At 44.3% G+C, this 60948-nt stretch overlaps 1 protein-coding gene across 1 annotated transcript; it reads right to left on the reverse strand.

Annotated features, from left to right (window-relative positions):
* Positions 1-16907: 16907 nt before the first annotated feature.
* Positions 16908-60716, reverse strand: LOC146189741 (gamma-aminobutyric acid receptor subunit beta-like). Its single transcript, XM_084603319.1, has 10 exons — positions 60543-60716; positions 44203-44600; positions 42600-42676; positions 41626-41693; positions 37551-37831; positions 34600-34682; positions 25743-25904; positions 24699-25024; positions 23919-24226; positions 16908-17221 (listed from the first exon to the last, which is right to left on the reverse strand). Exons 4-10 carry the CDS (start codon positions 41656-41658, stop codon positions 17065-17067), a joined length of 1350 nt encoding a protein of 449 aa, XP_084459445.1. The 5' UTR covers positions 41659-41693; positions 42600-42676; positions 44203-44600; positions 60543-60716; the 3' UTR covers positions 16908-17064.
* Between the last annotated feature and the right edge of the window lie 232 nt (positions 60717-60948).

Raw genomic sequence — 60948 nt, forward strand, 5'->3', positions numbered from 1 at the left:
GACCCCTGCGAACTTAACCTCATCCCCCCACCTAACTTTCTGCCGCCCCCTGCTACGCTTTTCTTCCCTTGAAATCCAATTTACTACCATAAGCGACCATTGGTTGTCCTCTCTTCACACTACATGCCCTGCCCAAGCCCATTTCTCCTTCTTGATGTCCAACAGATTGTCATTAACTCGAGTCATTTCTCTAACCTACTGTACACGCTTCCCATCCCTTAACGTTACACCTACCATTTTTCATTCTATATAGTCCTTTGCGTTGTCCTCAACTTAAGAGAACCCTTTTCGTTAACCTTCATGTTTCAGCCCAATAGGTAAGCGAAGGTAAAACGCAACTGTTGTATACTTTCTGAAATATCGTAGCGTACGACAGCCGATCGGCTGCAGTAAATAAACAGCGAAAGCCGGTGCAGGATAAGGAGTGCGAGTTTATTCGTCTGACGCTTCTTTTATAAGCTGCGGTTGTTTATCCACTGCCTATATCCGTGCGCGTGATTGCCAAGTGGCGCGTCATTCACTTGACGCAATCACACTTTCCTCTTCATCGATACCGGTAAGCTGCTAGTCATATTCTGCGGGTACTTAACAAATATGCTCCAACCTAACCTTATTCTCCTAGTTGTTTCCCTTTCATGGTCCGGATATGGGCTTACTATCTGTCAAAGGTAGACACATTCCTCTACCAGTTCCAGTGCTTCGCTACCTATTGAAAACTGCTGTTCTTTACCGAGGCTTTCCAACATTACTTTAGTCTTCTTCTGCGTATTAATTTTCAAGCCTATGTTTCTGCTTTTCCGGTCCAGATCATTAATCTCTCTTTGCAGTTCTTCAGTCGAGTTACTTACTAAGGCAACGTCATCTGCGAATCGCAGATTACTGAGGTATTCACCATCTACCCTTATCCCCAACTGCTCCCATTCCAAGTCTCTAAAATGCTGCCTTTAAGCAAGCTGTGAATAGTACTAGGGAGATCGTGTCTCCTTGCCGAACACCTTTCTTTATAGGAATTTTGTTGCTTTATTTATGTAGTACTATGACTGCTGTGCAGCCACTGTAGATATATTCCAGTACTTCTGCACACGGCTCATCTACACTCTGATCTCGCAATGCATGCCTGACTGCCGAGATTTCTAGCGAGTCGAATTCTTTTTTCGTAATCAATGAATCCTATGTATAAAGGGTGGTTATATTCCGAGCATTTTTCTACCGCCTAGTTGATGGTATGGATATGATCGATAGTGCAGTACCCTTATTGAAAACCAGCTTGACCTTTTATTTGTTTGAATTCTAAGGTTACCCTGCCTCTGTTAGCTATTACCTTAGTAAGCACCTTATACGTAACAGATAGTAAGCTGATTAGTCCTTAATGTTTTCTAAGACGTTTAAAATACGTGACGTGTACAATACACTGCAAAGTGCATGTTTCTGATGCCACTATTTTTGCCGTCTGCGCCCTCTAAGCATTCAGTCGCTGCGGTTACTGCCTTGCCCCCGTGATTCCACTCCATGTATAGCACACTTACCACTACTTAAGCGGACGGCTCAGCAGAGGTTTTCATTACCTGAGACTATCATATGCACTGAATTTAACAGCTTAGAACCTTCAGGCTTAACGGTTAGGACAACGTTGCCTGCCTCTTCGGCGACGGCATAGGCGCAAAACAAGGAGTTCTAGAAACCAATGAGAGCTGGCGTGATGGCGAACCTAAGGAAACGCGCCACGTTGATTGGGCAGCATACAGTGACGCTATGCATAACGTACCGCCAATCAGCTCACCATGACAAACATTACTCTAAATGGGACAAACCCTGTGACATCACGATCAGCAGCGTAAAGTCACCTTTTCAGCTCACCATGACAAACATTACTCTGAGTGGGCCTAACCCAGTGACATCACGATCAGCAGTGTAAAGTCAAAGGTCACAGTATACCAGAGAAAAAAAAATATTGATAAACAAGCCTTATTTTCACTGCTGTAACCTGCGGCCGCTGAATCTGGCCTTACAAAACGGCAATAGTCCAATCAGCTTTCTTTTAAATTTGGATTCATTAAAACACGGGTGCTAGGGCAGAGATTAATCTCATGGTTCCCGGTTCAACAGCATAATACGAAGCACCCAAGTTACTAAAAAGGGCAAAGCGAATACTATTAGAGCCAGCAATAGTGGCGCCACGTGACTTGTGCTCTTCATGACATTTTATTGAGCACGTTACCGTGAGTTGAGCCGATCTCACATCTGTTTAGGTAAGATTAAGTATCAGCGCAGTTAAAATAGGTCATGCCCGTTATATGCCTGTAATATCCTATTCCGATCAAATGACATAAAATTAAAACGAAGAAGCGAAAAGTCACAGGAAACGCACCATTGAGAGATTGCCCATGAAGATGGCACTTCAGATACTTTCAGCTAGCAACAGTGCTATTTTCATAGTGCACACGCACACTCAAAGCCGGTCATGTTTTCTCTTTTTTCCCTTCTTCTCTCCTGGAATTTAGAGGGGCAAGCAGAAAGATCATATCTTCAGCTGACTTCCGTCAGCCTTGTCTTACCTAACAAACCTCTCTGTTATTTGTACTAAACCACTGGCCCTTATATGTTGACTCTCTATCTGGAACAGAGAAATGGTAGCACACTTCGCTGCATACACAAATGATGTCGCCTATGTGTCGGCCACTTCCACGTTAATGGCCAATACATATGGACGGGAGGTTTGATGCACTCGGTTCTCTGGTAACGGCAGTCCTGCATAGCGTATACGCATATCTTATTCGCATCAGAGCGCATACTGTAGAAGCAGCAACAACCTGAAGCAACCAACAACTACCACTTACTCAAAATACCTGTTGCCCCGCTCCGTCCATTATTGCTCGATGTCGGTCTGGCAGGCTCATTAAAGCAGTAGTGGCCCAGCTAGGCCCCACTGAAGCTTTGGTTTATTCAGTCTCGCAGCCGATAGCACCGGCTCCGGAGTACAGGACCCAATTTCCTGGAACTTACCATTGCTGTAATACCGCTGCTATGTTGAGCATTGTGAAAGAAAGAAGGGAGAAAAGAGAGAGCGAGGGAGATAAATGGTTGCGTGGTTCGCCACTGTAACGCTGCCCGGACACGAGTCTCCGTGTAGGTCCATTAGCGAAAAGATGTCAACGCGGCGTGTCAAATATTGACTGTTTCGCAGCCAGTCATTTTCTGAAGGGATGTGTTCACTTACGCCACCCTCTGTGGACGCCATTCTGTGTTGGGAGACCTTGATGTACAATAGGAAAAGAAAATGCAAACTTTACGCGAGAAACGGTTTCGCTTGTAGCCTGAAATTCGAAGGCCCTACGATCTTGCATCTACCATGCAGTCTTTCATTTGCACACTGCGAAGTGAAAATTGATGTATCACTACAGCCTTACACTAGAGAATTTCAGAAGAGCCTATTCCACTCTCAGAGGTTGGGACTTCGCGTAAGCGAACCATGGCAGCGAACGCGGATCGCGCAATGTCTTCAACACAGGTAACGGAAGCCGACGGTACTGACGGATACTCAGTCAGCTACCATCTTTCCGCCAGAGATATCGGATAATAAAAACATCCTCCAAGCTTTCTCTCAACTCATACATCAATCCGAGGCAAAAAGAACAAAGTAACCGGTACGAGACTCCGCCTATATGAATGCATCACCAAACAAATCTACATTTTTTTCCGCTTGCTCCTGACCCTCGTTTGGCATTAGAGAAATAGGGAAACCTGGAATTGAACGTGCCGTGGTCAGCCTGCAAACCACCTTCTTCGCGGCGGTTTTTGGCCGGCTAATGAAAGCCCTTTCCCACTGACGTTAACAGGCGCCTTATGAAACAGAATTATGCAGCATTCTACCGAAATCACAGGCGCCACTGGTTAGCGTCAAACGCGAGAATGAGAAATAAAAAAGACAAAACATTTGCAAATTATCGGCTCACTTTTAAGAACTTGTGCGCGGCATTGACCCTCAGTGGCATTTGCTCTACGCAATCCAAGCAAAGGGTACGCACATTTTGAGCCCCTTTTTATAAATTATTCAGCCCCCTAATGGGTGGAAGAGGCGGTCGGTTTCCTTGCACTTACAAGCTTTCACCTGATAGCAACATGTTGACTCGAGGAAACAGCAGCCTAATTAGAAGATTAGTTTACAACATTTGGTTGTCATTCACTGGCGGCACCCTGCGATAAACAAGAGAAGAGCGCATCATATGGACCGGCCATATTGAAGTCCGCCGTGGAAATGATTTCCAAGAGATGTCTGTGTCTTTATAATGCTAGAATAGAAAAACCAAACCCCGACGGCTCTAAAGCGCCGGTAAGTCTATAGGCAGCAGGTGTTATACGCTAGCGGACAGTGCTTAGACAACTGTTGAAGCCCACAACAGGGTGGCGAAATTCGAGATCACTGCCCCAAATTTCACATCCCCGCTAGACAATATCAAAGGTATCACGCTATCATTTTTCGCCGCGTACATCGCTCAAGAATTTTCAGCTTTCTTTTCTGCGACCTACTGGCATAAAATAGCTAGGTCATCTAACATAAATCCTAGAAATGCGGTAATTTTTGGGTCAGAAATGGATTTCTGAACACAAAGGCGACATCCTTTAATCGGTTTGTCATTGTGTTTATACCCAAAAGCCCAAAGCATACTTAAAATACCCTAGCGTTGCTAACTCCCCAAATCACTAGTGTAGCGATGAAAATTCAGTGACACTAATAACCGCAACACCTTTATACTGTTTTCGGTAGAGTCTGCTTCGTCTTCTAGCCGCAAACATTCAGTATAGTATTCAGTATTATATAATATATAAAGTTCGCAAACATAGCAGAAAATGGAATTCTTGTTGACGCGTACGTCTGCCCTGTGTTATAGATGTATAATATTATCAAAGCCCAGCAAAAGTTTGCGATATTTTCCGGTTGCGATAAATAGTGGTCGTTAGAGACACTTGCGCAGTATGTTGTATACCAAGTTCTCGTTAAACTGATGGGTAAATATAATAGGGGAAGTGAGGGGCCAATGTAGTAAATATACCAAAACCAATAAATCTTCCAGTCAAGCGCACAGCACTCGAGTGCTCTTGATCATTTAGCCTCGCCACAATACCAATGCGTGTACTCGGGCCATTTACTAATCCTAACTTAGATCGCGCAAAATGAGGCGCCTGTTGTTTCCAGGAAGAGTACCAGGTCGGCATATAGCGTGCAGCGGAAACTGAGGAGGAACTAAGGATTCCCTTGCAAGTTGGTTGTCCCTTTGCATAAGTAAAGAGTCTTGCTCCGTTTTCAAAAGGATCATTATCAGTTAAAAATTACCGCGTAGAATAGGATGCATATACACGAGATATCATTTTTGCATTTTTAGTTGTCATGGCGTCAAGGGCGCTTTTTGTTTGTGGACCTATTAAAGTATAAACTGCTTTGTCGTTTATTGTATATCGCTATAACTTCGTCCATCGCGCTGTTTATTTATGTTGCAGTTAGTTTAACCGGAGCCTCTAATGCACTCCACGTTATCATAGAAATCGCGTTTGAATAAAGTTCCGGACAAGGTTATATTCATTTCTACCTTCACATTTCATAGAAATAAGTTATTATTATTATTATTATTATTATTATTATTATTATTATTATTATTATTATTATTATTATTATTATTATTATTATTATTATTATTATTATTATTATTATTATTATTATTATTATTATTAAATGCGCCTTTTTTTGTTCAGACGAACTCCTGTAGAGTTACATGAAGCACAACCGGGAAGTTTTATCTAAAAAAAAAAAACAATTTGATGACAGCTGCCACAAGCGTCCCTTTCTTGACGAGGATTGAATAACATTATCTGTGTTGGGTTATACGGTTTTGAGAAACGTCTTGATCAGCCGCTGCACCAGCTTAGTGGTGTAAGGATCTCATGTGATGTGAAAAAGGCATAAGTGATCAAACTATGCAATGATTCAACAAATCGGCGCTAAAAGAATTGTTTTATATTGCATATTTTACTTTTACACTGATTTCCTCCCCCTTGCGTCATCGTATCTCTGAATTTGATTTCCCCATTGATTTTACAGCCAGCAGCTGTTTAAGAGAGGCTCTGTCGGATCAACCACAGTAGCTAATTGCTTCTAGCAGTTATCTAAGCAGGTAGATTTATCGTCTACGTGTATTTCCCAGTTGCCTATGGCCAAACAAAGTGGCGTGTTTACCCAATGCTTTAGGACCAATTCTACTTTTTTTTCTTTATTACGTCCAAGAACAGTTACTGAAAAATAATGCACTGAACAAAGAAACTGCACAAAGTTACACCTGTACGTCCCAGATGTGAAACTTAAATCTCTGAGATCCGTGAAGGGTTGCACAGTATAGACCATCGCCTTAGCACGCCTAATTCCTCTTGTTTTTGTGAATAATATAGGATTTATTCCATGCCGGCCTTGCTAATAACAAAGCTAGCGGAATTGATACAATTCCAGCTGAGTTGCTTCAAAACCTCAACCATGACGCTGTTAACATTCTGCATACATTATGTCAGAAGATTTGGACAACCCTGCAGTGGCCACAGGATTGGAGGAGGTCAGTTTACATCCCCATTCCAAAGAAAGGCAGTGCCAAAGATTGTTCCAACTACCGCACGATCGCGCTTATTTCGCATGCTAGCAAGGTGATGTTGAAAATCCTCCAAGGTAGGCTGCAGCAGTATGTGGATCGGGAGCTTCCGGACGTGCAAGCTGGGTTTCGCAAGGGCAGAGGAACTAGAACCAAGTTGCCAACCTTCGCTGGATCATGGAAAAAGCAAGAGAGTTCCAGAAACCCATCTACTTCTGCTTTATTGATTATGCGAAAGCGTTTGACTGCGTAGATCACAGCAGAGTGTGGCAAGTTCTCCAAGAGATGGGCGTTCCAATTCACCTCATCTGTCTCCTCAGGAACCTGTATGAAGGGCAAGAGGCCAAAGTCAGAACTGGGCATGGTCTTACTGATTGGTTTCCGATTGAGAAAGGAGTGAGGCAAGGCTGCATACTGTCGCCCAGCCTATTTAACCTATATGCAGAGTGCATCATGAGGAAGGCCGGTCTGAACGAGTCTTCAGCTGGAGTGAAGATTGCTGGAAAACGTATCAACAACCTTAGATATGCGGATGTTACCACTTTAATGGCAGAAAGTGAAGTGGAACTCAAGAGACTTCTGATGCGTGTACAAGAAGAGAGTGAGAAGTTTGGGCTTAAACTGAACATTAAAAAGACGAAGATCATGGCGTCTTGCCCTATCAAGTCCTGGAGCATCAAGGGACAAGAAGTGGAAGCTGTGACAGATTTTCTCTTCTTGGGCTCGAAGATTACTTCGGAAGGAGACTGCAGCCATGAAATTAGGAGACACCTGCTTCTGGGAAAGAGAGCAATGGTTAGCCTTGACCGCCTAGTAGAGAGCAGAGACATTAATCTGACAACCAAGATCCGTATAACTCGTGCTATGGTCTTTCCAGTTGTGATGTATGGATGCGAGAGTTGGACTGTGAAAAAGGCTGACCGCCGAAGAATTGACGCGTTTGAATTGTGGTGCTGGCGAAGACTCTTGAGAGTTCCTTGGACAGCCAGAAGATCAAATCAGTCGATATTGTCGACCATAAACCCGGACTGCTCATTGGAGGGTCAAATTCTAAAGTTAAAGCTCAGCTACTTTGGTCATCTGATGAGAAGAGAGGAGTCGCTGGAGAAAGATTTGATGTTGGGAAAGGTTGAGGGTCGCCGGAGAAGGGGTAGGCAGCGAACGCCATGGTTAGATGGCATCCTCGAGGCACTGCAGATGAAGTTATGTGATGTTAGGAAGATAGTGAGAGACCGGAAAGCGTGTCGTGACATGGTCCATAGGGTCACGAAGAGTCGGACACGACTGAACGCCTGAACTGAACTGATATTACATATAATTTGTTATAAAGAAAGGCCTATACACTGAAGAGCAATTTATCTCATTGCTTTCTGAATGTTGTGCAGCACTCTTCGCGAAGTCATGTATATTATTTATAGTGTGCCAACCTGCTGTTATGACGTGAAATCCAGAGGTGATATTTAGAGACATCGTCGTCTCCTTTTTCAACGTATCGTGGGCATACTGCCATATGTACGCACCCGTAAAGGATAAAATACAATTAAATGAAAATTTGCTCTGTGCCGCACCCTCACACCTAGTACATGTACAGATGCTCTGAATGCACAATCTACAAGAAAACAGCGCCTCGATGGGAAGGAAGAATGAAGGAAAAATGTTAAACAATATTAAATTGAGACTGGCTCATTATGAGTAATTTTCGAGTGAACGTTAAAATTACACGCGAATGCTGCATGTGCACAAATCATTCTTTTCTCAAAAATAATTTCTCCAGTTACGAGGTGATATGAGATAGCCGAAACCGAAAATAACCGAAGTTGTGTTTGTTCCTCAATATGATAAAGTCCACATGATAGACTCAAAATGATAATACATGATAGACTTCGCTGAGAACTACGGCACTGGCGCCAGCCTTTCGCTGTGTTTTTGCCAAGCCATAGGCTTAACCACTCAATTTGTTCGTTCTGCTTCAGCCTGCGTCTTTGGCCTGTGGACATGGTGGGAGTAAGAGCCTCTACCACATGTGGGAGGCGGCAAAGAGGGCGTGCGAGGATGTAGGATGGCGCGCTGGAAGTCGACTCTCAAAAATGCGCAGCTTGGAGGTACATCCACTGTATGGCGCCATAGAAAGGCGCAGAACGATGAATGCGACAATTTTTCTCCGGAAGGTGACTGCACCGCTTATTTTACGGTTCTTTTCCTGTAAAGGTAACGCTGTAACGGGCTTCGCAGGGTTGGGGTACATAATTAGGACCTTAGATGGCGTTTCAGGATTGGTCAATGCTATATCGGAGACTATGTCGCACCCTTTCTTGATATCTTCCTCCCCCCCCCCCCCCCCCCTCCTCCATAAAAGATGATTACGGCGCTACTGAACGATTATCAGCGTCGTGGTGCCTGAGCAGCCAGGAACAGCGGCTCTCTCGGAGGTAATAATAAAGGCGTACGCCAACGGCAAAATCGAACAGGGCCAGGGAGAAGCCCGCAAGAAAAACTAAAGGAGAACAGTTTGGCAACGCAGCTCCAGCTAGAAGCGACTACGGCCAGTCTACTTCGTGTGGCTCATCAATTGGCAATCGATGCCTCTATGGGCCGCATTCAGACACACGCAAAGACACGCACCTTGAATCGTTTCCCGTCTGAGTCGATGCGGTCGATGCATTCATGGTCAGTCTCGAAATGTCGCCATCAGCAGCGACGACGATGCAGCCAGTTTAGGCCGATCGTTCCCGATCGCCTATAGTCGTCGCCTCTAGACCATTATTGGACGATCCCTAGGAGGTCGTAAAGGAACTGTCCCTTCGGCTCAGTGGCGTGCAGAAAAAGGAACACTATATAGGGGTAGTTCCGAGTATTGATTTTTTTCTTAACTCTTACCAGTGGTCCGCTCATGCCGAGGTTTTTTTTTTGTGTTTGTTTGTTTGTTTCTCTGCGTTGTCACGGCCTGTACACAATAAGCTGTTTGGACCTATAGCGATTTTGTGGGTTTGAACTTCAATTGTCAATTGGATTGTTGTGTTATTGCGACGCAACAGGAGAAACGCTATCAACAATAACGCGGCGCATTTCGATACACGCGAACTGCAAAGGCGTTTGCAGATTTGCATTCCGTTAAAGGACGTTGAATAGGTTACCTATAGTGGAACGTAATAACTCATTCCAAGCATATCCTAAGCGTTGCATTTATTATGAAAGACACCCCAAATATCTTGACACAGTCGATTATTCCGTGCTGTGCAACCTGCGACTGGAGGCTCATCCGAATGGTTCTGCAAAGATTATCACGCACTCTTATTCACACAACGCCGCTCAGGAAAGACGCTACGTCATCTTCGATATCAGGGATTAATTAACATATTATTTTATCTAGATCATACCAGAAGGCAAAATGCGAGAAAAAAGGCATACAGTTTTGCTGAGTGAAACGAAAGCCACCAAAGGAGTTCGAGTTAGTCGCAGTGAGTGAGTGAGTGAGTGAGTGAGTGAGTGAGTGAGTGAGTGAGTGAGTGAGTGAGTGAGTGAGTGAGTGAGTGAGTGAGTGAGTGAGTGAGTGAGTGAGTGAGTGAGTGAGTGAGTGAGTGAGTGAGTGAGTGAGTGAGTGAGTGAGTGAGTGAGTGAGTGAGTGAGTGAGTGAGTGAGTGAGTGAGTGAGTGAGTGAGTGAGTGAGTGAGTGAGTGAGTGAGTGAGGGAGCGAGCGAGCGAGCGAGCGAGTAAGTGATTGAGGTTTGTTCTTAGGCTAGACATTAAATGACCGGTTAGGAAGTGAACACTTCCTTCTTCTCTACGCCCGACTACTCCACATCAGTACCTACCCATTTTTTATCTCGTGTGGCCAGATGCCGTCATCTTGCCCGCCTCAACACAGCAGCGTGCCAGGAAGACCGCTAGACTCGCTATGATTCTACACATCGCGTGGTCTCTTTTCGTCCTGGTGACGAAGTACTGCTTTATACACCCTTGCGCGCCCCTGGCCTTAGTGACAAATTCCAGCACCGCTACGTAGGTCCCTATGAAGTCATCAGCCAAACTTCCCCAGTGAACTACAAAGTGACGGCTGTTGATCCCCAAGCCGATCGACGCCACCGTGGAACTGAAGCCGCGATGCATCGGTTAGTTAGGAGCGGCCAGGCTGGCCGCTTCCGACCCCCCGGGCAGATTGTGTGAGCCTTCCGTGGATGTTCTTTAATTTGTACATGCCATGATCTTCCTCTTTCATTTGTACATACCATCATCATCGTCCCGCGGCGCCGGCTCCGGCACGCGCCTGGGTTTTGTCATCGGATTAAAACGCTAGACAAGGCATCGCTGGCCTTGCCGTCACGACCTTGCTGTCTCAACCAGCCTTCTTTCACTGCGTATATAATAAAAGACAAAACAATGAGCTGCTGATTCAATGGGTGTCAGTAGGAATAAGCAAATCAGCAAAACATTACGCAAAAGGTAGGCTGTCGAAAACAAATTGTTTTATTTTTCTAGAGTGATATTTAAATTATATTATTTGAGCCCCAACGACCTCACCTGTGCTAAATGGCCATCAAAACTTAATATCCGGATATTCAAAACGTCTATATGAGTAGATTGTACAATGCTTTTGAATGGTAAAAAATAGGCACACTAAAAAACACCCACGGAATAAGTAAATCGACAGGACAGACGCTAATACACAGGATTAGCGCTTGTCCTGTCGCCTCCGTGTGTGTTTTCCGTAAGTGTTTCTCAGTGGGCTTGTTTTTGCCCCTTCCAGATCTGGATATTAATTTCAATGAAAATGCATTCGTATTTGCGCTCCTCAAAATATCAATGCTCGCGAGCTGCTGCATTTCGCAAAATCCAAATGTGACTGCCATGACCAGGATTCGAATTCACGCCCTCATTCTAAGCAGCAAAGTTCTGTATCCGCCAAGCTGTCGAGGTTCTTGGCCCCTGTTTTCGAGTCCACAAGGTACCGCAGAGATACGAAGATGGTACAGAAAAAGCCAGAACATGTGTTAGCATCCCAGTTCTTACATTCCCCACCTTTCCGCCTTCAAGACCTTTGTTTTGTTATTGGTGTTCCGCTATCAAGGCTTCATGTCTCCAGCTATCTTCACCTGAGTGAGATTGCAGGTTAGTCGTTCGTATTCAAGAGCGACCTAACCTGTTACAGTTGCTTTCATATAGATATATCAACGCAGGCTGCTTTTCTCGTGTTATACAACGAGGGTCTGTGCCGCCTCCCCATTTCATTTCTTATTGAATTATGTGACCTCTGGACTAGATCAAATTTCATTCTTTTAATGGTCCTGATGCTCGCTTTGTTTAACACGCTCGAGATACAACGTCACTCTGATGACGTCATGAACATTAACAACGACCATTAACTTCTGCGTTTGTGACCTATTTTATGCCACATTTCCTATTTTTTGCTTCGATTCCGGTAACAATAGCTGAAGTATGTCCTCGATTTCATGCCCTTCGTTCTCCTTTTCCGTTCCTTTCTATTTATTCGTTTATCGCATTATTGCGACAATCAACTTTCTTTTGCAAGCTGGCCTCATTTGCTTGTTTCGAAATGCACCTTTCTCAGAATCCGATCCATGCAGTGCAACAATGGGGCTTTCGTGATAACACCTGACGATTCCCGGAGTGACAAGGTACAGTTAGGAACAAGAGGGGCCACAAGCAGTGCACTTTCGAGCATGCGAACAGAAAAAATAGCCAGAAAAAAAAAAAAAAAACTAAACACCGAGCGGACTTATGGCCACTTTCCCTGCATAACTCGGTGACGTAAGAGGACGAATAGGTGTGTTTCCACGCAACCACGGCAAGTGTCATTTAAACACGTTACGAAAACAACGGCCCTCCGGTGTGGCAACCATGTCAGGTAGTTTTTCTTTATACACCGTAAACGTGTGGGCGTTTGTGCGTGCGTGTGTTAGGGGGGGGAGGGGGGGGGGGGAAGCTCGTGCGTGTGTGTGTGAATGTGTGCGTGCGTGCGCGTGTTACGTAAAGCTGCTCTGGTAAGCTGCTCTGGTACGCACCATCGACCAAGAGTCTTGTCCGGCAGTTCTTGTGTGTTCGTTTGTAGCCTCGCTATGATTGGATGAACTTTTTTTCGTGAGGCCACAATCCCGTCGCCACAAGCGGGAAATTCAAACTAAGTTCGGTATAGCGGCTCCTACGTGCGAATCCCCGCGATGAGCCCTCCAAGTTCGCCATCAACATAGAGAATAATTAATCATATTAAACTGATCGATGACTGACCATAGCCTGTCAGTTGTAGTGCCTTTACGTTTAGAAAAAGACCATAGGAGTAGATTCCAATCGGTCACTTTCGACCCCAGGTACTCGGGCTCGGTAGCCGAGCGTCTTAACTACTGAACCACTGTGACGAGTGCTTTCCTACGTTATAACCGGGTTTAAGTAGGGTTAAACATACGCCATTCAATGGGGTGGCACCCAGATCGGACCACAAACCCGTGGCCTCCGCGATCAAGCGCGCCGTTCTATTGGGGCTGATTGCGGAATCCACGGTTAAACATCGCAATTTGAAGTCGCTCCTAGATGTCAGCACATGTACAGCTGAAACTTAGCCCTCCCTGATTTTGCACTATAACCGTTCTTTTTTTTTTTTAATGTTTGCAAACTCTTGTTGTAACAACTACGAATAGTATGTCCATGCGGTTTGTGCAGGTAAGTTTCACACCAAGGCGGACATCATGTACGTGATAATGCTTAGATATTTAATATTTAAAATAGTAATCCTTTTTGTTTCCTATTTTTCCATCCCATGGACAAAATTGTATTCCGTAGCGGAATGAATGTGAGCCCCATTTTTAAATTTTGATAGCCAGCAGCGTGGCTTTAAATATCGATTGTTCAAAATTAGCATTTTTGAGCTCCTGCAGCTTGTTTTTCTGCAGTGCATAAATATATAGAGTGACGTCGTTACGCGTTCTAGTGTCACCAATACAATGCTAACTTCTTCAAAATATTTAAACACGCAGACAACGTCTGTATTTGTTGCGATAAATACAATTTTAGCAATACCGGAAAGCGAACTTAACAAGCTTTCAACGGCGCATTTTTACGTCCGATAATTGAGACCGTACTGTCTATTGAAAATTTAATAACGAAGCTTACCTTTCATCTTGACGGCTTTTAATTTTGTATTTTATGTTTCCCCTTAAAACTGAAAATAAAAAATCGATTAAAATTTTCTTAATCGCCTGACCGTAGGGCTGCGTCACATGCGTGACCAAATCCTTATTGTGTAACAGTATACTTAAACCCGGTTATAACGAGCGAAACACCCCTCGCGGTGGCTTAGTGGTTAGGACACTCGGTTGCTGGACCCCAGTATTCGGGTAGAACACGACCAGTTAAAATCCCAGGCTCTGAGCTTCCGGATTACCGCTTGCGCACTCAAAAATTCCCTTGTTTAAGGCGGTTCTTAGAATATACGTCGGACGGCCTTTGAATAACCTCGTCACTTACAGTACATGTTAACGAGTATATGTAGGATAATTAAAGCACATATAAAAACGTCTTGATTAAGTGACTAACAAAGGATCCGCATGGTTTCGGTAAACGGTAGTCGTTAACATTCTCGAGCTATACCCTGAAATATGATAATTAGGCGCGACCCATAATTTTGTCGAGCTTCTACGTGTCATTCCGTTCCTTGCCTTGGTGAACATTTTAATGAGAATATATAGTCACTTCATTTTCATTACGTTTTGCCATATTGCGTGCATACGATCGTTGGCCGTTAATTTACTGCCTTAGTTTTTAGTTTGCTGTTTCATTTATATATTTGTGCTCTTAATAATTTTTATGTTATATATGTATATGTTCATCTTGATCGCACAGGTCTTGTTGCACTGCCTGTACTGGATCTCGGGCATCTCTCACGCTATCCTTAAAGCTTTTCGTCCGAAGCTCATTTCCTGTATATTATTGGAAATAAATTTTAAGTTCAATTCATTTAATTCGATTAGAGTACAGTACCAATGCACAGCTATCACTTGTCCCAACATGGACGTGTTTTAGTGGCAACTGGTCGAAGACGGAGCTACTTGGCTCTCTTCGAGCGGAGCTCGCGTGTCTCCCAACGTTGAAATTTTGTCTTCAAGATGAAAGCGGTAATACAGAAGTTGTGGTTGGTTTTGACAAAATAGCTGACTGAACAATAAGCCTGCTGCCGTTCAAAGAAATTAATTTTTGCCAGTCTTAAAGAAAGTAATTTTTACCAGTCTTAAAGGATATTTTACACAACAGCCCAGATTCCAGCTTGAGGGGGTCTCAGAGAACCACATTCACTCTTCCCTCGAACGCTCTCCTGGGTGTGGTTTCCTATATACACTGGTCGAGACAGATGCGCGAGCAGATGGTAGTGTGGTGGTGAGATGGTTGTCTGATGGTCGTGTGGTGGTACGTAATCGAGATTCAAGCGATAACGTACTGGGCTCGTTCCGCCGCAAAGCTGTCACTGTTCCCTAGATTACAAGAGAGGTTATGAATCAAAAATGTGCCAAAAAATAATGTGGCGCCGCCATGCGGCTGCCACCGGAACTACATCAGAACCTAATACGTCGTTGCCAAGACAGATGGCACCTCTGCTTTGTAGTGCAAACTGCGTGTATACACCGTTTTCTCAATACGGAAGCACCCCAGAGGGTCATTGGCCTTATTGCATTACACTTTTAATATGGAGCCTAAATTCCGTCGTAATAAATCAAGCTGAGTAAATGGTGCATTACTTCGAACATTGATCGACAGTTTTTGTAGAGGGCCTGGATTCCTAAATTTAGGACCTTGATATGGAACCAATAATTACATTGAATTAGCTGACCTATCTACACTCAGTAAATAACTGAGAACAAAATGCCAAAACCGATCTGGCCATCTTACTCTCGGTAGCCCTCTGATAGTGTCAACGCGGTAGGACGTTTCTTTTAGAAGAAAGCTTGTTTATGTTACCTGAGACACCTGGTGTACACATATATGCTGTGAAATGGTGAGTTCAAGGTCATTACCCCTGTTTCACAATAACAGCTTTCAAGATGCAAGGCATCGTAAGCTCCGCTCACATTACAACACTGCAGCAAAAGGTTGGTCAAAGCATCGTGTTGCACAATTTAGGTGTCCTTTTTCCATACGGAGGATACATTCCAGAATTAATGTCATGCCATGATGGCATTGATACAAAAACAAATATACTGTTGGCATCAATATTTGGTAATTTCATATTCTTAAAATTAAAACATTAGCGTCTTGCTCTCAAGATCGGCTGCCAACGGCAACGTTCGATCTAAGCTCTCTCACGGACTTTCTTTTGTAGAAGCAGCTAAAAAAAAAGCTCAGCCCCAACTAGTACTTGATACAATATGTCTTATGTACACTACCAGTACTCGAATAGAACTGGTGATGAAATATAAGAACCACTGTTTATTTTGAGGTCTCACTTAGTCCCTCCCGTCCTCCGTGGTCTAAATTACATTTAAAAAGTATTAAAAATTATTCATAAAGAATTAAGCGAAGTTTTCTAACTTTGAGAGCACATGCCGAAAGGATTACTATTCGTCTTGTGGAAATGTTGGCTAATGGACTGTGATTCAGCTGCCACTTCTACTCCGGCATGTTCAGTACTTTCTTTTTTCAGCCATGTCACGTACGTCGGTTAGATTTTAGGCGGAACAGATACTAAGAGCTCGCTTTCATATCCAAAAGTTTGGTTGGGATTTTCTATTTGACTGAAATTTTATTAATATTTTGGCTGATATAACACACCATCAGCAAATATTGGTCACCGTCTGCTTAGCAAGACTATCAAACCCGAAATAGCAGGCTGTATGAGGGTGGTGCACATCCTTAGTCACAAGTCTTAAAGCACAGGGTTTACTTTTTAGTCGCACATTGACGCACTCGAGGTTGCCGTCAAGCTGTTCTATAAAATGAGAACCCCCACGTGGCTCAAAAGCAGACCCTGTCGCCCGGAGCCACCTAACCATACCACTAGTTAGCACCACGTCACCTAAGCAATACCACTGTAAAATACTGCTCAGAACAGCAAGAAAAAATCTGGCCGTGGAGTTCTTGAACAAGTGAAATAAATATTGTATGAAATTTCCAGTAAGAGACGAGAATAACCAAAAAATAAACAGGTAAAGTGCCGCAGTGGTAATGTTATTTGAGCAGAGAGAATAAAGCAAGAAAGCTCTGTACTCCACATGGGAGCTGATAACAAAAGTATTCGCTTCAAAGCAGAACGTAGGAACAACAAACAGCAAAGTTTATTCGTACCAAGGCTTATTCCTTCTCCACACGTTTCGGTGACGACTATTGGAGGCATCACCCTCCAAACGTTGGGCGTAGAAGGCACCACCACAAGGTTCACCGAAGAAACAACACACTCACGCACACACGTGACATACACAAGCTACTGCAGCTGGATTCACCAGAGGTAGTAGGACCAGTACACCAGCATGAAGAAGAAGAATACGGCTGGGAAGGCGATGCGGGAAACCTTGTCCAGGAGGTTTGTCTTCTGCCACAGCTGGCTCAGCGTGAAACTGCGCTGGAATATGCGACGACGACCCGTCTTGAGCGCCCTGCATCAATTCACAAGCAGAAAGGAAGGAAAGGGAAATTGCACATGCATAGATTGACCAGGCTAAAAGGGACAGCTACAGCAGATAAGTTAATCAGAGATATGTTTCTCCGATGCATAGAATGGAAAAAGGTTATGATACACAGTGAGGTGCTGGAGAAGCAAAAGTATACATCTGTTTAGGACACGGAATGAGAGAAGAGCTACATCGCTGGGGATACAGTGTCTTTTAACAGCACAACAGATTACAGTTTTGTAGTTGGCCATTGCTTTATGGCAGACACGTATACAGCAGATAAAGAAAAGGCTGGAAATTACATGACTAGTCACCCAAAGAAACCGTAGTTAAAGTGGGAGTTAATTGTGGCATGAAGAGACGGGATCAGAGCCGAACGTACCAAAGTGTGAATGTTAGTTAATGGCATCCTAGTTGTAGTCAAGAAACGAAATAGACATGGGCAGGGCATGCAATGCGATGAAAAGATAACCGATAGTTTTACGGGTAACGGACTACATTTCAAAGGAATGCAAGCGTATCAAAGGACAGCAGAGAGCCTGTGGGTGGATTAAGAGATGATGAGCAATGTTTGAAGAGAAAGGCCGACCTCAGCTGAATTTGGTCACTGTTCTGAGACTACGGGGCTGGGATGGGTAGGTCAATGCCGCTTGCAGCGGGGGATAGCCTGCCACTGAATTTCTATCTGTTGTAGGCCGTCATTGCACCCGCCACCACTTCGGTGGTGGACGATGGCTGTTGCGACGCGCCTCTTTCTCTCCCACTTCTTTTTCTTTCTTCTCTGCTTTCTCTCTTCTGTCCGCACAAGGCAGCGGAGATGTCAAGGGTGGCAGTTCCTAACCCTACGGGGCTGGGACGGTAGGTCAACGCCGCTTGGGGCAGGGGCTAGCCAGCCACCGAAATTTTATCTGTTGTAGGCCGTCATTGCACCAACCACCGCTTAGGTGGTGGACGACGGCTGCTGTTGCGGTGCGCGCCTTTCCCTCCCTCTTTTTTTCTTTCTTCTCTATTTTCTATTTCGTCCGCACGAGGCAGCGGGGGCGGCTCAGCTACAGAGCCAGTAGCAGGCCTGTGCATTTTTTTTTTCCTTCTTCCTAGAGTCACAACAATTACAGCGTCTCCCATAGCCTGAGTCGCTTTGGGACGTTAAACGTTAAACCAAACCAAACCAATAAATGAGCGGGGCACTTGAGCACTGCCGTTAAGGCTATCAGTCGATAGCTTTTCACAATGCCGCAAGGTAGTTTCTCACTTTTCTATTTTTCCTTTTTTTATTTCTTTCTAACTTTTTATATTTTTGTATACCGATACTTGGCATCAGCGAACATTGGCTTCGCATTCCTTTCACACGTTTGATACCCTTTTTAATTTTCTTGAATTATTGCAATAAAGTATTTTATAACTTACACACTCTAAATGTGCCTAATTGACATCGTCAAGCTTTACATTTTCACTCTGAGCATTTCGACACCTTTGAACGCCTTTTTGGATTTGTTTAGGTTTTTCGTTTCTTTTTTTCATCAATTAGACAATCACAAGCTCTCCTCAATTAACTAGCGCCTATAACACACCAATCAATCATAAATCACCAGAACCACATATTACCAAGATATAGCTGCTTATACACAGTGCCCGATTATTTCCATCACGCAGTGCCGACTACAACTACTACTAGGCCGACGAATTTTCTATTGAACAAGCGTATAATCTATTCCTTTATGAAGAAACACCTTGTTCAAGCAATTTGAAAATAAAAAGGAGAGTTTATACAAGAAAGCTTTGCAAATTTTCGATTAGGCCTAGTTGGTTCATAATTTTCTACGGAACTGAAGAGCGATAATAACTATTCAGTTCCGTAGAAAGCATTGTTGTCTTCTAATCAGTTCAATTCAGACAATTACATGGAATGTGTGAAATTTGGATGGCTCTCATATGCTACTTCAAGGGCAAGAATACTTCCCACGATATATTCTCGTTGGCTAAATCAGCAATCAAACATATACGCAGACGAGTGTCACAGTAGTAGGTAGTAGTAGTAGTCATTGGATCACAGGAAGAGTAAGGCGCAGTAACTGTCTCACTTATTTTCTATGGACACCTCAACCGCGCCGTAAGGGAAGAGAGGAATGTGGGAGTGAAAGTGGAAAGAGAGAAAGAGGAGCCGTAGTAGAGGGCTACGGAGTAATTTCGGCCACCTCGGGATCTTACGTGCGCTGACATCGCACAGCACACGGACGCCTCTTCGTTTCGCCTCCATCGAAACGCGGCCGCCGTGGTCGGGTTCGAACCCGGGGACTCCGGGCAGTAGTCGGGCGTCTTACCACTGCACCACCCCGGCGGGGCCCGCGTCCGATGCAAATCCAGCGATGAAGCCGGCATTCAAAGGCACGGGAGCAAGCGGCTCTTCGTTTCATGCCGGTATTCACGCAAGGAATGCTTTATTAAATAAGAACAATTTGTTGCAGGCACTTAGATCTCTCTTAAGCGCTGTTGCAAATCCAGCGATGAAGCCGGCGTTCAAAGGCACCGGCGCAAGCGGCTCTTCGTTTCATGGCGGTATTCACGCAAGGGACGCTTTATTCAGTTCAGTTCAGTTCAGTCGTTCAGTCGTGTCCGAGTCGTGTCCGAGTCGTGTCCGCTTTATTAAACAAGAACAATTTGTTACAGGCACTTCGATCTCTCTAAGGCGCTGTAAGGCGAAAGCCTTTCCAATAACTGTGCACTAATTGGAGTTTTATCACTCATTTTTCTTCTTTTATTTCTTTCTTTCACTCTTTTTTCTCTTCGTTTGTTCTTTTTTAATAACTCTGTTTTATTTGGTCTTTCGTTGTTTTTATGTATTTACTTTTCTCAATAACTTATTTTTCATCTTTTGCTCAGGGCCGACGTCTTCGATGTTGTGCGCAATAACGAGGCCTGACATTAAAGGAAAGCTTAAATGCTTCCTTTACAATATCCCAAGATGCATGCATTACAATATATGAACCTCACGAAGTGCTTTCGTCCTATCATTGATTTTCGAGGACTTTATGTTAATGAAGAAATAATACGTTCAACAACGTAGATTACAACGTTCTGCATAACATGGCCACTGCATGGCTTTTTCTACGAAACGTTTTGATGGTTTAATGCAATGAAAAAGTGGCCAGAAATATTGATGAGGAAGTGGTTTGTTTCATTTGAAGTGGAGTTTCAAACTGCAAACATCCACAAAAAAATTAATGAGATGGCATACGGTAACGGCGATGCATAATAACAGCACAAGGTCCCCCTGAACAAACATCCACTGAAGCGAGGTGTTCTTGCTATACTAATGGTGGAGTTAGCAATCCGCATTCCCAACATTTTCACCTTATAGAAGCCGGGCACTCGGCCTGCGGAAGCCTGCGTCCAACCGCAGCGGGTAGGCAAATGTTCAGACCACTACAGGCCAACGCCTGCGGTATGTAAGAACAAATATTTCATCACCCAAAATACAGAAGTGAGCCTTTGATGGAACATATTGTTTGCACAAATCCGCCTGCACTCACAGACGGCGTAAAATATAAAATCAAAATGTGTTTGAAAGGAGATCACGCGCACCGATGCGGCAGAACAGCGATAGCAACTGTTTTTGCTTCCGCCGCTCTTCTTTGAATACCTTCAATAGGCATCTAAGAATTTCATTTCACCGTTGCTTTTTCATTCCGCGGCTTCGTGGGCTTTTTGCGTAAGTTGGCTTCGGCAAATTGCCACGCCAGATACAGTGTTTCTTGTACAACTTGTGATCTTTCGGTTGTGACGCATCGACCTATTAGCGCAGCAGTGAGTTTCACCGTGCCACGCTGAAGCCCTGAGCCCGTTTCTATTTTAATATTCATTGCGTTGTCGCGAGTCTCGACCGCATGCTTTGCTTCGCAGCGGCTTCCGATGTTGTGTCTTTGCAAAGACCTTTTCATTTATCCGGAAGAGACCGGTGTTTGGGAAAGACTGAACTGATCACTTGTCGAGCAAGACCAAGGCTCATGGACCCGTTCTCTAGAAGGCAGGGCCTTCGTTACTTATCTCTGCTATTGTCGTATAGATAATACGCGGAAACGGTAAATACAGAGTCGATCACACTTGTCTATAGGGCTCGAGCGGTGTTCTGGTGTGGTGAAAGTAAAGAGGAACTCTGAGGTAGGTGAAAACTTTAAATGAGAGTACTTGGGCTCTGAACTGTTGCATCTTACCTGTACTCACCTAAGGGGCTGAAACGTGGAGGCTAACCAAGAGAGTTCTACTTAAGTGGAGGACAACTCAGAGGGCTATGGAACGGAAAATGGTAGGGGTAACATTAAGAGATAGAAAGCGTGCAGAGTGGGTCAGAGATATAACTCAAGTTACTGACACTCTAGTGAAAATTAAGACGAAATGGGCATGGGCAGGACATTTCAATTTATTATGCTCTTTTTTATTCCAAACTAAAATACTGTATTCTCATATGGGGAACCACAACTTCTACAAATATTAATAAGTTGCTTGTTCTCCAAAAAAAAAAAAACGCTCTTCGAGCTATTGAAGGTTATTACGGTATACCGCGCGACTTGCCTACACAACCCTTATTTAAAAAATATGCCATATTAGCCGCTAATCAGATTTCCTACTTTCGTCTTCTGCAGTACATTCACCATAATAGGCTGTATACTACTCTACCTGATAGATCTACAGTAACGTATGACCTGCGAACACGAAAAAAACTTGTACCTATTACTCGAACCAACTATGGAAAACAGAAATTAACTTTTCAGGTGCCATCCCTAATCAACAACACACCAAATGTGGAATTTTAATTGGCACCTAGTGTATTTAAAAAGAATGTAAAACAATATTTAAATGAATATCCCCTATAATTGCAATGGTGGTAGTAACTGTATTTTTCTCATATGCAATATTTTTGTGTAAATAATTTTTACTATGAAATTTATGTTATTAACAGCGTGGTCTGTTGATTTGTATATCCAATGAATACTGCATGTATTGATATCTTTTACATATCGTATGTAAATGTTGCATAATGTTTTTTTTTTATATTTTATATACACTAGAGGTGTGTGCTGTTGTCTGTTGTTATCTGTTTTAAGAGCCAAGGCCCAGTCAGGCTTGTCGCCTTTTGCCGTGGCTTCCCCTTTCTTGTAAAGGAAAGAAATAAACTTTAACTCCTACTCCAACTCCAACATGTAGTGCGAAGAGAGGATAACCGATGGTCGCTTAGGGTAACGAACTGGATTCCAAGGGAAGGAAAGCATAGCAGGGTGCGGCAGAAAGTTAGGTGGGCGGATGAGGTTAAGATGTCCGCAGGGGTCAAGTGGATGCAGCTAGCACAGAACCGGGCTAATTGGAGAAATATGGGAGAGGCCTTCGCCCTGCAGTGGCTATAGTCAGGATGATGATGATGATGATGATGATGATGATGATGATGATGATGATGATGATGATGATGGTGATGATGATGATGACTTGCGCTCTAGCCTAACCTCATTTTCGTGAGAAGCGCGCAAGCACAAGCCAATAGACTCTGACAAAGCAGCTGCGTTACGTTTTAACCTAATGTTCTCCACGGCGCACCACTCAAGCACTCTAGACAAGTGTGATCGTCTCTACAAGCATTGATGAGTACTTGTAACTTCTATGACTTCATTTTCTCGTTCTGAACCAACGGCGAGAATGTTCATCCAGCCTCGCTACAGTGGTTAGGGCACTGACATCGAAGATGCGGGTTCGATCCCCACCACTGTGACTACTTTTCATTGGAGGCGGAAAGCAAGACGCCCTGGTACTGCGCGATGCCAGTGTCCTTTAAAGAATCCTAAGTTGTCGAAATTTCCCGAGTCTACAACTCAGGCTTCGCTCATAGCCTGAGTCACTTTGCGGGGTGAAACATAAGAAACCTGTCTAGACCTTTTTAGCAAGACAACCTCTACATTTCTCACCTAAGTTCGTGTTCAACTCGTAAATGCAAAGTTGCTCGGACCTGCTGTCAATATTTTCCCGGTGACCATCCGTCCCATGCCGCAGCTTCTAGTACTAGGTTTGCGATCTAGAAGGGGCTGACGATGAGCCACAGAGTCAAATTCTTAAACGCTCTTAACTTCAATTAGGATGCCTTAAAATCGGCCTGCCTTCCTTCTATCCCTTTTTGAACACTCCTTAGTAAGGAGCACTTTGTGAGGCCTCACTTCGTGTCTTTTTCCCATGATGGACACGACGCTAAATTCATGCTTCCTTATCTTGCTTCATATGGAAACAACTCACTTCCGCTTGCATAGTAGGGCGTTTTGGTAGTAGGACGAATCGGCGTAGTACGGCGAAAAGTAGGGCATAGTAGGGCGAACCGGGAGACGCACAGTACAGAATGGGAGGGCGCGTATAGAGCGAACATTCGCTGCTGCGCCCCTGCACAGCCGCTGTATTGTGAACTGCGCGTTGGCAGACAAGCAAGCATGATGGCCCGACACATCCTCTTTGACATCATTATTATTGGTGACTGACTTCAGAAGCTTCCTCGTTTAACAGTTATAGATACATGTGCGTTATCGGCAGTTCAATAACTTCGGCTTTTGCCATAGATTTTCTTATGCCTCTTTTCATGCAAACACAAGAGCTATAGAAGTTCGTTCAGCTTGGATGCTAAGGTGGTAAAGGAACTGGCTTCTTATCTTACCTTCCCTGGGCTTGTGTCACGTTGTTGGTCGTGTCGGTCCGGTTTTGGACCGTGTTGGGCACATTCAGCGTCACCACGGACGGTGTGACGAGGGTGTGGTTGTGATTGTTTACGGCACCGTCACAACAATCCGCGTTTCCGGAACCGGCCGCTGTTTCCGTTTGCTTCGTCGTCGACGGCGGTCTCGAAAAGGCGGCAGCGGGTGCTGCTGATGTCACCCCATCGGTCTGCCACGCTTGCGGCGTGACGCGAGCAGAGGGCGCCACGCGGATGGCGGCCGGAAGAGTGTCAGTTTTCCGCTTCCGCTCCTGAGAACGAGCAAAGGTTTCGTCACTCGGGATAAGGGTTAAGATTGTATACACAAACTCTCAAGGGTTGTGATTAAGTCAGTATACATGAAGAGTTAGCACCTTTGAGTTAATGGTTGCCTCATGCGCACTGTTATTGAAACTTATTTACGAACGGCAGGCAAAATTGTTTTTTGAGAGCCTTATTAGAAGCCTAAAAGATGAAAATAGATATTACCATTATATTTAGACCATGTATGTACTCATATTCCAGTTAGCAAAACTGCTGGCTCTTATTTACTATGGTACAGCAGGAGGGAAGTTCTGATAAATTTGCTGCCATATTACTATCTAGACGGTGAACTGCAGTGTCTACAGGATATTGCCGAATGGATTTAGACGATCATTTTAGCTGAACGTGCTACACGTTTAGATACGTTCGTAGGGTTGTAATATTTATACGAGGCTAATTGTAGGGAAGTAGTAACCGTACCAGTGCGAGTATCTTCTCGAAGTTGTAGGCAACGGCGTACTCGAGTAGCGAGGCGAACACCATGACGAGGCACACGAAGAGCCACACGTCGACCGCTTTAAGGTAGTCGACGGGTGGTAGCGAGCTTCGAGACTGCACTACCTGGGTGGCCAGCGTCAGGATGGAGGTGACCCCGAGGGTAATTCTCGCCGGCACGGCGGACACGTCGAGCCAGAATGTGAGCCAGGACAGGCTCACTACCAGTCCGCTCGGTATGTACGTGTTCACGATGGACGCCGTCAGGCGGCGCACGAACGTGAAGTTGGCGTACAAGTATGTGTAGTTCTCTGCAAAGTTTTGATTCAGTCGTCAGACATGGTCAAGCAGGGGCTCCGTGCAGTGCCCACGACACAACAATGCTCGGCACAGAGAGAAATTGCAGGCTCAGTATTGGGCCTTCTTTAACGTACAACGGTATCTCTTCGTAACTCGGAGCTTTAGATAAACGAGAGTTCAGCCTTAAGGGTGCCTTTTCATGGAAGAAGGTACTGCCATCTCCGTTCGGGTTTCAATATGTACCCATCATATGGTACGTTGTGCAGTTAAGTAAAGTTTACTCACGACTACATAATAGTGATAACTATAATGCAGCATTGAATTCATTCCAGAGTCTTGAACACTTAGCTCTTGGCAAGGTACATTTAAACCAGGATATTAAACGGCACAGCTGTGAAACCTTCAAGATGACTGGGTTCACTCGCTTTACCAAAGCTATCCGAGATATTTCAAAGAGGATGTTAACCCTGATTCGATGTTTCCACTATGTTCTCCGAGGCAGTCTGTTTCTTGGCACAACATAAATGTACTCATATAGGGCAACCCAGAAAATGCTGCGCTTTCGTGTTCAGTGATAGGAATGTGCTAATCTGCGCGTCAGTATGTATGAATTTTCTTCTTTGCGTTCTCGGGTAACTTAGCCGACCGGCGTAGCATTAAGACTAGTGTCAACTGATCAACGCGCCGTGATCGTCATGCGCCCTTCCACCTCTCTGCCCTCAAGCTTACCGAACATCCAGGCCTCGGTTGCGGTGTGAGCGACGGGCACTTTGAGATCGAACTGCAATGGCTTGATGTCTTCTAGGAGGCGGATGGCGGCCGAGAAATTGCGCTGTGGGCTGCCCTGATCATCCATCCAATGTAGTGTGGCCATGTCCTCGGGCGTGGACACTGCGGGAGAGGTAGCAAGGAAGTTGCCGGTAATGGGAGCTAGGAGGGTACGCAACACCGGAAAGCGCCGGTTTGCCGAGGTGCCGAGCGGAACAGTTTCGCATTGGAGATCCCAACCTTTGTTCAAGACTCAAACTTCCACATCCGCCGCCTTATGCCAGCTTCTTGCTAGCATTCTGCGCAGCAGCGTGTTCGTCAGTATATTGAATGCTTAAAATTTTACATGATAGATTTTCTTCAAAGATGGGCAGTGCAGAAAAGACGTTTCTCTTCGCAATTATGTGCTCGAGCGAGCTCAAAGTGAAGTGATAATCGTCGTCGATAGCATCCCATGTAATAGAAGCAATTAACGATGACTTTGGCCCCGCCATGGTAACTCACTTGCCAGAGCACCCGACTGAGCAGCCGGGACACTCGGGGCAGATTCCGGCCGCGGCGCCAACACTTCGATGGTTTCGAAGGGGGATAAGCGCAAAGCGCCCGTGTACACTGTGCCAATGTTCATCAGTAACAACCTTGGTATCGCTAAGATCAACATATATAATGCTTCTCTCGGCGTTGCAGGCGCCGTTCGTGCAGCCATTCATTACATGAGAAGCTGAATAATGGTCCCTATGTATAATATCATACTAGGATGGAAGGCTTGCTTGATTCAGACAGTACTGCTGCATATGTATACTGCTTCATTTGGCAACAAAGAGCGAATTCAAGCAGCATATGGAATAATGGTCATTATCCCTCTAGCTACCTGCTAGTAAAGACCACTCTTCACTTAATATGATGGCAAATTTATTTTTAAGTAAGCTACCTTAGGCAGATGTACCACAAGAATCGTTGCTATGTACGCTCCTTGTCTGGCTTTATGTCGCAGGAGACGAAGCGCATTTTAAAAAATTTATAAGCGAATGGGGCAAGCAGCACGTCGTTAGCAAAACAAAGAGACTGTTAAACGCAACTTCATCTTTAAATTACAGTATAAATTAGTAAGCGGTGAAGCCGAAGGAAGCATCAATACGTTACATTTAGCGACGCAACACTTCGTATTGGTAAACAATCAAGAGGGTATAGAGATGGTAAATCGCGACTTGAAGAGGGCCCCTCCTGCTCCGCTGCTGTATCGTGGGAAAGATGAAGTATCGAATAAAAATAAAATTATAACGGCCGAGCACAGAAAATATGGGGACAAGGAAGAAAAGTAGAAGAAAAAAACACGTGTCATGACACGTACTATTTAGGAAAAAGGCAACGACCATACAGCACAGGGAAAAACAAAATGGCAACAAAACAGTACATAGCAAAAAACAACCCGGAAAATTACGGGCCAACGCAGCGGAAGGGGTGAATTATGATAGCTATAATTTGGAACGGCGTTTGTAGCACCACTTCTAGTTTGAGATTGTTGTTTTTGTTGATTAATTAAAGGAACAGGGTTATGGTTCAATGCCTGAATAGAATAGAGAGCTTGGCGAGTTGGAGGTTGTCCAGCAAACTAGTCTTTTCGCTGCTTATTGAAAGAAGTAATGTAATGCTTTAATGTCTGAATAGAGTAGAAAGAAGGGGCAGTTGGATAATGTTGTAAAGCGACGATAGCGCAGTGATCTAATGCAGTGGTCAGGGATGCCGATCTGTTCGCGTCGCCATGTCTTCTAAACCCACTCTTGCCTGTGAAGGTATTTATTTCTGGTCATTTCATTTCAGATCATATATCTATTGACCGCAAAAACTCACTGAAAAATAATTACTTTTCGACTACGTAGAAACCTTAGTGCTGGACTGCTAAAAACAATGTCTCCATAACACAAAGTAGGCTTTGCAATTTTATTCTTGAATTTGGTGTTCTGGGCATCATGCTTACCTCTTTGACAGCACATGCATTTGCGTGGTAAATTTACCTGATCGATATTCGCGTGTTTAGTTCATGATTACGTTTATGCAAACTAACCGTGTTTGTACGCATGGGCGCATATCAGGTCCAGAGTTCAGGTCCAGAGTTCAGGTTTCTCAAACAGGTTAACTTAATAACTGGCGGCCGTGTTTTGTTGTTAAGTTACTACTGACCTATGCGTTCATGCCAGCAGGCTTCTTAAATAATAGAATATTACTTATGCGAACCGCCTTCAGTGGCTTTCAGTACTGGGTTTTCCTTCTTTTTTTCTCAAATTTATTTTTTTTTTCAGAGCTTTCATACCCATAAATTTTAGAGCAGCCTATTTGTTTTTTTTTTTTTCAACGAAAGTTTTCTTCTGTTAACACAATTTGTTCACATAAGGTGAAATTGCACCATAATAACAATCGATATATTCTCAAATCTCCTTCCCAACCTTGCATATTTTTGCCAATTATTGTCAAAAGAACAATCTATTGGTTTTCTATGGAAGTCTAGGCTACTCGATGTGAGCGCTAGATCATATTTATGACTATGGCTTTGCTATGCATTAGAACGATGGGCCAATCTCATCAATATGCTAATTTGGAAGTCATACATTCCACAGAGTCCACAAAATTAAATGTGATGTCCCGAATTCCGGGCCAGTTTTCATTGGCGATGTATGAGACGAAACGATCACTACGAGAGCCAGCCATCAACTACATGTTTATATGCCGAAAATATGCTGTACATGGTATTATTCGCACAAGAGTGCAAAAGAAGGACCGGTTGTAAAACTACAGAAAGATAAATAGTATAGATAAAAGTAAAGATTAGAGGAGAAAAGAAAATCAGTACCATAGGTATTCTGCCGTCAGGTGACCGCCGGTGTTTCCTTTGGCCTGTCGCTAATGCTGCCATGCTGAGGAAGCCGACTGTTGTTGGACCGTTTGTTATTTTTTAATAATCCATTACAAATTAAATAAACTTCTATTCTCTACCAGTAAAACCACAGTTTTTTTAAGAAAATAAAAGCGATTTGCTGTCAAACCAAATTGTCGCACCCACAACAAATTTTATAAACCAGAGTAATTCAAATCTATATTCAAAAATTCTTTTCCTAGGGATGTTTTGGCCCTACGCACCGACCTTTTACATCTACTAAAGAGACTCTGGCACTCCATACATATAGTGAATTTATTATCGGTTGTTGCAACATTATGGTCAATGATCTTTTATGTTCGAAGTGCGCAGCCACCTCTTTTAGCCTAAAGCATATTTCGAACTAGATTTGCCGTATTAAATATGTACTAGTTTCTTATGTATCTCAGGAGTAACACGACGTTGCCCAAGTTCTGTTTGCATGATACATAACACTAGCCAGCAAGCGAAGAGTGCGTAACCATTTCTACTGCTATGCACGCACTTTGAGCAACGCTGCTGCATACTGAGCTGTTCTCTCGCCCTGCTGTTTTCCCTGTGCGGTTATGTCTTCGTGCTATTTTCATCGTGTGCGATTTTGTCGCTAAACTTGAAATGGGCACGACATACTCAGAGCAAAAATGAGGAAATGACGAGCGAAGTGGTGTGCATTTGATAGGTAGGGCAGAATGAGAGAAAGAAGGCAGAAATGGGAAACGGAAGATTTCTCACAACCTATGAAAAGATTCCGGTAATCTGGAGCATATACTGAAACTTTATTTTTCCTTTAGTTTTCGTCTTATTCTTCAACATTTTTATCCAATCTTGAATTTTCGTATTTGACGTCTTCGGTCTCGTTTGGTAATCTTCAAAGGCTAAGAATGAGTTCGTGTCTATTCTATTTTCATTTTAACCAATTCAGTTAGGGGTTAGTGTGCTAGACTACTGAGCGAGTGATCTGAGTTCGATCCCATCGTCATTTCATCCGCGTTTTGATTGCGGCAAAACGCAAGGCGCCCGTGTACCGTTATGGAAAGCTTGGGACGATATCCAATACCGGGTGTTCGATATAATACGAAGCGCTTAGAGGAATCATGATAAAATAAATGGTGTAAGTATAGTGATTACCTCAATATGTTTAAAGCAAACGTCCACGCTAATTGTAATAGAGCGAATGTCGCTTATGTCATTCTGATTTGATTAGCTGACAAACACTCTGTCAGTGTATAGCTGTCTCGCCGCATATTCTTAGCGGAGGAGCAGCTTTCGCGTACGCGGAAATCTAGGAAATAATTTATAACACACTGTACTCAAGAGCAACTAATATATTTTTGTGTTGTGCGCACCACCCGACACTGGCAAGGGAAGAGCAAGCTGTGTTTTCCAGTCACTCTAAAATTAGTTGCCCCAAAGCGATATCCTTAAGCGACCATTGTCCACTTCACAGTTCACACACACTATACAGTTAGTATAATGAGTGTAATATGCAACATAAATTCCGGTATATTGTAAGCTCCAATTTGTATAACACTGTATCTTGTATAAAGGCACTAATAGACAATCCATTCATTACGTAGTCCAGAATCATGGGCAACTTTAAGACATACAGAAACAAGCTTAATTCAACATTGAGGAAAGCGAGGAATGAATATCACCTCAATTTGTTCGATGGTTTGACCGATTAAAAGAAAGTTTGAAATAGGCTTAATCGAGGGCTAAACCGTAACTTGGCAAATATAGCTGGCAAATAGAGTTGATGGTATTAGATATACTGGACTCGCTCTCGAAAATGAGTTTAATAACTATTTCAGTGCGCTTGCTGACAGTGAGCACAATAATGCAACATTAGATTACGTTACTAACCACACAAGCAACAGTATTTTCCTAAAATGATGTGATGAAAATGAGGTGCTTGAAATATTTAAATGCATGAATGTTTCGAACAGTAATGACACTTTGGAATGAAAATGAAACCTGTTATGCACGTCTTGGACATTATCTGCCCGATTTAACTTCTATCTATAACTTGTACCTAACTACAGGCATCTTCCCTGCAAACATGCAAATTGCGAAAGTAGTTTTAATCCATAAAGGTGGTTCCAAAAATGACCTGGGCAGTTATAGGCCTATTTCAATATTATCTATTTTTTTTATAAGGGCTTGGAAAAAATAATGCATTTACGACTTTCTAATTTTCTCGAGAAGTACAATGTGATAACAACTAAACATATTGGATTTAGACCTAAGTCTTCTACTGAAATGGCTCTTCTGAAGAAAAAAAGAAATAATCCTAAATAATATATAATGTAAACAAATAACGTCGGGAATATAGATAGATTTCTCCAAAGCCTTTGACAGGTTTATTCACGAGACTCTTCAACTGAAACTATCTGTTTACGGTGTTCGGGACAAGACACTATCTCTAATAACTAGCTATTTAACCGACCGATATCAGTATGTTTCCATAGATAATCATTACTCATCTTATAATAAAATAAAGCATGATGTACCACAGTTAAGTATTCTTGGTGCCTTATTATTCAGTGTATATATTAATGATTTTGTGCAGATTAATTCTGAAACAGAATATGTAATTTATGCTGATGATACAACTTTATTTCTGACAGTGACCAACGCGAATGATGTAGTCAAAAAGGCTAATAGCGTGTTGGGTAAACTTGACTCCTGGTCTGAAATAAATTCCTTACTGATAATCTCGCGCAAAACAAAGGCGATATTTTTTAGAGCGAAAAATGTGAAATGGGTGGTGGACATAGATTTAGTATTGGGTGGTAATACATTAGAAATAACTAATGTTGTAAAAATACTTGGCATTTCCTTTAATGAATTCATGTTATGGGATGTCCACATCGAGCAGTTGAAGGTTAAACTGGCTAGGGTTATCGGCGTACTTAGAAGGTTAAAGTGTATGTTGCCTACTAGGACGAAACTTGTAAGCTACCATGCTCTGTTTGCATCTGATGTTAAATACTGTCATCTGGTCTGGGGTACAACGACGCAAACTAATATTCAGAAGGTTTCAATATTGCAAAAAAATGCAGTGAGAGCAATAGCAGGTGCTTTATGTTCAGCACATACAGGATTCTTATTTTCAAAACACCGCATTATGAATGTAAGGGTCATCCATCAGTATCGTTGATTCAGCTATATAAATCCCAGGCACATCCATATTACATTTCTAACTGACCTTGCTAATCTACAGGAAAATACTGTGCTCCACAATACAAGACACTATGAATACTCGTGTGTACCCTGCCCACGCACGAACTACAGACTCCAAACATTAAGATATGTATTACCGTCATTCCTAAACCGATGCACTTTCACAAATCAATTCATTCACTCAGTTTTATATAACAGTACCAGAAATATGTTCCTACATAGCAATGAAAAGAATATGACCGTAAGGACTGCTAAGTAACCATGCGAGATGAAGCTGCTATCTTTTTGATTGAGAAACTATACTGTGTTCCATCGATAAATATTTTATACATTTTTATTCTATGTCTGCCCTTGTTTGTGTGTTTACTGTTATCCGCCATCGCCTTGCAAACCCCTGCGGGAGATGGGAGCTTTGTCAAGCCGCGTGCGCGGCTTTTTTTCCTTTCTCCTCAGCCATTGTAAATGAATGAAATAAAAATGAATGAATGAATGAATGAATGAAACGAAAATACCCTAACTTTCTTTTTATCTTACTATGCCAATCTGTCTTGCTAGGAGACGTTACCACACCTATATTATGACACAAAAACCTCTATAAGCAAAATTTTTAACTGTATGAATTATATTCGCGTTTACAATGCTACTGAAAAAAAACAGCTATACCTAAAATTTGCTACATTAGTAGGGAGTTTATTCAGTGCTACCTTCAAAAGACTTCCTCTAAGCAGGCACGCGGTCGCAGCGAAACTGTTACAGAGATAGAAGTGATGCCAGTACCACCCCTTCCATTCCCGACGCACTTCATTAGCGCTGAGGCCGATTCGTATCAGGCTTTGGGCGGTCCGCGTACATAAAACATGTTTTCTTTCCTTTGTTCACGCCTCTTCAGTCCTCCCTGCCTGCGCGCGAGAACCCCTTCCCTCCGAGTTCAGGTCCTTACTGCTAGCGGAAAGCACCAGAAGCATTTCCCTCCCAGTCCCGTATGTTTCTCACCAAGCGCACACGCACGTCACGGTGACATCAATACTCCATGGCTCGAGAGCAGTCTCCGCCCATTGCGCGGCCGCTTCATCAGCACTCGCGCGAACTCGACGCCAGGAGGTGCTGGCTTGGCTGAGTACGGAGAGACGCTCACAACCACGCATACAGACTCACAGACACGCAAACAGACGCTTGCGCCCGGGCACGAGGCGGGTGCTCTGAGAGCAATAATTTACCAATCGACCTTCTGACCGGAAATAGACGCGCTGGTCGATTCTGGAGTCGCTCCTCCCTCTAACCTCCACCCCGGGCACTGGATTCCCGATAGGAAAGCGAAGAGGGAACACGGGCACTCAAGACAGATGTACAAATGCGAAAACTGAATGAAGCACAGTCGGGAAGGAACTTAACAAAGCGATAAGTAAAGAAGCATGGAAGCCAGATAGGGAGATTGGGGAGAGGCAGCGAAGGTCGGTCGTGTACGACGGTCATCAGCGTCTATCGGACGCCGTACCTGATGTGTCCGGTCAGTTTGTGATGAAATGACCATGTGCGCTGCTTCTATGGCCTCGACATGTGTTTGGGCACCACCATTTACGGCACGTGCATTGTATGTGCGTGCACACGCCACTGGCAAGGCAACCTTTCGCGTTCTTTTCTTTTTCTCTCTCTCTCTGAGACGCGGTCGAACACAAAGGCAGTTGGCTTTGCCGCCAAGAGTACATGACGCCTAGTTTCTATTCGGGGAAGAGTGTTTATACTCCGATCGGTATGTCTTTGTGTATGCATGTGTTTGTCCCAGGGCGCGACAGGGGCTACATTGTCAGAAAAAGATCAATACGGCGATCGTCTCTCTCCGTATATGTGCTATGTGTTTTGCGCTTCAAGAGAAAATCGAATAGTGCCAACTCCAGGTGTCTAAACCAAGTTCGTGGAAAGCCTCAGCGTGGTAAAAACAAAAGCCGATCTATACGAACCCTGCTGCAGCTGCATATTTGGCAGACGTAAACTTTTTTGTACGCCCTTTTTGTGAATTTCTAACGTACAGCACGCTACAGCGTTACGTGCACCTCCTCCGCGTTTACAAAACCGCGCTTGAATGAACTATTCATTTCTGTAGACTTGAGTCGTTTTTATATTGTCGTTTATAGACTGCAGGAAGTATAATTTATTTTTTTGTCTACAGCACCTATAGATGGTACTTGCTGTCAGTAGCAGATAAATAGAATATCTCACTCATATCTGAGACAATGACATGTGCGGTTTTCTTCCTTGGTTTAAAGGAACCTTTAAAAAGCACCTCTTTTTTCCGGTCCAGGAAACTGCGGAAACACGTCGAGTCAGTAACAATACCTCGGTTCTCTGCTCACGAAGCTTTGATCGCGGTGTATGGCGTTTTTATTTTTCTATACTCCGACCAAATTTTCGATAGTGAAGTAGTGCCCTAATTATGCATGACCTCCTTTGTTAGAACGGCACTTAATTCTATGGTCTGCATTTGACAGACTATGCGTTTGCTGCTATGTACAGCGATATGACTGTGACGTGATAAGATGTGGCATGTCTGTGAAGTGACTGTACTAACTTCAACCATCCCTCTCTCACAACTTTTATATCCACTCACCCCCTTCCCCCAGTGCAGGGTAACAAACCGGTTGCTTTTACGGGTTAAACTCCCTGCCTTTCCTCCTCATCTTTCTCCTCCTCCTCCTCCTGCATTTGACAGGAAACTCCACTACTTACTCAATCCGACCTTCAGGTAGCAATTCTGTGTGTCCATGGGGTACTTTTGAAGCTCCATCAGGCAGTCCACTTGAAAGAGATACCTAGAAGGAAAAGAGAAAAAGGGAAAATTTGTTTCGTTGGATAATGCTCGGTATAACAAGACGACGCATTTAGTGAAATCATTTTTGAAGCCGCTATAAGAATCCAGAATGGTACCGCATGAATTATTGTATTATGTACGTGCATTCTACAAACAATATTTTCAGTTTTCTCAAAGTGGAACAGATCTCAAATGTTTTCTTTGTTCTAGAGCTTACGGTTATAACTCTTTCTCTAGTTAGCAACGACGATCATGTTTCGACAGAGGAGATAAGCTTGCAGAACACGCTCTGGTGATGTCAATACACGTTCGAGAATACGGAGTGGTAAAGCGTTCAGCAGCTCTGCTCTCAACAAGTCCTTCAAAAGCCGATGTCTCTTTGTAACGTTAAAAGCTATAAATAAAATAGCGCACCCTTCATTTCTCCTGCAAATGGTTTAGTCCCTAACTCGAACGTTCCATTCTCATCCTCCTCTAGTTTGCTGACTTCCTTTCTTATTCACAACATCCTCTAAATTTCCTGCGCCGATTCGCCCTTTCTATGTAACGCCGAAGGAGAAACGATGTGGGGAAGAAAGCTATAAGGCTCACCTGAACGAAGAGTATTTAGAAAGAATAGCTGGCGTTGACACGCGGAAAATTCGCCTTTTTCAAGGTAGCCTTTCTATCCGAGGACGCTTAATTTTCACCACATGAGAAGGTAGTGTTCTCAAAGGGACAGACGGAGTAAATAGGATGCGGGCTGTCCCGATATATTACCGTGTTCTAACTGAGGCCACTTTTACTGAGAATAAGGGTGGTATGAACAAAAACAAATTGGCAGAGACTTTTAAGGCTGCCTACGTGTATGAATTCGAACTACAGTAAGGTGAGGAAATTATTTCTAGTGATGCTTTCAACGTGTAGCGAAGTTGTTTTTTTCTGTTGGTATCTTTTCGGGGTCCTTGTGACACGAGCACGGCCGAGCAACCCTTCGCAGAAACGCTTACCTTCTATTGCCTGGGCGCTGGCGTGAATAAGTGGGGAAGCAGTTCTGAGACTGCGCCTACTCTCTCCGACGAACCCCGCCGGGGTGGCGCAGTGGTTACGGCGCTCGACTACTGTTCCCAAGGATGCGGGATCGAATCCTGGCCTCGGCGGCAGCTTTTCGATGGAGGCGAAAAGCGAGGCGCCCGTGTGCTGTGCGATGTCAGTGCACGTTAAAGAACCCCAGGTGGTCGAAATTTCAGGAGTCCTCCACTGCGGCGTCTCTCATAGCCTAAGTCGCTTTAGGACGTTAAACCCCTAAAACCAATCATCTCTCCGACGCTCCGTGCTCTTCCGGTGCTTTTCAGCCAGTGCACGCTGTGCGCCCTTCACACGCCCTACAAGCCATGGTTGCTAAGTGTATAGAAGCTCGGCTAGTGAACAGGAGGTACCCGAGTTGAAATCTGGCAGCGGCGGTCGCGTTTTGAAGGAGGCTAAACAGAGAGGTGTCCGTGTGCTGCGCAATGTCAGCGGGCTTTAGTTGCCCAAGTGTTCGAAATTATTCCATAACCCTCCACTATGGCACTTCTCTCCCTCTTGGATTTTTCACTCCCACCTTAGTTCGCGTCACGGTGTACATCAGGTATCGACCGAGGGGTGTGACAAATATTGCATCTTTCCTCTGCTGAAAACAAATTTCCATCTTCTCTCTTTCCCTCTCGACTCCGACATTGCTGCAGTCGCTTCTCTCTCCCCTTCAAATAGCGGTGGAGAGGCCAAGAATTGGAGGGGGATTCTTTGTACAGCGATGCTGACTACAACTAAAAGTTTGTAGCAAGGTGATGTATAAGGCTTTCGCATTTAAATGAGGCACTTATGTCATCACCACAGGTAGATTTGAAAAGCAAAGTCCATGTGGAGACACCGGCTTATGAGGACCGATGAATGGGGAAGCAGGAACGGAGCGCCAAGTATGGAAACATCACCATTCAAATCTAAACGATGATCAAGCAGTACTTTTGAAAGTAACACACATCGGCGTACATCAGTAACACACCTTTTAATTCAAGCTGGCCTTCCGACAATAACTGAGCGAAATCGTTGTGCACGACTTAAATTTCTGTACCAATTAATTAAGACACTACAGATCAGAACTCACCGATTTGCTTGTTTTTTCGTCCGGATACGCAACCCGACAACGACACCAGCTAACTTTAACTCCTTTTCGCGTTCGAAATAACTGCTTTAAATACTCATTCCTTCCACGAACTATTTCCGATTGGAATAACCTCACTAACAATGAAGTGCTGCAGCCATCACTGACGTTGTTCTCGCAACATATCACCTAGTTTCTTTTTATTGCATTAGTTATTTCACTGCTGTGTTGTATATGTTTGGTTTTATTCCTAATTGTGCAGAACTTCAACTTGCACTGTTTTATTGTTTATTTTTGTCTGTTTTCTTAAACTGCTTAGTTTGTATTCCCACCCTGCTAAAATCCCAACACTGGGATTACAGTATCAATAAATAAATAAACGTCACGAGGACAAATCCAGTACAAAGACAGTCGTCAAATGCAATTTGCTCAGAAAATAGCCCTGTAATTTACGTTTAGTACGCAAAAACGGAGACTGTACTATCCTAAGTGTTTTCTTTTTTTAATATGGCCATGCCACTCATGAAGGGATTGGTTTTGCAGAGTACTTTCTTTTTGAATGCGGCATAGTTATTTTTCGCCAGTCATTATTAATCCATTAAACTTGGACTACGAGAAATAACAAGATCCCGTTGGCGAAACCGTGCGTCTCACAGCTGATGCACCGATCAGTTTCCTTTGGTGATTTTACTCTGTCAGCCATCAACAAGACCCGTCGTTTAAAAACGTGTGGCATATAGAACTCACCTCGAAGAGCGGTACAGGTGTCCAGTGTCGAGCACCTTGACGTACGTGTTAGGCACCGAGTGCTCGAAGAGGTAACCGTTCTTGGAGTTGACGAAGATCAGGTCGGGCTTCCACAATGCAGCGCGCACTTCGTCCGGTAATACCCGCGAGGCGTGCCTGCGGGGACCTCCACTGCCGTTGCCGACGCCGCCACCCGAAGAGGCAATGTCGTCCAGGAAGCGACTCAGGTTTAGCCTGTCGTCTCGCCATAGGTCCACCACAAACATGTGGATGCGGAACGCCTGCCAACAGCAAGAGCGCCATGATCGTTACCTAATAGTGGCTAAAGGAGCCTAACAGACAGTCGTAAAGCAACCTAAATTAGAAAACGCACACTAGTTAAAGCTACACTATCTAAAACCAACTAGATCAAATGAACGTGGGTCGCCCCTATAGCACGCCTAATGGCAAAAGTGATGTTTCGCGGCAAAAGAACTCTAACTGGAGATTAAGGTAACAGGTAACATAAGAGACTCAAGTAGAAATATGAGATCAGAATACTATACGATAGATAGTGGCTGCAGCTTTCATATGAAAGCACTAAAGGTTTACGAGCGGAAAATCGTGAAGAGAACATTGGGAGCATAAGTCCCCAACTATCTTTATTTTATGCCATGAACGATGACGTTAAGCAGGACGACGTGCTATAACTGTCTCATCCAGAATGCATGCCGAAATACCGCCACAAGAGAAGGACATGATTGGCACTAAAAAGATAAACCATCTGATTTATTTCATCTAGTCCTTCACATCACAACGCACTAAACCAGTGCACATTGTACACGTACAGCCTCATCCACTTCTAGCTATAACACGGTCGCTGCTTTCAAAGCGCCATTGCGTCCGACCCGACAGTGCAATAAAGTTAAGTGGCAGGCCATGTGAAGCAGCACGTCCGGCTCCCTATGTGCTTGCATCGCTTTGCATCGATATGCGCCTGCGTCGGACACAATGTTGTTGTGAAAGGAGTGGCTGTGTTATAGCCAGAAGTGGATGACTCTGTACATTCCAATTTGAAAGTGTGCATGTGAGAACAAGGAAAAGGGCACAGAAAGAGCCTTGCCTTCACGCTCATGCTGCTGCATGAATAGTGAGTACATCTTCTAATGAAACAGCTCGGCACAAAAGCCATACCAAAAAGGGGCACGAATGCATATACCAGGTGGTTCGTGGGCTACGAATCAGAGTGAAGAACTTCCAACCATACGCGGCAATGCTTCGTGTCGTGTCTGTCATTTTGTAATGTGTTGCCATCTCAAATAAGCCCCGAGAACTATTCACAACTTTTGAAGCCGTCTACTGAAAAACCAAAAATTCTAAGGGGCAATAACCTCATAAAACCTGATCCAATCGCATAGACTCTCATACGGTGCACATCATTATCATAAACTTTCGTGCATATTTTATGATAATGTATAAGAAATTATGAGACCTTATGCATTTATATGCGACTTTTATGTGATTTCTCATGTGAATTGAGTGAGATTGTGAGAGAAAATGTGAGGTTATTGCTTCATACAATTTTTTCAGTAGTCATTGCAAACCTGTGGCCTTGACACCCGTTACTATGAATTCTAAACTGACCTGAACCAAACTGACTGTGGAAGTTGACTGATACCTGCATCGGCCTAAGTACAGTCAGGGTAACACCGTACGCAAACTACCTCCTAACACGATACCGGTCCTTTGTGGGCTCCTTGTCGGCAATAGGAGGTGGCTTAGCACACAGTCGGCCTCTATAGAGCCTGATGTTTTCGTGCCGAACCAAAATCAAGGACGTGAGAGGGAATGCCCACAGAATGTGGTGGCAATAAACGTCCACAATGCAGCGCCGCTGACTTTCAGCACAGCACCAAAGAGCTCAGCTGAAAGGAACTGTGGGCCTTCATTGCATTAGGCAAAAGAAGCCATGAACAGGTGTAACGTAAGACGTTGATCTAGCCATCACGGATAAAAACTTGGCTGTAGAGGTGAAGCTAGAATGTAAACATTTGTTATTTATTTCCCGTACTGACAACTGAAGTTGCGCAAGTGTCGGTTCTAAAGGCGACTGCTTGCCGACACATGCCACATATGCAGTTCTCTGTACCCGACTGTTTCGAAACCGCTGCATTGTTACTGGTGGACGAGGCTGAGACGTAACAGCGGTGCTTGTGGCATGCTCAATATCTTTCGAGACCAATGACGACACCACGGATAAACAGAGGTGCTCCAGCTGCAGCAGACCTAATGATCGACGCCGCGTGATGTGGTTGCTTGGGGATTAAGGCGGCTACTCGTTTTCTTAAGCAAATGGTGGCAGGCCTGTCTTCGCACAGCAATGCTACAGCAAAAGTTAGAAAGCAGAGCTGCCATCGAAATCTGTCTTCAAATTGTAATGCTGCAAATGGCAAGCGCTGTAGGAGCACCCCTCGGCATTTCCACATCGAACTTCTCGCCGCAACTTCGTCTAAGCATGCTCTCTTTGTCTATTACCTAGCAAAAACGACTGAAATCATCATCTGCACAATCATTACCGGCCCTACCCCAGGCGACGTTCCACTGAAACCTCAGTGTCACCTCCCATTGTAGAGGTCTGCATCACCTGAACCGAACTAATAGTATATGCTGAAACACGAGTGTCAATGTCCAAAACATGCCCTCCTACAGAACTTAGGCTGAGTACTCGCCTTCCTGAGCTGGACATTCGCTCTAGATAATCTAGCACCTATAAGAATTTTGGCAAGTTGTGGCTGTGCTTATGTCCCTAATTAGCGTCATTCGAGTACTCTCAGACAAGAAAGTCTCCAATAGGTAGAATTGTGGAACTAGGAGAAGAGAACCTAAAAGAAAGTAGAAGAAGCAGGAGGAGAACAGGAAAAAGAGAGAGAACAAGGGGGAGAGAGAGGGGGAGGAAGTTGATGCTTCACCGTATTCGCTAATTTGCAATACGTTAACCGCTCTGTTCCTGTTTACGCTAGCATTAACATCGAACTGCAAAACAGCTTGTCTTAAATTAAACACTTAGCTAATCTCAAGGACTGCCAGACGATTTACAAGCTATTCCGAAGTGCACGACAGCGAGCTACTTATTCTCATAGTTGGAGATTCTACCGAGCTTGATACGTCTATAAAACGACGATTAAATAGAGCTTCAGCAGAAAACCTTTCACCGTAAGTTTAGCTTAGGGTGTCAAGTTTAGCTACCTCTTTTATGATTGCCTTGAAAAAATACGCACGGCAGAAGCAAGAGCATCAGGTGAAACAGCACACGTCTCAACCAGGTGTGTTCTGCTCTGTCGTCGCCCTTTGATCTTATTAGCACCATCTATATTATCTCCAAACAAAATCTGACTATTAATCACAGTCCCAAATTACAATAATATTAATTTGCAATTACCAAGGGGTCCTCAGCCATAATCTAATTTTTCAGGCTGGGTAATTTTTTTTTTTTTCACATTTGTTTTGCAGGGGCAACCCCATCGGCACTGGCGTCGAAAAGAAATAGAGGCGAGAGCTCAAACTCGTGAGCTCGAGACTAGAAAAGATGCTATAGCGACCAAGCAATGGTGTCAACGGCTCGCTCAGCAGCATCCCTAGTCGCTGACAAAAGGCCCCCTCAATAAAATGAGAAGGTCTTCAGTCATGGCGCCACCTTCCGCAACAGTCGTCGAAACGGTTCCGTCCGGCACAACTGGCAGGCATTTCTATTTCCATTATTTCTCTTCTACTTTTTCGCGTGCTACGGCAATAAGTTGTGAATTTAAAAGCATCACAGTTGTGTTAAAAGCTGAGAAGGTGGTGTGAGATTTGTTGCAGACAAAATTAGCTAGAGGATTGCGGTGACCTGTCGGCTATGTCTGTGCCTGAGCTCTCCAGCAGCATGCGAAGAAACTGCGTTTAAAGTCAACCGCGGTTTTTCAAGTGTGAACAGTTAAGACTACATCTAGTCTCGCCAATATTTTTCAACCTTCAAATGAAAATGCAGCAAATAACGCCAGATATACTTAAAGTTCTTCGTACCCCAAGACTAAAGAGTTCGTCCAAAATCCCTTACCATATTCTCTTCGCTGATGTCGTCAATGTCCATGACCTGGAAGGACACATAAATTTGTACTGGACCGCCTGCGAAGGAAAAAGAAACAAACATCTGAGCAACTGCGTTCTCAAGGGTACGCGCAGCCACATCTGAGTTTTCTTCAAACGTGCTTGTGCCCCCTCCTCTTCCTTCCAAAACAAAAGAGAGAGAAATAAAGCTACTGAAGCGAAAAAGTATAACCTGTAATTATACGCGTACACCTAAATGAGAAAGAATTGGTGCAGGTATATTTACCCGTCTACCTGCGAATGTTAGTACATTCGTTAACCGATAACTTGACCTTGCACGTACACTGCCGGCGTATATCTTCCTGGAAAGGTTTCAGTGTCACTCAGAGCAACTGCATATAACATGTTAATGTTTAAAACAATTTTCTAGCTCTTTCTGGCTGCGCTGGGGGTCGTCTGGCAGAAAAAGACGTACGAGTTTATAGACAATTGCATTTAACATTTTTCTGCCACTCCATTCAAACTTGCTACGTCACACCGAAAAGGATTGCGTCATCGTTGTTCTGAAATCGCTAGTGGTTTAACGAGAGCTCTAGCCCCAGAGCCTGAAAAAATTCTGTTGATGCACATGATTTACTTACAAATTAGCCTGTGAAGGAGACACTTGTATTTCACATTTTGGTTTTTCTAGCTTTATGTGGAAGATGCAGCTTATGCCTATATACTTTGGGAACCTATAGGTGCCGGTTACCATAAATTTTCCCATGCATAGTGACTAACAAACAATCGTGTTCTGAGCGTATGATTGTATCCGTTTCTTAGTCCCCGTCCTCTTCGCGCTGTTCATGTCCTAGCAATGAGTATGTCATTCTCAGCCCAAAAATTGAATAAAATTTTCTCTGACCAAAGTCTAAACGTGCTTAGGACGATGCAACAAGCTTCGCTCCATCTTGCCTGCATCTCTACACACAATGAGTCGCTTACCTGTAGCGGATGTCGGTGCCTCTGAACCATGGTAGTTTGGCGGCACGACTTCGTCAAGGATAGGGTTAGACCGGCACCTGAAGAAATCAGCCGAGCACGTTAGCAGCTGACAAACTTTCATTCAAATACATCTGGTGCCATGGCATAAATTATTGAACGAATCACTACATCGTGAAGTCAGCACTCAGGCGTACCAGTAAAGAACACGTTCAGATTATTTTCCAAAGCCTATGTGAGATACTTGCGGATAAAAGTGATTTGGTAATGCATTATTACATTGCTTTGTTATGTAACTCAGGGAACGAATTCTAAACTCAGGTGTCTTTGCGCGCTGTGCCCTTCCAATATGAATCGATACCAACTCGCCCAATTGTCTATCCTTCTTCAACGAATTCTAAACCACGATCTTTGACCTAGATAGAAAATCAGAGCGATGTGTCTAAGAATTAATAGCAGAAAAGTAAAGCAAATGCAGAAAGATAAAGTTCAACAGTCTCGGAAGGGAAGAGCAGCTAATTATGCAAGCACTTTGGCAGAAAATGAATCGACTATATTATCACAAAAGTCAATGCACAGTGCGCTCATCAGCATCCATGCCAGTGAATACTCCAAGCCGCCGTTATGAACATTTAGTTACATAATACCGAGATAGTCCTTGAAACATATCTCGTCCTTTTCACAGGGTAGGAGGGCAAGGGCTGAAAGGCGCAAAGAAAAAAGCTGGCGCATGCCAGACGTAGAATGCTGGCCATCGATGCAACGAATCTTTTTTTTTTATTCATGGCGCATATAAGAACGGTGCACTTATGACGGAGGTATAGTAAGAAGAACACAGATCAGCGTTGAATAACAAATGAACTCACGCACCGGTCCGCGCATGTGTCTGAATCTGTTACCCGCCTTAGTCTTCAATGCGCCACTGTATTCTTTATCGAACCTATCTCTGTTCATGGTGAACTGTTATAATGTTTATGGACATTCATTCATTTTCCAAGCGTTCCACGTGTTTCATTTCCTCTTTTTATCATTATGTATATGTGTCCTCCTCAAATGAGCGCAGCTTTGCTTGCTGAGCCAACGGAGCCCTTTTTTTAATATAATTTCTCCTTCGATATCTGTCTGTAGAGGAAGTACTAGGCTTAGAAACCATGCCGTCTTAAAACCTGCGTTACATTAATCTAATATAGCGCGAAGTAAATAGAAAATAGACCCTGTTCGTCTTTGTTCTGCTTAGTGTCTTCCTGTTCTTTCCGTAAGAATATTATGACTTCAGGTACTGGTAAGAAGACAATAAACAGAAATTTATTTTCGAGTTTGGCTTGACGTGTTTCTGCTTTTTTTCTCCCTTCTTTTTTTCGCTCTCTTCATCCTCTCTCTCTCTCTCTCGGTATGGTCCAGACGCCCTTGACGACGTAGTTAACGTGCACACTCTTCTTCCTAATATAACCTGTCTCTATCGCGGTTATCGTGAGCAGCAATATTGCTGTGCCAGATATAGGCCTAAGGACTAATTGAGCAAGCCTAATCCGATCGGTCGGCTTAATATAGTAGGTATCACTGCAGCAGGTCACACTAAATGTTCCAACGCAGGTGTTCTGCTCACGTGGGCTCGTGGGCGGCCGAACAAACGCTGTCGTACGCCGCCACAGCCGGAACGCACGTCAGCAACAACACCGCCAGCAGCAAGGCGAGGCCACGGGATGACCAAGGCGGCTGAAGTGTAGCGACCGGGAGGACTTCGAGCTGCGGCTGCGGGTTGCTGGCGTGTCCGGGAGGGCGTGCCCACAGCGGGCGCCTTGGGGACGTCACGAGCCTCGCCAGGGCGGAACGCGCGTCAACGGTGGTGGCTGGCGGCACACCCTCATGCCGGTTGACTACTCCACCCTTGACTCGGGTGCACCGCACTTCGTCGACGAGCACGCCTAAGCGCCACTGCACCCGGCACTGGAGTCCACGGGGCTATTTCTCCTACTCCCGCCAAATAGCACTCGCCGGCAATATCTGAAATGAGACAATGAAAGAGAGGCGTGTTTTACAGATGCTGGTCCTCCGGTTCCTGGGTGACACACTTATGCCGTTGTGGATCTCACTCTTTCGCAGATTTTACATTCAGCAGAAGGCTCCTCAAAGGGACTGTTGAGACCAAATATCGCATGGTGACATTCTCAGAGATTTTGGCACGGGGACCGCATTGTACAAATGTTTGCGCTGTTAAGAATGAGTTCCAACGTCTACAGTGTGTTTCACGTAACTTGATCCAAATATTTGAAATTGGGACCTGGCACAGTTTGGTTAAACCAATGACGTATCGTTTCCCATCGTGTAGTGTTCCTAAGATGAATTTTTACATTCCGCTTAATTAGTGCATTAACTTAGATGAAACATATACAAAGCATTAATGTCCAGATTAGGTCCAAGAGCATTTCAGCCCAGTCGGTTTTTTTTTTCTACTAAAGTGCATCCAACGTAGCCGTTTTTGTTTTCCTGAATTTAAAAAATAAAGCATGCAATGCAATAATGTTCAGATTGGGTCCAAGAGCATTTCAGCTCAGTCACTTAATTTTTTTTCTACCAAAGTGCATTCTACGTAGTCGTTTTTGCTGAACTAAAAAAACGCCTGCGAAATATAAAAAGTACCTCATGCCTAAGCGCACACGCTACCATATTGCAGCATTCCTAAACACATTTTGCAGAAATTAAACGAGTGCACTGGACGTGCCCAAGTGTATCTCCGAAGTGGTAAAAAGTTCTTTCAACGGGGCGGGGAGCTCAAGTATGCAATAGAGGAAACGGAACCTGACTTGCATTGTGAGACTTTAGTGCTTTATTCTCTCGTTTTAATTCGTCAACGTATAGCTCAATAAAAGTCTCATGCCAGCTTGCTATAGGTGGTCTTCCCAGCGCTTATAGCTGATCGTGGCTAGCGTTTTCCATGCTCCGTCAGAAGAGTGCGTTGACGCGCTGTGTACATTCGATTTTCCAGTCCCTGACTATTTGCTGACCGGTCTCGGCTGTCGCTCTCACAAGAAACAGTGTGATGGTCACATGACCTTGTAAGCTCCCCATCGATTGCTTTCACCAGACCATGCCCACCATCAGTCACCCCAACTCCGTTCATTCGCGCTGACGCCGCGTGCACGTTTATCGTTTAGCGTTTGTGTAATATTAAAGACAGATAAAGGAGGCGCGATTCAATCGGTGCTTTTCACTAGCGGCGCGTGACATGCCTGAAGCGAAGCGTTTTAGCACAGTTTGGCACGGTTTGCCTGCCGTTGCTGCTCGCGATGTGTCCCAAGGGCCCAGCTCACTGCTCTGGAAACCAGAGGAAAGCCTTTGCAAAAGCATTTGCAACAAGCGTTAACTGCTCCAGCACACAGGCGTTCTCTTGCGACGCTTTCAGATCTGCGCGCTGAAAAGATCACAAAACAGGTGAAGGACCTCTTGACAGCATGAATAAACAATTCATGCTCGCTTCATTCTGCAGTGAAATTCAAGACAAGAAAGACAAGATGCAAGAGATAAACGTCTTATAGCTGCTTAGAGACCAACTACGGAGCTTGTGTGGTTGTTTAGCGAACGAAATCGTCGGCAGGAACACAAAAAGTGCCTAGAATGCGCTTAGAGCCTAACACAATATGGCTGCCGGCCCGAGAGCTGTACTGGTGGGCGGAGCTTCTAGAAAAATTGAACGCCATATTCCTGTCAGCAAGTAGTCCGGGACTGCCCGAAACTGAAAATTGAACACACCCAGTGTCGTCGGCAGCTCATTCCTAGACGATGAGTGCGCAAGCATCGTTGATTCAAAATGCATTTGGCAGAGCTGCAACAAAGTCCAGCAACAGTGGACTCAAGACCGACGCAGTCATATTGTCACGTGGTACTTTTTTTTAATATTGCGTTCGAAATACTGCGCCAGGTCGCTGCCCGTTGCGTCGTCCCGGGAAGGGCCAGCTTTACCTTCAGCCGCTGCCGAGCCTATAATGCGGCTTTAACCAAGCCGTATGAACGTGCCCCAGTGGCCTATGGGGGTAACGTGAATGCTAGATTCCTAGCAGGCTGATTCTGACATAACCGTCCCATGTGAAACGAGAGATCAAAGTTGGCAGCTCCTGCCAGCCCACATATAAAGCCCTGCTTTAACTAAGCCGTATTAACGTGCCTCGGTGGCCTACAGGGGTAACGTGAATGCTAGATTACTGGCAGGCTTATTCTGACATAACCGTCTCATGTAAAACGAGACATCCAAGTTGGCAGCTCCTGCCAGCCCACATATAAAGCCCCGCTTTAACCAAGCCGTATTAACGTGCCTAGTGGCCTAGAGGGGTAACGTGAATGCTAGATTACTGGCAGGCTGATTCTGACATAACCGTCCCATGTGAAACGAGACATCCAAGTTGGCAGCTCCTGCCAGCCCACATATAAAGCCCCGCTTTAACCAAGCCGTATGAACGCACCTGAATGGCCTATAGGAGTAACGTGATTGCCAGAGTCCTGGCCAGCTGATTCCGACATAGCCGTCCCGTGCGAAACGAGAGACCCAAGTATTGCTAACGCAATTCAACCCGGTTTAACCAGAGCTCAACCACAGCCAATTTTTTTTTTCACGCGCTTCCTTTGAGTGCTCGAAAAGACGACCACGAATGACATACAGGTATGTTGGTAGAAAGACTGGATTGTTTTTTTCTCAACCCCCTTTACAAAATCAAGTGAACATATTTTGCTCTAAATAGTACTGCTAGGAGCACCACATGACGGTAATAAATATGCCGTAGGTTACAAGCAGCAGCAGTGCATCGCTTTATATGGCTATTTTAGAGGTACACAATGCGGTGCGATTGTTATATTTGCATTCTTTTTGCGGAAGGCTTTGCACTTTCACAAGTTATGATTTATTCACAGTTGTGCAGTCGCGAGAAAAAGTGGTACACGACACTCATACAGCAACGGAGCTCGAGAAAACTTTATCGATATGCCATCTCTCGACAGCGGCAGGGACAGCGGTAGCGACACACGCATGCTAATAGATGGGGCAGAGCCACAATTGTCTCGATCCCAGATAGCTGTTGCTAGGTGACATTGCAATGCAGTTTTCCTGAGCTCGGCCGTCGGCTGCGTGTTGTATACCATTTTCGCTCACGACTGTAAATGTTTGTACATCTTTCAAAAATGCTGTTCATTTCTGTGGTACGTATAATTTATGAAGGAAGCCTAACAGTCACTGCAAGAAATTGTCTACGACTGCTGTCAAGTTTCGTTGAAATTACGAGATTTCCGCTTGTAAATTTCATACCAAATTTATGCTTGGTGAGGTGTATGTGCCTGGTAACAGTGTAACCGCATTTTTACATCCACATAAAGTTTATGGCATGGTTTTACAGGGTAAATTCTAAAAAAAATACACATAAAAACTCAGGGACGTGCACTGCATGAGCAAGCCTGCTCGCCCTGCTGCGCAGCTCAAGCATGTCCCCTGTAGCTTGGTTAAGCGGAACTTTATGTTCGGTGGTCTTGCACATAATATGGTAGCTGTATACAAAAGATGATGTGAGATAACAGAAGCACAAATTGTGGGATTCGTTATTAAGCGGTAGCAAAGTGCATGAACGCGAATGGGAATCTGCAAGACTGGCGCCGAAGGGCGGAACCCATTAACTCTGTCGGGTAGTACCATTAAAGGCGAAATTTTTGTGCCCCACAGATTTCGGCAATTTACTATTTTGTATAGCGCCCGCTATCCCTACCTCCTGTCGGTACTTGAAAGGGGCTGGTACAGGACTTGTTACACATAAATGACCTAGGCAGCCGACCGCGTTGTTAAACCTTCAAGGCTTCACAATATGAGTTAGTGTGTTCTTTGCCTTTACTTTGTAAGAAGGAATCATTAGTACATAGTAAACCATCTACGATAAAACCTGCGCTTGGCTACGTAGAACTGCACCACAGGAAACGTTTCGAATTGTTGAGAAGTGCCGCCAGCACTAAAAGCTTTTCTGTCGCTCTTCTCTCAGAAAACGTTCGACGCTAATCGCACATCATAAACTCTTGTACACATTAAGAGCGCAGCCTTTACGCGCTCGTGCCTGGCTTTAGCGGCATCGCCATCGCCGTCGGCGTGACCGCAGGCCTCTCTCGACCTGTCGTGGTCATCCGGAACAGAGGTGTCTTGGACAGTCCGGTGGATTGCAGCGTTTGGATTTTGAGGAACCTATTAATAATATCGCATTCTTTACTTAAAGGCAAAAGTAAAGTGGACTTGGGACGGGGGGTTCCGGGTGGCCACCATACTGAAAGTGGGCAAAGACCAATATTTGGGGGAACAAGATTCTGCTCTGCCTCCCTCAACCCTCCATGGTTGTACAGAACATTGGGGAAGCTTAAGCAGTAGGACAAAGCATTCGACTCATCATCATCATGCAGGTATTACGAAATCAAGGAGTAGACGGGCCTTAAGTGAGAGTACCAGAAGATATCTGTAGTGGCCGCACAGGAACCATACTTCTCCATAAAAATAGTAATAAAACTCACAGAAAGAAAGGTGTTACGCCGCTAGACACGATCTCCCCAGCACTATTCACAGCTGGCTTAGAGGAAATGTTCAGAGATTTGGAATGGGAGACGTTAGAGATAAGGATTGATTAAGAATACCTGAGTAATCTGCGATTCGATGATGACACTGCTTGCCAATCCAGGGTAGGACGAGAGAAAGAAGGTGGCTACACAGTGTGCACAGGCGAGACGAAGCTTGTCGAAACGTTCGCTCAGATTGCGAAGTGAGGCTCTCCCTCTACTCTTGTTCAGTGCTCTTTCATATTGCCTTCCTAAGTAACTCAGGGGATGAACTTCGAAGAATGATTGATGACCTCTAGACAGGTTTAGCAGAAAGGTAAGCCTAAAATTATTTCGGAGACGACTAAGGCAATGTGCAACATCCTCAGAACGGCTGTTGAACATATTTATATGTGGTGTGGTAGCCTATGCTATCGCGTCATACCCTTAAAGCAAAGCCTAAGTGTCCCCCATAATTTTGTATGCGTTATTAAGATCGTAAAATGTTTTTTTCTGAAAAATATTTCCTACTTTCTGATACATTTATTAAGATCGTAAAATGTTTTTTCTGAAAAATATTTCCTACTTTCTGATACATTTATTACGTTAATCATCGTCATGCACTGTCCGAGCCTAAAGTTACTATAAAGGTCTTCAATCCTTCCAGAAGCTAGCAGAGCTGGACACACTCTCACTAAGGTTACGCTCAGTGGCCCACACTCACAAAAGAATAAATTTTTTTACCAAACTGCACGCAAACATAATGGCAGTTCATGTGTTCTGCTAGATTACAGGCAATATGACTGATATGTTGTGAGGAACCCTGTGATCATACACAGGACATCTTTGCAGATACCACACATTATCAGATAAACCAGAGAGCTAAAAAACGACTTCGGTTCTGAGAAGGACCCTCCACGTGGGGACAAAAGACACGATCGATATGTACTAAACGGGAAGGAGTCACATGCAGTGCGCTGTTCTTGGTTTCAGAACGAGACCTTTTCGTCGTTAGGTCGGCGCATAGCAAGGTTTTCTACTCACATGGAGGAGTGAGTAGTAGAGGACTTATAAGGAGGGAAAAAAAGCTATAGCCCAAGCATGGTCATAACACACGCGAGCAGACTATGCTAACGTTTTCGATCCGTTTCTGTACACCGTTCTACTGGGCGAAGTTCCACACAGTGGAAGTTACGACTATTCGAATAAACGCGAAGCTTGGACAGGTGGAAGTAAATTACACACTTGTTACATGAAGCTTTAAGGCCGCAACGATCTTTAACGACTGGACAATGGCTGTATGCACTGCTGTGCGGTTTTTCTGGAAAGGTTAAAAAGCTAAGCTTAGGTAGTGGTGAAAATAAAAAAGCTCTAACTATGGGCAGACAACGTCCGCACACAACTCTGTCAGGGAATGAATCATGGGAGCAAAAGTTTCATTATACACACTACATACGATCTGCAGCGAGCTTGTCTGTGTGCAAGCCATTAGTGCTCGGTTTTTATGGCATTTAGTACCAATACTTAAGCGCGAAATCATGCGTGTAGTGAGGCGAGCGCCTAATTTTCACATTTTCATAATTTTGCCAGGGATAAATCGGTATGGACCACAATCGCTACGGAGAACAGAAAAAAGTTGTTCTCAGCATCTGCAAACCAAAATGTGTGTGTGTGCGTGTGTGTAGGAGGGAGGGGGGGAGGGGTACCTCCAATGATCAGAAAATGGTCTCGGCAAGGTTCTCACCTTTTGGATAATTTGGTTACTGCTCTTTGTTGGTGTCATTTCACCACGCTTAGTTTCCGTACATTTTATTGCTGTACTTCAAATCAACCTGAGTGTTTTGAGTAGAGTGTCCCTCGTATATCCTCTGAAGCATCCATACACTATGCCTTTGGCTAGCCAAAGCGAATAAAGGACAAGATGTCTCTCTTGACCATACGTTTCGAACGTCCGCATTGCAATAAATTGAATCAAATTATCTTCTTTTACCATTTACATTCAACGCCAACTACTCCGTGTTTTAACAACGCCGCGCGGTTTAAGTTACATCAAGTATAGACAAAACGCATGCTCACGAGAAGTGCTCAGATGGACATGCGCGTGCAGCTAGCCTGAGCGGCCAACCTCAACTGTGTTCCACACGAGATGCCACTAAGGCGCACAACTAAATATTACGGCGCACGCCACCAGTGTCTCTTTGCAAAAACGTACGCCCTTCGATTCGAGTTAGCAACCAAGATTAGCCTTCGGCCGGTCGAGCTCAATATATGGTAAGTAGAGGGACATTGCATCTATAGTGGGACGTTGTGTAGTCTATATCTATATCTCTCTATACGAGGCGGAACAAAATATTGATCGAGAGCGTAACGGCAAGTACACAGTTTGAATTCTTGCTTTTGTCAGCTTTTGCTTTCTTCAGCATAAAGTAAGCTATTTCGAGCGACGAAACTTCATCTTAAAAGCGTTCATCCCACCTCTGGTTGTAGACTGAGTACTTTATAAAGGAGATGCACGGGTGGGTTCTTGTCGAGCATTTTAATGGCATTCAATCGATTGCTTGTTGTGTGTCAGTGCTACAGGCAACGTGCATTCATCTAATTGACAAAAAGTGCATTTGCGAAGGACGCATCAAAGCCGAACCGCCTAGCAAAGAGCAGGCACGATTGTTTTACTTCCTCTGTAGCTAACATTTAATTGTTTTCATGAATCTTTGTGCACAGCAAGCTCAAAAAAGTGCGTCTTTTTCGTCGAATATACGAATAACAGAGAGAGGAGATGCTGGTTTACAGGCGGTCGAAGGACAGGACCGAGGCTCAGAAAAGAGTATGTATTGAACTATTCACAGCTGCTAGATCTTGAAAAATATTGAACTAAGCTATATTGCATTCACTGTCTTCTTTTTCGTTCATTTCCTTTTTATTTGGTCAATACAACTTTAGCGCATTTAGCCAATGCTCTGGCAAGGCAAAACTGTGCGTCTGTCTAATTTGTGTTTTCGATAGCACGAATTTTGTGCTTAAAGCTTATTTTTGTACAAGTAAAGAAAAGAAAAGTACCCAAACATTGAAAGACTGTTCGCATTCTGAGATGAGAAAGTTTATAACATGGCAAAAAGATACCTAGGAAGGACGTCACAACGTATACAACTGAGTTTCACATCTTCAGTCACAGAAATAAGCCCCGTACCAGCGCTTAGGCACTTCAACTTACCGTTACCAATCTAGAGAAAAAAACAAGTCTATACGAATTCGTCTACTTTCTGATTACGTTTAACACGCCATGTTAAAGCCCTAAACAGGTGCTTCAAATTCTGGTCGTAGACGTCATAGAAGCTCCAGTTATGAAACATGCGTTCAGATTATGCAGTGCAATAAAGCCAACATTCGAAAGAATTTCAGGCTTCAAAATTATCGCACAAAGCAATATTTCTTATACTAAATTTTCAATGCTGAAAATTTGACAAGCGCAGCCGAATGACTGGCTTATCCTCTACCAGAGATTGTGTCCACCCTTTCATTATTACCACTCATGACCCTCTTCCTTCTCCACAATACAAAGAAATATTTAAAACATATAATGATCGAATCAACAAGACTAAAGCAAGCAACGCTAAAGCATTCAAGCTATGCACTTCCTTTGACAGGCAGTTCCGGAATTTGGGAAAGCTTTGCTCCCCAATGCACGAATCTCAAAGTAAACATCAGTCAAACATTTGAGAATTTAGAGCTAGAGGCACATATGTCTCAAATTAGTTCGCTGAGTGAAATGCTCCTGTATGCAATTTCGAAGTATAAATGTGAACTGGATATCCAGAGCTTATCAACCAATTCTCTTGCAAGCTCATTAGTTTAAGAGGAGCAGTAATGTACATTACGACATATATTCCATAAAATAGCGGGAACAAGCGAGTTGTATTTCCTACCGTCAAATCAAGCGGCTGAATCTTGAATTGCTCAGTGTACCTATTCTCTTTTTAAATAATATGAGGCAATTCTGGGATCGGAAGGCGGCAGAAAACAAGAGTTAATTCTTCTACAAAAATGAGACACAGTACTGCAAACGTCTGCCTTCAACTGTTCACATCCACCACACAAGTTCTACCCTGAAGCTTCCGATCACAAAGTCCTGTGAAGGAAAACTAAGAAAAATAGAACAAGAAAAAATGAGCCTGCCGTGATCCCGCTATGGTTGTCGTGCCATCCCGGTATTAGATACGTTGAAAGCTTTATGTCCCGCTTCTGCGATTTGGCGCTGTCTCGCCATACACGTCACCGCTGCCAGAGCACCCAGAGAAACACAATATTAAGCTTGTCCGACTGGCCACTATGTCGTTGGCTAGGACACGTGACAAAGCGAAGCTTTCGAAGACAGCAGCCCTCACTTCGCCACAGGCTTTTGATGAGCACTTTCTCATTTGGCTAAGTGCAGTGCCAAGCTGTCACTAAGCGGACAGAGAACAACATTAAGCACAAAAAAGGAGGATCTCGGGCACTACTAGCGGCTTAGTCGCTCTGCCGACAAGTGCGGGTGGTAATGGCGCCATCTGACAAACGTCACTGCCAGAGTTATGCTGACATAACTCCTCCTTTTTTAGATTAAATTCCTCAGAAAGAACCTGCGAAACTCCTTGGATGACCTCGTTTCCTTTCCCATTACCTGCAGGTACTTCGAATTCACCTGTACCTGTACCTTAGAAACTACGGCAATGTCTTTACAAATCTCACAATGTCACGACATTCTATAAGCTTGCTGAACGTGTTACTAAAACTTTCAATGGCCAAAGTTCCCGAGCTTTCACTTTTCAGTATGTACATCAACGACTTTAGCTTGGGAATTTACCGAAGTGGGTATATGAAAATACCCGCAGAAACTCCTTCACACCTTACGCTTAGCGTATTGTAAACCTTACAGATTCCTCACGATACAAATATCAACATTATTTCTTGACATGTAGGTTTTCTGCTGCGGTTTAAACTAGAATGATGCTCTCGCCAGGTCATGCGTCGTCAACACAGTGCTCTTAATGGGAAGATTTTATGCTCCCTCCCCTTCAGCCATTTCCTCCAAGTACCGTCTAGCCCCTGAAGAATAGCATTGATCCTACCTACTGCTTGCATATACTCAGGTCATTAACTAAATATCACGCATAATTACAGGGAATTCAGCGCAACACAAGCACACACAAGAAAGGGGACACCATGGTTGGTGTTCTTTCATGATGCTGGGCAAATATTTCTGTCACGCTTTATTTGATAAGATTGATGCCTTTCCTTGATACCTTGTAGGCGTGCGCTTTAGCCGAGAAGGCTATATATGTGTATTACTTACCATTGATTAAACAGTTTCAGTAAGCGCCGGTGGTGTCCCCTTTATTGTGTGTGTTTGTGCTGCACTGAATTTCCTGTAATTAGGTGTGACAACCAACTAGATCAGCAGTTAATTCTCTTATCATTAAATATCACGCATTTGGATTAAACCTACAGCGTTAAACAGGCGTGTGCAGAAGCTTTTCAGTAGTGTACCATGCGCCCATCGCGTACGTTTTGCACCTCCGAAATTCCCTTCCTTCTCCCATCAATCAGTCCACTTCTCCATCGCCATAAACGTATTTCCCTTTGTAATGGAATCGGACCCTTTGTTTCCAAGTGCGAACTGCCCTTTCTGCAACGCATTCAAGTGACCTTGCGAAGCCAGTAACGCACTTTTTCTCAACTCTATATCATCGCATTGAATTACCCTTTACTTCATTTGCGCTTTTCTGCCTCAGCCATCTGTGTCGCTTTCACTCTGTTTTGTATTGTTTACTTCGAGGTGTTTAATCTCTTCTTTCCATTTTGCCACGTCCCATTTTCTCCTTCCTTATAAGATATTCGTCCGCTGTATTCCTCTATAATTTTCTTTATGCATTTCTACCGTGCCATTCTTTCTTATTAATGTTTTCCTCCCCTAGCTTCCATCATACCTCTCCATGCTTCCTTAACTTCACTTTTGCCACCCTTTCCTGTATTCTTTCGTTTCTTTCCTTGCTTTCCTTCTGTCCTTCAATCCTTCCCTCCTTTCAATAATTCCTATAAATGTGTCCTTCCTTGCCTCCTTTATATCCCCCTTGTTTCCTTTCTTTCTTGGCATCCCTCAATTTTCTTCTTCGAGGATTTTTCCCATCAGTTTTTTTACTGCCTTCCAATATTTGAATATGCGTTTTCTGGTTCGTTCCGTTTGTTTTCAGTAATTTTCAGTTCTCTAAAACACATTTTTATATATATATGTATATATCCCTCTCTGAAATGTTTCAAGAATATGGATCAGATTGAAGGTAACCACAGCGCACGAGTGCAAGCTGAAGCAGTTTAATGTCGGCCTCTCACAGAAGAGCCTTCCATAAACAAAAAGCCACTCTGCTGAACAAACTTCATCTCGTGTACAGATAAGACACGTTCACCATGGCAACGTCGGGTGATGATCGATAGGAACCTTTTTTCAACTGTCAATTTGGCATTCAACTGGGCGCGCTAAAATGGACAAATAAAGTCGAAATATCGACGAGAAGAAAACGCTCCGAATGGATGATAGTCTGTTTATTTTGTTTTGCTTTGTTTTCAGAAAGGCAAATACATTCTTCCTTTTGTTCTTATCATGGCGCGTTCGATGGCAACTATCAACTGGAACCAATAGAATTTTTGGTACTTATCCAAGCTCACCCGCCGGGGTGTCGCAGTGATCATGGCGCTCAACTACTGTTCCCAAGGACGCGGGATCGAATGCCGGCCTCGGCGGCCGCTTTTCGATGGAGGCGAAAAGCAAGGCGCTCGTGTGCTGTGCGATGTCAGTGCACGCTGAAGAACCCTAGGTGGTCGCGCCCTCAGCTACTGCGTCTCTCATAGCCTGAATTGTTTTGCGAAGTTAAACACAATAAAACAAATAAAAAAAGAAACATTGTTTACAACTTTTCTGCTTCGAGCCAAAAAAAAGGTCATGGAACAGGCGTGCTGAAGGGTACAATTTCATCGAGAACCAACGTTCTAAGTGTCGACAGCTGCCAACTGACCAACCTTCATTGACCCTGACTGTATCAAAAGCGGACAGCCGACCAATCGATACGCTTGAAGCGGAGCCAGCAGCTCTGAACACATTTAGCACGGAAGGCACCAAAGGGAAATCGGCTAAGACAGGCGTCTCACGCAGCATTTTGAGAAAAAACCATCGCTGCGCTGCTCTCACGCCGCAATTGGTTGCTCAAGTTTCCATGGTATATCGGGAGCTAAAAGTCGTTAAAGGAGGGACAGAAGTTTGAATCAATACTGTAGTTACTGTATTGTGTTCTTGCTTGACAACGAATTTGCAATCGCTCGCGGACACAGGTACACACACACACACACACACACACGAGTACATGGCAGAGTTCACGCATCTGGAATCATGGTTCCTGCCATAGATCCGCTGCAGCCCTCTCGCCCTGAAAGCAGCGCATCAGATTGCAGGACAGATGCGATCGATGTCTAGGGACACTTGTTTGTCCTTCTGTATGAGGCATAAGGTGCATGCATGGGTATGGGCTGGACAGTTTCCAGGCCCAGCTCACTAACAAGAATCCAGACAACCTTGCAATGTGGTAGCAAGCTGAGGTAGGTAAATACACCCAGAGCCCGGGGATTACGTTTCACGCTGTTCTAGCTGTATAAGCAGAACGGGAATGTAAAATGACAATGACATATTTTTCTGTGGCGGGAAGACCAAGAAGGTCTGATCCGACGGGCCCAGCTGGCGGCGGCATCCTGCGGGGCCCTGGAATAAGGGCGGACGACCAGCCTTACGGAAGATGGTAGACATCTAACCACCACAAACTCTGTAGATGAAATAAATGTTTATTCTCTCTCTCTCTGTGGTTATTTCCAGGGCGATGGTGGCTTCTCCACAGGATACCTGTCAGGTTGATGTGGGCCCGTGTGGCTGTAGCCACAGTATTGAGTTCTTGCTTGACAACGAATTTGAAATCGCTCTCTGAGACAGGCACACATACACGAGGGTATGGCAGAGTACACGCATCTGGCACCATAGTTCCTGCCATAGATCCGCTCTGGAAGCAGCGCATCAGATTCCAGGACAGGTTTGATGTTCTTCCGCAATATGTGCTGCTTGAATGTCTCGAATATATTCTGGTGCAGTGACTGTCCCGCGGAGTGCACTTAAAGTGCATTTGGTGAGGAGGGGCCTCCGTCGGACAACGCGAACAGTTCGGACTGCGATAGATGTTCCTACTGGCTCTTCAGGTGCGACTTGATGCACTCCAGAGGGATGTTGGGGACCCCAATGGACGTTTGTCCGTGGCGGCATAGAACGGCAGGCACAGGACGATAATGAAGCCTTGCGGATGCACATATTCAGCTTGTGCATCACCATAAACACCATAAACCACTTTGGTATAGGGACGTTTGACTACAGATGTTTAGAACGGGTTATAAATACATGATTTAGAGAAAAAAATGGTAAGCTGGAAGCCGGCGACTATTTTTGTCTCTGCATTGCCTGCCTATTGATTCTTTGCTGCGCGCTTCTTTGTCGCTAAATTGGCCGTCTGCTTCCTTGTGTCTGCACAGCGAGAGCATTGAACTTGACAGAAATTGTTACCGACAAAATAGCTTTCTGGAACATGGGGTTATTCAACAGTTAAACCACAGGAGCTGAAAAAGAGCGCGCGATTCCAACTTCCCGCGCCTAATCTACCCTGATAAGTCACTTGGACCGGCCTCTGCCAAAGTCTCTTTAGTTACCGCCAGTTTTTGTTGTTGCACCATTTACTTCTGTTTCTGTCCTCGGGATTCTCCTCATACTAAAATCTCGCAGTTTTTCAAACTTCTGTCACTCCTTTAAGGGCTTTCAGCTCCTGATATAATAGCTGAACCTTCTTACGAATATCAGGTACAAGTCGAGGCGCTTCTGTTATACTTCAGATCGTAATGGAAGACAAGATGACTGTTTAGCAACCAGCAGTATCCCAGCTGTGAGACCAGATGGCATTACTCGATCTCCTTAACAAAAAAAGGAAAGAAAAAATGGAGAGGGCCGCAGCGTAGAACTAAGGATGAGATCAGGTGGATGGGTACCACGCAAGACGTTGTTTACATAAGACCAACATGTTCTGAACATAAAGTGTGCGATGACTTTGAAGAATGGGCCATCACTGCGAGAAGATAGGGCTTCATCCGCACGACGTGCACGTCTTCTTAGCTGGGCTGTCTGCGTGTAGCCTGCCGCTGCACGGTGTCTTCCGAACTTATTTCATAGATCATGTCCTTGACACGGCCCAACACATTGTAAGCCCGCAGTAACAACACTGAGGCAAGCCGGGGTTATTCAAATGGGATTATACCCAAAATATAACTCCGATACAGCAACTTGCAATTTCTTGAGGCACGTTTATCCAGTGAAAGAGTTTGTCACTGCTACAATGTGCCTACACTATACATTACATACTGAAATTCTATTCTTCTAACCCCGTGACGATTACGAAGAAATCCCGTTGGTCCTCAACTGCGGGGTCATCGCGAGCTCCCGGCAGATGGCATACCTGCGTGTGTTCATCGAATATACTACGGCCTATATTTTTTTGGTACCAGGAAAAAAAAAACATCCATAGCGGTACATCGGTTAGCTATGCTTGGCAACCTTTCTTCTATGGCTACGTATAATTCGTAATCATTTAAACGATTTGAAACCATTTCGGGATCTCCTGGTTGATGCAACAGCTTGACTAAGCCGCGGAACCAGATAAAAAAGAAACATCTACCGCACTTTTTGTCACATCTTTTTCCTGCGCTGATCTGCGACGTAATGAAGGTCAGCTTAGTCCAAAAGTCAGTTCTGTACATCTCCCTTCAGTAATTTTTGGAGCGCATGGTCCTCTCTATATTCGGTCGCACTAGCCTGACAAACTGGCTGCATATGACGATGCCACGTGCATTTGATGTCAAAGCTAACTTGTGCCCGCAGGTCAATTTACTTACCCAATATACCTTCCCACAGCACTTCGTTTTAGAGTGATGTTCAATGCCACGGCAGAATCCATTCCTTGTCGTTCACCACACCAGCATGTCCAAATCAATGGCCACGTTGAAATATAAATGGCAGCCTATTCAGCATCGATATGCCAAATGGGAATAAGATGCGCTAGTAGTACTGTTTTCACTTCTTTGTCTCGCCACGCATGTTGACTAGCGTACAGTCGCTATTAGAAACCATGCTATGAGAAATGCTACGTCATAAAGACTTACTTGAACCAAGCCGTAAGAACTTGCCTGCATGGCTTAGAAGTCGTGTGTCTGCATCTTGATACAGAGGTCCGGGTATGTTCTATTTTCATGTTAAAAGTGCTGCGCAAGTTGGCGGCACCTGTCACGACCGGGTTTAAACAAGTAGGCATTACTGAAATCGGTGAATGGGAGCTCTAGCCCCAGCGCTCTAGAGCCCCATCGCGTAGTGCTTCCCACAATTCGCATTCACGATGCATTAACGGTTATAACATGCACCCTTCCAAAATATTAGGTCCTGCTCGCTGTGCATATAGTGGAGCTAGTGACAAAACCGTACTATTGTGAAGCATCGTAGCATCGTTGCCAGTCGCAGTAGTCGTCAGAGCAGGGTTTGTCGAATGCGAAATGTACCACGTTGTACTCTTAGAGAGATTGCTGCTCCCCCCCTCCCCTTTTATGAAACTTAACTCAGTGTCATCAGCTGCGGTAGACTATGAAGTATCTTCCCATAGAAAACACACCTTGGCATGTTTGAACACAAAGCATAAATTTCGTTAATAAATGGTACTGTGTATCCGGGCATGCCGGAGATCATAGTGTAAGGTGAAAGAGACGACAAACATCGACCCTCGGGTGCCAATTCAAATTATGTTCAATTCATGTCGGTTTTATTTTTTCAGGAGTGTTACAGCCCAGTTATGCCATCATCACCGAAAGTCTAAAAAGGAAGGTGCTTGGTCTCTCTAAGCTGAGACAGCAGTGAACGTTATATTATAGCTTGGGCGATAAAGGGTCAGCAAATGGGTGAGCAAGGGCGTGAGTAAAGCGGCGAAGAGGCACATCGTGATTTCACTCAGGCCCGCCCTCACACCTTCGCTTGCTGAGCTTATCGCCAATTTGGTAGTCGCGACGTAGGCTGCTGGAGAGCGCTGGCCTTGTCAAGATCTCGATAGTGACAGATATACTGGCCGCGCAACAATCTTGAAATCAATAACAAAACGAAAATTCCTCTTTATAATCAAACCTGCGCATAAAACCTAATTCAAACGCTCACGCTGAGTTACCTCGCTGGCATTTTTTAGGCCTCACGTCGATGCAAAGCATACTCCGCTGTAATTAAGGCACCGTCAAGGAACGTTGTCGCCCTACCTTTGATGCAACTATGACAGTCTTTGATTGTGAAGAGGCCGATCTGGGGTCATAGGCGCCTCTCGAAGGAGTCTCACAAAACGGTCGAAGGAGTCACGACACCCTGCGGCACGTGTACGTCGTCACGGGAGGCCCGGCGAACGCATCCGTTGCTCCGACACCGCCGCGCTATGGCAAAGCGGCGCCCGAAAAGACAAGGGTGGGCGGTCGCTCAAAACGACCAGCGCAACGTCAGCAGCGCTCGCAGCGGTCGACGCTAGAATGACGCTGCGCACAGGACGTCGCTACGTCACGATCTTCCTACACGTGCGCTCGCTTTGAGCGAGGGGGTCGGCCCCGGGTCGAAAGGAGCCACCTGTGAGAGTTGTGAAAAGTTGCTCAATGTAGAATGACCACACTGTCTTGA

Source organism: Amblyomma maculatum, chromosome 5 (assembly GCF_055883805.1).
Source record: "Amblyomma maculatum isolate TAMU_Amacu chromosome 5, ASM5588380v1, whole genome shotgun sequence".
In the NCBI taxonomy this organism is placed as follows: domain Eukaryota; kingdom Metazoa; phylum Arthropoda; class Arachnida; order Ixodida; family Ixodidae; genus Amblyomma; species Amblyomma maculatum.

Bases quoted from the DNA above. Each gene is read 5' to 3' on its own strand.
- LOC146189741 (XM_084603319.1), bottom strand. From the start codon at position 41,658: ATGGACATTGACGACATCAGCGAAGAGAATATG. The intron at 24,227-24,698 runs GTACGGTTACTA...GCTCGTTCTCAG, and splicing joins TCGAGAAGATACTCGCACTG to GAGCGGAAGCGGAAAACTGA. The intron at 17,222-23,918 runs GTAAGATAAGAA...GAATTGATGCAG, and splicing joins GTGACACAAGCCCAGGGAAG to GGCGCTCAAGACGGGTCGTC.